The sequence below is a fragment of the Gordionus sp. m RMFG-2023 genome, chromosome 5 (genome assembly GCF_954871325.1).
Source record: "Gordionus sp. m RMFG-2023 chromosome 5, tfGorSpeb1-WG-v2, whole genome shotgun sequence".
NCBI lineage: Eukaryota > Metazoa > Nematomorpha > Gordioida > Chordodea > Parachordodidae > Gordionus > Gordionus sp. m RMFG-2023.
The window spans coordinates 31,336,540-31,408,628 of NC_088779.1; the positions used below are offsets into that span (position 1 = coordinate 31,336,540).

A 72,089-nucleotide genomic window follows, 5' to 3' on the forward strand; every position below is an offset into this window, starting at 1 on the left:
AAAAATCGGCACAAATAGCGCTTTTTAACAACACTAACCGGAATGGGATCGAATCCAATTTCGAAATGTGTGCAACCTATATATTTATAATAGTGAAGGTCAAAATCAAAACTTCTATTCCTCCATAAAACAATGACGATGGCTTTCCTCTACTTTTTTTCTTTCTTTTTTTTTCTTTCTTTCTTTCTTTCTTTCTTTCTTTCTTTCTTTCTTTCTTTCTTTCTTTCTTTCTTTCTTTCTTTCTTCTCTTTCTTTCTTCCTTCCTTCCTTCCTTCCTTCCTTCCTTCCTTCCTTCCTTCCTTCCTTCTTTCTTACCTCTCTAACCCCCTACCCCTTCTCTTTTCACAAGTATATTCTTTTATTTTTTATTTAAAATTATCTAGGTATTGGCTTCTCTTTTAGATCCAAGGTTTCAAAAATTGACAATTGTGTCAAAGTATTTAGTAGAGCAAAATTGCTCAGCTTCAGAATTTATAATAAAATATCTTAAACTTATAGAGAACGATGATAATAAGGTAGTAAATATAGCTAATGAGGATGAAGATGAATTATTAAATTCAAGTTATTTGACAAAATTGGCAAATAAACATTCAACAAATATAAATTATGATTCCAAGTTAGGTGAATTAAAACAAGAATGCCACATTTTTCTTGGAAAACGATATTCACAAGATATGGACGTTCTAAATTTTTGGAGAGAAAAGAAGAATGAACTTCCTAATCTTTCCAGGCTAGCTAAAAAATTCTTTGCATTCGGGTGACTAGCACACCTAGTGAAAGAGTTTTCTCTACCTCTGGATTGACGTTAAATTCAAGGTGGTCATCATTATGTCCCGAAAATTTAAATAAAATAATTTTTATACATTGATAATTATAAAATTACGAAATCGATTTTGGGTATATAATGATTTTATATTAAATAAATATTAAAAAATATGACGAGATATCTGTAGAGTAGTGTATATTCGTTTTTTTTAATAAGCAAATTAAAAATTTATGTTATAAAAATTTATAACTGCGCCGATTTACTCCGATTTTGTTGACGGCGGCTAAAATTCGGCGAGCCGCCGGCCGTTGATAGGATTTTTTGAAAATAGCGCCGGTTGCCGATAGTTTTGTCGGCACACAGGTCTAACTATACCCCTATATCAAAACATAGCCACACAATTCACCATATTGCTTAATCATATCTTTCATAATAATATACCTAATCCCATTCAGCCCATCATTTTTGGGGCCCGTTTAATATCCTTAAAAACCAATGGGGACATCAGGCCCCGTCTACATGACAGGCTTTTCACTGGATGCAAACCCCCTTCAAAAACCTTTACCTACCCCCCCCCCCCAAAAAAAAAAAAACTGTGTCTCTTTATCATTATTTTCACCTATTTTTTTATTGATACTCTTTTCAAAGAATTTATAAAGGATAACTTAAATTAATCTATCTCTACTACCAACTATCGATATTTTATGAATATAAAGAATTTAATTTTTAGATAATAAATTCAATTAAAACCTCCATTATTTACAATTAATTTATTATTATGGCATTATGAGCTTTCTTAAATATCTTCTACTTTTAAATTACATTTAAAAGGATAGTTTATTTGGAAAACAATGTGTATGATTGTTTGCAATATATAGATTTGGTCGATGAATTGTATTATAATAATACTATAATAAAAGTATTAATTTAGTATTACCTTTTGAGCATCATACTTTGACTGAGGATAATTATAGTCCTCCTTAATTGACCTTTTATCATTTTCATTATTCTAATATAGAATTTGTCAACATGCATAAATATATAAAGATGAATGAATAAATTTTAAATCGAACCTCTTTCAGTTTATTATCTATAGTTGCCTGGTGCTTTTCTTTAACCTTACTAAATTGTAGAGAAACTTTGAGTTCCTTTGCATCTAAACCATATCTGACATTAATTTAGAAAACTTTATTAATTGGGCAAATACCTTTTACCACCTTCCATATCAGTTATATAAAACACGGCGTTTTATGGTAAAATCAGCTGATTTCAGTAATTTGCAAAATATATTCTACTTCAAAACTGTATGCACCGATAATATCCCAACTTAAGGAATTAGCAACTCTTGAACAACTTTTAATTAGCTGAAATATTTTTAAAAATTTTAAACCTAATAACATTTTAAACATATAATTTAAAGCAAAACAATGTTTTATTCAGAGTTTATAGATTCATAACAATATAAATGTTATTCGTTTTTAAATTTTATAATACACTTTTATTAGCTTATTTATTTTATCATGTTATTTTTTTTAAATTTTATGTTGAATAAAATTATCAAATCTGCCTAACCAATGGTGTAAAATAATATCATATATTATAGTATGTTTAAATTATTTAACAAGAAAGTTAATATCAATATGTCATTATTAATATATAAATTTTCATTATATTAACTTTTACATTTAACGATAATTTAAATATTTTAATTATAGCTGCAAAACAATATTAAAACTGTTATTATAAAATTATAAATAAAAAACCATTAAAATATAAATTATAATTACAACGTGTATATCTATTTGATCAAATATATTTTGTGTTAATTTTAAGTTTTATTTTGTCACATCTTAATTTCAAAAATAGAATTAAAATCAGCTATATATTTAGAATTAAAATTAAAGAATCAATCTTATGTAATCGTCTCAAATAAATTTTAAGTGGTGAAGAATTTGAAGGACCTTGGAGGATATATCCAAACTTCTAACATAACCCTTAGAAAATAGTACATCATAAGTAGTAAAAAGTCAAATTTTTATTAAAATCTATATTTCAAGTGTAAAATAAATTTATTTATTATTGTTCCTGTATATATATTTTAGAGAATCAGATATTTTTGAAATATCATATTAAAATTAGCATCATTACCATGAGAAGGAAATTCAATTTTCTATAGATTGCATTACATTTATTTGAATTCTAATGTTAAAAGCGCGGTAATTGAATACTTTAAAATAATCGATTAAATTTTCTTACTATTACTCCATCTGATGGATGTTAATTATTTAAATTTTTAAAATGTAAAATCAACTTTTACAATGGATAAATAATTCGTTATGTTTAATTATTTTTATAAAATATTTCTTACATTTTATAAGCGACTATCTTGGGTATGTATTAAATTTTTACTATTGTCTCAGAAAATGGTCTCATAACAAAATTGAAAAGTGATTTTAATATAATTAAAAGGTAAGTGATAAAAATGATAAAGAAACAGAATTAATTACAATACGTTGTCCACTTCAACTATTAGTTTAAACACTACAAATTTAACTTTCTTAGTATCTCCAAAAATATTATTTAAAATAAAATAATAATTTTTTTTAAAGCGAAATAAAAATCAACTTTTCGAATAATAATTAAAAATTAACAATCTATAAATATCTTCTTTTACAATTATAAAGCACCTGCTCATGCCTCAATTTTAAATTGAAAAAAATACATTTTTAATCGCTTCATAATGACTTTACAATAATCAACTTTTATAAATCTAAAAATATGTTAACGCGATTAAACTAAAACATAAAATTATAAAAATTAAAACGACTCATCAAACGCAATACACACTTATTTTACCAAAAATCAAATTTTACAAAACAAAGTCTCCCATTTATGACAAATAATTTAGTATTTTGTGTTCTAAGATGTTGTATGTTATTGGCGATAATCGCTAAAACATTTATAAATTTTTGATATTATTTTTAAAAAAATAATTAAATCTATATAAATCTTTATTAAATCAGTGCTATTTATTTAATAGAGTAAACACATATAAATTATATTTTCACTATGTTAACAATTGAAAAAAAAATTTTAGTGTCAAAAATGGAATATCATGATCATTCATAAAGTTAGAAATATTAATCAAGTACTAAAAGTTGAAGCTTAATTGATTTAATATTATTATTATTATTTAAGTTATTTTACATTCTTTTTTTTTTTAAATTTATTATAATTCATTATTTTGATATTTATAAATACACTCATAAATTGAAACATAAAAAAAATATTTTTTTCCCCATATTTGAAAAATATATATAGCTTTCTCATCATTTAGAAATAGATGAAGTGATCCGGTATCAGGGTCAGCCTGATCATAAGAAGATGATTGTAATTGAACATTTGACCATTATTAGATCTAAGTAGTGTTGTTAAACGGCAAGGCTAACTCAATTTTTTTCGCCAGAGCCTGAGCCTCGAGGGTTTGAGTTCCTTCTATTAGCAAAATCCTCAGTTATGTGTAATATTTTTCTGGATGCAATAAGCCGATTAACAACACTTGATCTAAGTATAAATATATGAGTTATGCTTTTCATTTTAATATTGGAGAAAGAATTCTCACAGTATGATAAAAAAAAATTAAAAATTTCAAAGATCAACTCAATAAAATTAAATTTGCGAAAGCCTCTGGATCTGGAACAGTATATATAAATGTTATGAATATTTAAAATTTGTTTTTCCCGATCATTTCTTTATTTATCATATTATTAATAATTATTATACGCCATTTTCTGTTATATAGTAAAATTCAATACATGCCAAGATAGCTGCAAATGGCGAATTTATTATTAATTAATAAACATGAAACATAATTGGTTATTATTTTAAAAAAAGTTGTTTTATCATCTTAAAATTCAATGAATTAACATCCACCAGATGGCGTAATAGCAATAATATATATTTAATATTCTATATCTCGCTGTCAACTAATCTTTTTTCTTAGTAGTGGTGCTATTTTTGTATACTCTTAATATTAATAAGCTGTTTATTAATATATGAATCAATATCTTTATAAAATTCTTCTCTATTTTAAATTTTTTTTTGATTGGTTGTTATAAAGCCTTACAATCTTATTATTCTTTGAGATGTTTTTAATACGAATTTCGTTGGAAATTTAAGATTTTCCTACTTAGTTTTATTAAAATAAACTGACCAGTTATATCTTTTTCCAAAAAATTACAGTAAGTTCTATTTAAAAATAAATTTAACTAATAAGTGTAAACTAGCTGCATATTTTGAATTGTAGTAAACTATTATCAAGTTACTAATTTTTATATATCAATTCTTTAAATTTTCATGATTTATTTTACATGTGGATTTATATGCCTCTCGGGACCCTTCTGGGGATGATGGTGCAATCTTAGGTCAGGTTGCTTATTTTTTTAAAAATTAGTTCACTTTAACTTATTTTTATTTCAAATTATTTGATTATTGCAAATATATTGTATATACATTTGTGAGAGGGTTTCTAGTGAGAATATTTTTTCAAGTTTTAAATTAATATTTACGAGAACGAATCACAAAAAAAGAATAACTAACATTGGTGCTGGATCCCTAAAATTGTATATGTTAATATTGTGGGATAGTTTCTCTTAATTTTCCAACTGATTTATACTTGGTAACCAAATGAGAACTCTATAAGTCAAGCTCTGACCTAAAAGATTTTTAAAAACCTAGCATGCAGGGTCTTTTACAGCGGATGTGGAAGGGGGGGGGGTGGCATGACGTAGGATCGTCATTGAAATTCATGAGTGGTATAGGAGGAGTCGATTATTATTGTTTAGGGAAGATATCCAATTTTATTGGGTGCATTTAAGAAACCAGTAAAGGAGTCTTAAAAGCCTGGGAGAGGAAATAATTGAGATGAGATATAAGCGTGGACAGCTGATGAGGAATTAATGTGCGAAAATCATAGTTCGATAGAGCCACAGAAATGAGAACAAGTGTTTATTTTTAACATTAATTTCAAATTTTTTCGTATATCATGACATTTCTTTTTTGTTATTTCATGGAGCAGTACGTAATAATGAGAATAGAAAATAAGCGTTGCGGAAGGCGGAAGTGGTGTATTTTTTTAAATATAATGTTTTATCAGAAAACAAAATACCATAAAAAGTTGAAAGAGTAGTGGTACAAAATGTCAAAATTATGACTATTTTTTTAAAAAAAAATCGCTCTCCCGTTAAATGGGAACGATCTGAATTTGGAAATCTGTTTAACTTATATAATTAATAATAGAGCTCCGAATCAAAATTTATGACCCTTCCGTAACCCAAATAGTACCCCCCCCCCTCACCATTCATACCCATACTATACCCCTACGAAATCAAAATTAGCGACAAAAGAAATTTAAATCAAAGTAGTCTTTCTTTTACCTCATTCCCCTTGCTCATAATGTTTATTTTCCCCTAATCCTATTCCATTTTATTCAAAATGTCAATATCGTCTTCACAACCCCTTATTCCTTCCCTCCACCCCTTCAATTTCAATGATGATCTTGCAGCAAGCATACCCATCTCGTCTTGTGTGGTGTAGTCATTATTTCTTTATTTTTTCAATTTTAAATCATGATGGTTTATTTGTTTTTTGAAATGGCTAAAATTATAATCCAACTTGGCACATATACTCAAATATTTTCTAGAAAAGGATCTAATGCCGGTATCAGGTTCAATGCTTAAAATTTTTTATAGTTTTGATCATTTGGTTTGTGATCATAATTACAATTACAGAAATCGGTTTATTACATTAATTAAGGTATAAAAAAAATTATATTAATCTATAGATAAAATAAGGAATTACAGTGCGCACAAATTGAACGTTGCAATCGCAAGCAATGCATTCCTTTAAATTGGGCACATTTCCTTTTCCAAATTGCACCCATTTCAAAAAAAAATGTAACTAGGTTTACTTTTTTGGAAACTTCTTTTTAAAAATAATAATTTAGATTTTGATACGAGAAGAAATGTATACCACAAATAATGTAAGAATTGAATTATAAATTATGAGATTTTTTTATATATATAATGTAAATTGATATATTTAATATTTTGGGCATGGAATGACGCCATTACCAAATAAATTTCTCAAATATTTAGAAGTAGATTGAAATGATCCTATATCAGGGACATCTTGATCATAAGAAGCCTACGATTATAATTGAACATTTGATCATTATTAGATCTAATTAGTGTTGTTAAACGGCACGGCTAACTCAATATTTTATCGCCAGAAAAATGTTGCCTAAGCCTCTAGATTTTGATAATATGTGTCTAGATCTTTGTTCCTTCTATGAACAAAATCCTCAGGCTTTGCGTAATATTTTTCTGGATGCTATGACCGGTTTTAAAAATCGGCTCAAAACGAGCCTTTTAACAACACCAGATCTAAGTATAAATATAACATGAGTTATGCTTACATTTATTCAAGGTTTGGGGGAAGAATTCTCACAGTTTGATAAAAATAAAAAATTAAAAACTACAAAGACACCGGCTTAATAAAATTAAACTTGGTAAAAAAAAATCAGGATCTGGAAGCGCATTAAAAATGTTTAGAAATATTGAAAATTTATTTTTCCCGCTCAATTCTTTATTTTAGAGATCTGCAAAGTTATAAAAAAAATTCGGGCCCGGCCCTGAAAAAAATTTACAATATAGCCAACAAACCCGGTCCGAATTTTTTTTGCCAAACAAAAACGTTTGGCTTCGTTTGTAGAAACTAGGCGTCATACGGCATGTATCTACAATAAATATATGATCACAAACTTTTGAAATATTTTCTGATAACAAATAAGGCGACAATAATTTTTAATTTTATTTAGTTAAGAACTAGGCGCCATATGTCATGCCATAATATATCTTTTATTTTGGGAATAATAATTTAAAAAATTTTATTTTATAAAAATTAAATTGTAAATGTTTTTTTATAAAATTTTACTATAATTTTAAAATGGATTTTATTTTTTTTTTAAAAAAAATCATATGACAAAATGGAAACATATATTTGTAACTTTATTTATCATATTTTTAATAATCATCATACGCCATTTTCTATTATATAGTAAAATTCGATACATGCCATGATAGCTGCAAATGTCGAATTTACTCATTAATTAATAAAAATGAAACATTATTGGTTATTTTCTTTAAAAAAAAAGTTGTTTTATCATCTTAAAATTCAATGAATTAACATCCATTAGATGGCGTAATAGTAATAAAATATAATTAATTTTTAATATTCTATATTCTCGCTTTTAACATTATAATTCAAGAAAAATGTAATCTAAACTATAAAATTATTTCCTTGCATAGTAGTGGTGATTCTATAGTATAATCTTTATATTAATGGGTTGTTTATTAAAATATGCATCAATTATCTATATAAAATTCTTATCTATTTTTAATTTTTTTTTTGATTGGTTGTTATAAAGCCTTACTATTATTCATTGAGACGTTTTTAATAAGAATTTCGTTGAAAATTTAAAATTTTCCTACCAAGTTTTATTAAAACAAAATAACTAACCAAGTTATATTTTTGCAAAAAATTTCTGTAAGTTCCATTAAAAAATTTATTTAACTACTAAGTGTAAGCTAGCTGCATATTTTGAATAGTAGTAAACTGGTCACTTATCAAGTTACAAATTTTTATATATCTAACTCTCGAATTTTAATGATTGATTTTGCAAATTTATAAGATTTGGTGGATTTATATGTCCCAACCAGGACGTTTCTGGAGGTGGGGCACTATTAGGTTCAGGTTGCTTATTTTTAAAAAATTAGTTTACTTTAGCTTATATTTCTTTCAAATTATTGTAATATATTGTATACATTTGAGGGAGAGATGGGAGTGAGAGGGGTTTCTAGTGAGAATATTTTTTCAAGCTTTAAAATTGATATTTACGAGAACAAGCTAATTTCCGGTGGGGAAGATCACCTCTTCCATCCCCCCTTTCACTTACGAGTGCATTAAATAAATTTGTTAGGGGAAGGGGGAACTATCTAGGTTTCTTTTCCCTTATTTACAATTTTATTGGAGGTTCCTTAAAATCTACATATTGCGGACCTTTGTCTTAGTTTTAAATAATAATTTTAAACTTTTCGTTTTATTATTTTTTATATTTAAAATGATTTTTTTTTACCAAAAATTTGAGAATTAAATCATTATTTAAAAAAAAAATTACTTATCTTAACTTATTTTTCTTTCAATGGAAGAGATGGGTGGGATGTTTTGTGCTTAAAATAATTTTACGAGAACGGGAAAATTTTTAAAGAGGGATTTATTCCTGCTGCCTTCCTCTCTTGTCACATTTACGAGTGCATTGTATATAATTTCTCAAGTTATAATCGTATCAGGCGCTCCGCTTCCAGTGTTGCTAAAAGGCTCATCTTGAACCGATTTTTAAAAAGGGCCAACTCATTATTTTAGCCAGAAAAATATTGTCCATGCCTCGAGATTTCACTAATAGATGTCTCCAAACCTCTGTTTTCCTTCTAAGAACAAAATCTTCAGGCTTGCGTAGCATTTATCTGGTTAAAATATTGAGGTAGCCGTTTTTAAAAACCGTTCAAAACAAGCCGTTCAACAACACTAACCGCCTCTACAGGTCCAGAGTCTCGAACCCAACAGAATCGCAAAACTGAAATAAACCCTTACAATTTTTTAAACCATAACTAAACCGATTAGAATAAAATATGACAAAACGAGAACCGAATTGTGGCGTATTGCATTTTTATAGGCTCTGTCCTAAATATCAAAAATCATATTTCGCAAACTTTAACGACTTTTACATTTTTAGAGGTTCTGTCCTAAATATCAAAAATATATTTTTTAAACTTTCCAAACTTTAACTACTTTTAATATAAAATAAAAACTTTCCCATCACATAATTCTTGAAAAAATATTTAAATTTACAAAATTTTAACATATGATTTGATTTTAAATTTTAATAACTTTTGAAAGTTTTTTCATCTTTGCGAAATTTTAAACCAGGTATAGGACAACAACCTTATAAAAAAATTATTTTTTTAACTACTTACTCACTTGTTAGTGCATATAATATTAATAATCTATATAACTAATCATATGTTAAAATATTAAGAAAATAAAATTTATAAATTGCATTAAAAAATAATATAAATATTACTTAACACAAATTTTGATACTAGTTAAATATTAAGTGAATAGTCTAAATAATTAAATAAATTGATGATCTTAACTAAATAGAATAGACTTTCATATAAAAAAACAATCTTTTTTTTCTTATATGATATCTTTTTTTTATGTATATTTATTCACTTGTAATATTTATGTTATATGTTGGACTTTATTATCATAAATATATGCTGATATAAATTACATAAAAAAAATCATCATGTCTGAAGACATAGCTTCTTCAAACATGTGATTATTTCTCTCCCATAATCAACCAATAAAAAACACTAACTTCAAAAGATCACTTTTGATTGACATTTCATATATATCATTAAATATATTTACATATATAATTACACAACAAAAACACAAAACTACAACAACAAACACAAAACTACAAGAACAAATTACACATTACTTTAGATTTATATGAAACCAGATGTTTTTCCGAAAATGAAATTGAGGTAAAAATTTTTTTTATATAAAAAAATATAATTAAATGTTAGTTTTTTGAGATGTTAAAATTAAGTTAACCATAAGGTTTATATAACGAGAAGAAATAAAGTTTATTTAAATAAGAAATTTTATAATGGATCATTAAATACCTTCAATTATTCCTACACGTTTTTAAAACATTGTTTTTAGAGATTCTCATGCATAAGTTGCTTTGCCCGTTAAATTATTTGTTCGTTCCCCGGCCATTTTAAAAAAATTTGCCCTGCCCAGCTCGTTTCAAAAAGTCAATTCTAGCACGGCTCGTTAAAATTTTACTAACATGTTCGCCATCATTACTAAATTTTTAAAGAAAAATCAGAGATTAGCTAGGATACCCTAATCTATTTTTTATATATAAATCGTCAAATCCTTGGATCCCTTCCTCTTTTCCATTTTTTTTTAAAACAAGTGATTGAACAAAGATCTGTTGCCAGTAATCAATTATTATATATCCAATCCTAGAATAAATTGATTCATTATTATCAAGAATAATAATATTCCATTCAAAACATCGATAGAAGAATATTTTTCTGAAATTATAACATATTTTAGGTTTAAAAAAATTTATAAACGTTTAAATAAAAACATTAAGATATGGTGTAGACAAAAATAGATAATTTATATTATTCTTTGTTTTTATTTTAGATAACAAGCCCTGTCTTACATTTTAATGATCGTTTTATAACTTTTTCTCATAAACTTATTTTAATTAATCTATATCAAATTTTAATTTTCTTTCAATTGTGCGTTATCTGAAACATAGTGAATTTTTAATACTTAATCAATATATATATAATTATATATTATATTTAAGGAAAAGGAAACATAATAGGTCGCCATTTCTCCAAAAACTTTTCTAAAGTTTTTAAAATTTGATAAATTAAGATCCGTCAGATGGCGTAATGATTAAAATTTATATTATTTATTTATTTTTATCATTTTAAAATATTAAAATACAAGAAAACAATAATCCATATAAAATTGATTTTCATTTTCTTCTAATATTTTCTTTATTTAAGATAAACAGTTGTTTATTAAATGTGTTTACCATATAAAAAATTATTTAAATTTTTTTAAAATGTATGATTGGTTAAATATATCTTCATTCCTTATGATATTTCCTTTCACAGATGGCAGAAAGGTTTGTTACACAATATTATTTTGGCTAAAATCTTAATCGGACAGTTTCTAAATATCCACCCAAATCTAGCTTTTTAACGACATTAACCTAGAGGTAGGATATTTTTTTTAAAAAAAATCGCTCTCCTGGAAGATGGGATCAAATGGAGTTTCAAAATGGGTGCGATTTATATAATTATAACAGTGAAGCTTCGAATCAAAACTTCTATTCCTCCCTAAAGCAATGACGATGGTATACCTCATATGTCGTCATTGTGTATTTTTATATTATACATATCTATAACTTTAGATATACAGGGTTTCCCATTCAAAAAAAGGAAAAGTCCCATTCAAAAAAAGGAAAAGTGTCAATCAAAAAAGGAAAATTCCCCAAAAAGAAAGGAAAAAGTCGGATCAAAGAAGGAAAAGTGTCAATCATAAAAGGAAAAGGTCCAAAATATCTGTATCCGTATACAATTTTCTAGTACTGTAAACATTTCTAACAAAAAAATCGAACGCGTTCACGTTTACTTTCAAAAAAATAGGATCGCGTTCAGCGTTCGTTCAAAATTTGATGACTAATTTTTTTTTAAAAAATTAAATTTAATATAAATAAATGTCTTCCATATTAAAAATTAATATAGTTTTTATTTTTGATATAATTATAAATACAATATAATATAAGAGAATTTTACAAAAAATTTTTCGTATAAATTTTTAATAAAACAATTAATTGTTTTTCCTTCATCAGATAGACGTGAACGCTTGGCAGTTAATACGGCATTAGCTAAACTAAAAACGCGCTCTACAGGGGCAGTTGAGAGGATTGCGTTATTATGCTTAATAAACAACTCTTTTAACGTGGGGAATTTATTAAAAACTTGTTTTGTCCTTTGCTTCAAAAAATTGAGATAAGTTATCCTCCTCCAATTCATTCTCTACTTCCTCGTCAAGAAAAAAGGATATCTCAAAATTAACAGTTCTTGTTATCATTTCTAGGGTTTTCGATGCATTTTTTCAATAATCTACAAGTTTATTTTTTATAGGTTCGTTTTGTGGAAGTTTTATCCATGGTTATCGAAGCTATTGCAGAAAGAACATATAGATCTTCATATATATATTCAGATCTTAAAAAGATAAAATATATGTAATTAATTTGATAGTGATAGGTTTAATACCTTTTAATAATCCCATTTTATGCGTCTAGCAATAGAGTTGACCCTATTTTAGGCTAATAATTTTTTTTAATTTTAAAATAACTATCGATATTGTTGGGGTCAAAATTCCAAATGCATTTATTCTTTAAATTTAATGATTTTATATAATTACATTATATATAAAATGATACAATTATTATTACAACCAAATTTCGTTTTAAATTGCAACTTGAAGATTTTGAAATGATACTTTTTTGGGTAAATTTAACATTTGGTAAGTATTGAATTAGTTCCTTCAATATCGGATGTAACTGTAAATAATTACCATCATTTGATTTTAAATATTTAGAATCAGATGATGATGAAATAATAATATCCATGCTTGTGCTAATCTATTAATTTAAAATATTAACAATAATATTCAAATTAATAAACTATAATAATGGCGTGTGAAAATAATGAAATGCGAAAAAGGCGAAACAGCTGATTAAAAAATATAAGACTTTTTATCTTAAAAAATTCGGATTAATATTAAATTTTTCAAATAAAATAAAAGGTGTTTTTATAATTGAACGAACGTTAAATTCGCGCGTTCACGTTCAAAGTTCGTCAAAAAATAAAAGGAATGCCGTTCATCATTTTTTCCAAAAAAACGTACTTCGTTCACGAACGCGTTCAAAACGAACTTCGTTAACGACGCCTTCGTGAACGAACTTCGTTAACTAACACGTTTCAAAATGAACGCGTTCGTTTACAACATACGATTTTGAAAATCTACCCACCAACCCTGACGACTTACCCGCCCGTTATAATAATTATCCTTCCCCTTTATCATCTTTTTTACAAAATTTTTCCGGTCTTTGGCAGATCTCTACAAGCGACTAAACAGGGCTTTGTTGCCGACACTCTATCCAACACTCGAATAAATTGATATAAAATCAAGCACGATATTCTATTCAAAAGATTCGATAGCGAAGATTTTCTACGAAATTCTAACATATTTTTAAAAAAAAATTACAAACTAGAGTAAATTGCTAGTTTAAACAAAAATTTTATGGTGCCATACAGACGGCAAAAAGGTACAAATTTTTCGATGCTTAATACTTTTCTTATAAATTTACTTTAATTAATTTACAAATTTTATTTTTTTTTGGAATTGCCTTATTATTTGAAATATAGTGATTTTTTAATACATCATGGACATAGCTACTATAATATATATATTTATGTATTGTATTTAAGGAAAAGAAAACACATTAGATTGCTCATTTTCTTCCAAAAACTATTTTATAGTTTTAAAATTTAGTAAATTAGCATCCATCAGATGGCGTAATAATTAAATATATAATTCATTTATTTTTAAATATCATTTTAAACATTAAAATAATACCTGTTTATTTTATAATATCATTTTAAAAAAATTATCTACTGTTTTTAAAATATATTATCTACTTTTTTTTAAATATATGATTGGTTAAATATATCTTTATTTATTTACGATATTTCTTTTTATGGATGGCAGAAAGGTTTGGGCTTCTACTTGCTAATTGAAGCGTGAACAATATCGCTCTCCTGGAAAATGGGATCGAATTAAATTTCGAAATGGGTACAACTTATATAATTATAACAGTAACGTTCCGAATCCACTTCTATTCATCCCTAAAGCAATGACGATGGTACCTCATATGTTGTAATTGTGAAATTTTATATTAGATAGAATATCGAATGTCAATCAAATATTGTTTCGTAGATTATATATATATATAGTTTTTATATAATATCTTATTAAAAAAATTGTATGTTATAAACGCCAAATATCAATATGATGTCGTCAATCACTAATGTTTTAGTGGAACAAAATGCGTGTTGAAAAAAAAATGAATTCCTTTGTTTATAAAATATTATATTGAATAAAATATAAAATAACATATTTTAACATGGATATATTATTATGGTGATATTTTACAATTATTTCAAAATATATATCGAAATAGCTACTTATAATATTTATTATATCCTCGGTCTAGAATTGAACTGCTCCAGTTGACATTTTCAAAATTTTTGAGTTAGAAGTGGATAATAACTTATTTATTCCTGAATATATATAAAAATAAAAAAAATAAAATCATTAATTTTTGCCAAAGTTATAGCACTGTCAATTTATGCGCTATTTGCATATAACGATGTAATTTTCGATTCATGCATGGCCTATCCTATTATCTTATTTAATCACGTGTTGTATTTCCCTCCTTCTTTTAATTTTTTGCTATTCCATATTGAATCATAAAAATATTTCCATTTATTTTCATTTCATATCTAATCCTAAATTATATTAATTTCAAGGTAAACTTTTTATCGATAATTGTTTTTAAAATATATTTTAATTAATTATTTTGATATTTATTCTTAAATATAAAACAAGATCCATATCTAACCTACCTTTAGCCATGTTGTAGTTTTGTGATTTTGTTATATATTTAGAAGAGACCTGCAGACCCCGCACCCTATGCTCGGCCCGGGTACCAGGGACGGGCCGTATTTTAAATTTTTAAACTGATAGAAGGAGCAAAGGTCTAGATATATAGTAACGAAATTTCCAGGCTTAGGCAATACTTTTCTAGCTAAAATATTGAGTTAACCGTTTTTGTTTAACAACATTATGCTTGCTTATTAAATGATAATACTCCCCTAAAAATATGATAAAATACCAAATAGGTCATTTTTTGTATATACCAGGGACGAATATAATTTTAAAAAATTCCGAGCCGGGCCTAAAATTTTTAAACCCGGTCCGGGCCGAACTTTTTTTAATCCGGACCTTGCAAATGGTACCTCTGCAGGTCTCCGATATTTATATATAATGATATATTTAAAATGTCAATCAAGAATTCGTTTTGTTTTTAGTGAAGATTAATGAATAATTAAGAATCTTACAACAAATATATCCCACCATCAATTCGCAAGACATCATAGGAGATACATTACTCACCGCATAAGGGCTGACAAAAGACTGTTTATTGCTAACTTATCGAATTCTATCCAATAATAATAATATTTATAAGGCCTTCCAATCTCTTAAACTACTCACCACCTTTAAAACCAATCCTTTACCAAGACTACAATTAAATAACAACAAGATTATAACTGACCCTAAGGAACAATTAGACTTATGGATAGACCACTACATGAACCTCTACAGAACGAGATGGCCTAGACCTAGATGTGACTACCCCTTCCAATCACCCACTCAGAATCTGAACAAGTCCGATATAATCGGTGCCATTAAATGTCTAAAAATGCATAAAGATGCTGGATGATAGAATTTTTGCAGAACTCTGGAAGATAGAGGTAGAGCTAAGTGCTAGCTTACTACTTCCCCTCTTTAGGGAGATTTGGAATACGGGCAAGTTTCCTGACGAATGGATGACATCAATTATACTAAACTTCCCTAAAAATAAGTCCCCAAACTGCCTTAAAGATTACAGAGGTATTGCACTGATTACAGTTGCCCTAAAAATGACATACATCATATCAGTCAGGATTAAACCAATAATTAATAGGTTCCTTTCTAACGCTATCACATCATACAGGAAGGGCAGAAATACTACGGAGTTGACTATGGTACTTAAGGTCATTCTGGAAAAGGCCAGAATGCATAAATCCCCCATCTTTGCCCTAATGATTGATAAGCCTTCGATTTCATTATGCAGCACAAGATATGGTCCTTGTTGGAAAACAAAGGAATAGATAAGCATCTGATATCGCTTATTAAGGTAATTTATGACAATCATAGTGTAGTACCTCAACATCTAAATGTAAAATCACAACCTTTTAAAGCAAATAGGGGCCTTAAGCAAGGATGCATTCTCTCGCCTATTATTTTTAATGTAATAATGAATGATATCCTAAATAAATCCTTTAAACAAGAATATGCACTCAACCCACATTACAGGGATCAACAGCACCACAATGACATGTAAAACTCTCTTAATTTTCTATTTTATGCCGGCGACGTGTGTATATTAGCTAACTGGGAATACAAGATAAGAAATATTTTATCATTATTTGTCAACAACTGTTATGAATATGGATTAAGAGTTAAGTACACAAAAACCAAGCTTATCACCTCAAATACATATGCGAGTAACTTAAACCCCTTTAACTTTGAGGTAGTTTCAGATTTCAAATACCTAGGAACCAAGATAACACCATTAGGCTTCACAATATTAGATATGAAATTGAGAACTAATAGTGCGTAATATGTTTTGGTGATTCTTCTTAGGCATTTGTTTATAAATATTTGAGTTGCGTTGATGTTGCTTTTAGTGTCCTGCCAAGACTCCAGTCCGTAGGTAAGAATGGGTACAATTAGGGACTTAAAGAGTCTTTTTTAAAAATTAATTGATATTTTGAATGACCATAATTTCGACAGTTGATGATATCGGAGTCTAGCATTATTAGTTCTCAATTTCATATCTAATATTGTGAAGCCTAATGGTGTTATCTTGGTTCCTAGGTATTTGAAATCTGAAACTACCTCAAAGTTAAAGGGGTTTAAGTTACTCGCATATGTATTTGAGGTGATAAGCTTGGTTTTTGTGTACTTAACTCTTAATCCATATTCATAACAGTTGTTGACAAATAATGATAAAATATTTCTTATCTTGTATTCCCAGTTAGCTAATATACACACGTCGCCGGCATAACATAGAAAATTAAGAGAGTTTTACATGTCATTGTGGTGCTGTTGATCCCTGTAATGTGGGTTGAGTGCATATTCTTGTTTAAAGGATTTATTTAGGATATCATTCATTATTACATTAAAAATAATAGGCGAGAGAATGCATCCTTGTTTAAGGCCCCTATTTGCTTTAAAAGGTTGTGATTTTACATTTAGATGTTGAGGTACTACACTATGATTGTCATAAATTACCTTAATAAGCGATATCAGATGCTTATCTATTCCTTTGTTTTCCAACAAGGACCATATCTTGTGCTGCATAATGAAATCGAAGGCTTATCAATCATTAGGGCAAAAATGGGGGATTTATGCATTCTGGCCTTTTCCAGAATGACCTTAAGTACCATAGTCAACTCCATAGTATTTCTGCCCTTCCTGTATGATGTGATAGCGTTAGAAAGGAACCTATTAATTATTGGTTTAATCCTGACTGATATGATGTATGTCATTTTTAGGGCAACTGTAATCAGTGCAATACCTCTGTAATCTTTAAGGCAGTTTGGGGACTTATTTTTAGGGAAGTTTAGTATAATTGATGTCATCCATTCGTCAGCGAAATTATGGTCATTCAAAATATCAATTAATTTTTAAAAAAGACTCTTTAAGTCCCTAATTGTACCCATTCTTACCTACGGACTGGAGTCTTGGCAGGACACTAAAAGCAACATCAACGCAACTCAAACATTTATAAACAAATGCCTAAGAAGAATCACCAAAACATATTACGCATACAACACTTCATATTCAACGCTCTGGAATAGATGCGACATCCTACCAATCAATCGACTCATTTCCATGAGGGGATTAGAATTACTAGGCCATAGCTTAAGACACTCGCAGGAAAATATAATATTCTCTTCCATGAAATGGTCCCCTGACGGTAGGAAGAAAAGTACCCCTAAATACTATTGGTTGGCGAAATGTTATAAGGATATGGACCTGATCAATCTCTCGTTTGCAGATTTCGGCCCTCAGCAAGAACAAGAAACACCTAAAAGAACATCTAAAATACATGCTAAAATATGGCCTAAATTAAAATAGGAACCGTTCTCTTCTTTTTCTTTTCTTGCAATGGCTAGAACAAAGCAAAGCATGTTTGATGAAGATAATAATCTGGAGAACGCAACTTTTCTCATATGAACCCACGACTTTTTTCTTCTGGACACACGATATCGGCGACAATAACGACAACAGCTACAATAACAAATAGAATAATGGATAATGATAACGAACACTGGTTATGATAATAACAATAACACCGACGAACCCAAATATCATTTGCACAGCGCGTACAAGGTCTACAGGACACGCGATATCGACACACCGAATAACAAACAAAGAAGGGACTCATCATGCAAACTTAACTTAAACTCTCAATACTCACCAAGATATAAGAGTTATTATTGTTTTTTTGTTGCCTCACTAAATAACCTTATCAAGATTCAGTGTCAAATCCCGGATCCCTTCCCCTCTTTGGCAGATCTCTACAATTGATTGAACAAAGATCTGTTGCCGGCAATTAATTATATATCTAATCCTAGAATAAATTGATTCATCAATATCAAGAATAATAATATTCCATTCAAAACATCGATAAAGAATATTTTTATGAAATTATAACATATTTTAGGTTTAAAAAAATTTTTATAAACGTTTAAATAAAAACATTAAGATATGGTGTAGACAAACATTGATAAAATATTTTAATGATCGTTTTATAACTTTTTCTCATAAACATATTTTAATTAATCTAAATCAAATTTTAATTTTCTTTCAATTGTCCGTTATCTGAAATATAGTGAATTTTTAATACTTAATCAATATATATATTTATATATTATATTTAAGAAAAATGAAACATATTAGGTCGCCATTTCTCCAAAAACTTTTCTAAAAGTTTTTAAAATTTGATAAATTAAGATCCGTCAGATGGCGTAATGATTAAAATTTATATTATTTATTTATTTTATATCATTTTTAAATATTAAAATACAAGAAAATAATAATCCATATAAAATTGATTTTCATTTTCTTCTAATATTTTTTTATTTATGATAAACAATTGTTTATTAAATGTGTTTACCATATAAAAAATTATCTTCATTCCTTATGATATTTCCTTTCACAGATGGCAGAAAGGTTTGTTACACAATATTATTTTGACTAAAATCTTAATAGGGCCGTTTCTAAATATCGACCCAAATCGAGCTTTTTAAACGACACTAACCTAGAGGTAGGATATTTTTTTTAAAAAAATCGCGCTCCTATAAAATGGGATTAAATGGAATTTCGAAATGGGTGCGATTTATATAATTATAACAGTGAAGCTTCGAATCAAAACTTCTATCCCTAAAGCAATGACGATGGTATACCTCATATGTCGTAAATGTGTATTTTTATATTATACATATATATAACTTTAGATATACAGGGTTTTCCATTCAAAAAAAGGAAAAGTCCCAATCAAAAAAGGTAAAGGTCAGATCGAAAAAGGAAAAGGTTCAATCATTAAAGGAAAAGTGTCAATCAAAAAAGGAAAAGTGTCAATCAAAAAAGGAAAAGTGTCAATCAGCAAAGGAAAAGGCCCAAGTGTTAATCAAAAAAGGAAAATTCCCAAAAAAGAAAGGAAAAAGTCGGATCAAAGAAGGAAAAGTGTCAAACAAAAACGGAAAAGGTCCAAAGTATCTGTATCCGAATACAATTTTCTAGTACTGTAAACATTTCTAAAAAAAATCGAACGCGTTCACGTTCACTTCGTTTTGATTGGATATGGCCTTGTCCTATGTCAAAATAAAATTACAAATTTTTCTTTAAAAAAAAAAATTTGAATTTGAGAAAAGACACCTTTAAATCTTATGATCTTTTTAAAGATTTTTTGTGCAAAATTTTCGGCAAAATAATCGCTTTTTCCTTCCAAACTCAGATTAAAATGTAACGTTCCTATAACCAACCAAAGAATTTTCGATCCATTAAATTTTTATATTTAATTTTGTGTTTCAGATTTTGTGATTATTCTCTTTGTTTCATATAATTATACTCAAATGAAAACTGTTGTGCGTAGATTTTTTCCCTTGACAACTAAATAGCATGGATCAAAATAAAGCACGATTTGGGTCTATTTTTAAAAACAGCCCGTTTAAGATTTTAGCCAAAATAATATTGTGCAAGCTTCACGATTTGGCAAGTAGAAGCTCAAACCTTTCTGCCATCTATGAAAGGAAATATCGTAAAGAATAAAGATGTTTAACCATTCATATATTTAAAAAAGTAGGTAATTTTTTAATGATATTACAAAATAGAAAAGGTATTTAATGAACAGCTGTTTATCATAATTATAGAAGAAAATTAAAATTTTTTTATATAGTATATTATTCTCTTGTATTGTTTATTTAAAATGATATAAAATAAATATACAATATATTTTTAATTTTAACGCCATCTATATTATTTATCAAATCTTATAAACTATAAAACAGTTTTTGGAAAAAAATAAGCAACCTATTATCTTTCCTCTTTCCTATATATATATATATGTTGCTATCTCGATTATATTTCTTGTTTTATATTTAAGAATAAATATCAAAATAATGAATTATAATAAATTTAAAAAAAAATTATTCAATAAAAAATTTACCTTCAAATTAAAATAACTTAGGATTAGATATGAGGTCCGTGAAGTTGGCCCCACACTTTTTGATTTTCAATACTTTATCAGTTGGACTGATTTGTACCCGATATGTACCGTTTTCAGTTCGATTTGTACTGTACCATCACCGTTTTTGAGATATTCAAAGAACAAAATGAGGGCCAACTTCACGACAGCCCCCCAACTTTTGAACTTAAAAATAAAAAGTGCATAGATCGATAGAAAATGATTTGTACCGATTTGTACCGTTTTCAGTTCGATTTGTACCATCACCGTTTTCCAGCTATTGACCGTTGAAAATATGGCGCCAAAAATAAAAAACACTCATAATTTTTTTTTAAAAATGTTTTTTAACGTATAACGATAGAGAATTTTTTTATCTTCCTAATGATGCCTCAAATTAAGCTTTATCTTCATTATTTATTTCGGAAATCAAATTTTAAACCTTATATTATAGCGTGAAGTTAACCCTCCCCCCCCCCCCCGATATTCAAAATTTGAGATTTTTCAGATTTTTAAAACGGGATTGATTTGTACCCGATTTGTACCGTTTCAAACTCGATTTGTACTATTACCGTTTTCCAGATATTGACCGTTAAAGATATAGCGCCAAAAATAAAAAACACTCATTCCGAAATAAATAATGAAGATAAAGCTTAGTTTGAGGCATCATAAGAAAGAGAAAAAAATTCTCTACCGTTGTACGTTGAAAAATATTTAAAAAAAAATTAATTTTGAGTGTTTTTTTATTTTTGGCGCCTAACGGTCAATAGCTGGAAAACGGTAATAGTACAAATCGAGTTTGAAACGGTACAAATCGGGTACAAATCAATCCCGTTTTAAAAATTTGAAAAATCTCAAATTTTGAATATCGGGGGGGGGGGGGCTAACTTCATATTATAATATAAGGTTTAAAATTTGATTTCCGAAATAAATAATGAAGATAAAGCTTAATTTGAGGCATCATTAGGATGAGATAAAAATTCTCTACCGTTGTACGTCAAAAAATATTTTATAAAAATAAATTTTGAGTGTTTTTTATTTTTGGCGCCATATTTTTAACGGTCAATAGCTGGAAAACGGTAATACTACAAATCGAGTTTGAAACGGTACAAATCGGGTACAAATCAATCCCGTTTTAAAAATGTGAAAAATCTCAAATTTTGAATATCGGGGGGGGGGGGGGACTAACTTCACGCTATAATATAAAGTTTAAAATTTGATTTCCGAAATAAATAATGAAGATAAAGCTTAATTTGAGGCATCATTAGGAAGAGAAAAAAATTCTCTATCGTTGTACGTTAAAAAACATTTAAAAAAAATAAATTTTGAGTGTTTTTTATTTTTGGCGCCATATTCTCAACGGTCAATAGCTGGAAAACGTTGATGGTACAAATCAAACTGAAAACGGTACAAATCGGGTACTAATCAAACTAACTGATAAACCATTGAAAATCAAAAATTGTGGGGCCAACTTCACGGACCTTTAGATATGGAATAAAAATAAATGAAAATATTTTTTACGATTCAATATGGAAAAGCAAAAATTTTTTAAAAAAGAAGCCAAATACAACACGTGATCGAATAAGAAGATAATAGGATAGGTCATGTCATGCATATGAATCAAAAATTACATCGTTATATGCAAATGCCCAAAAATTGACAGTGCTATAACTTTGGCAAAAAATAATATATTTTTTATATGTATTAGGAATAAATAAGTTATTATCCACTTCTAACTCAGAAATTTTGTCTCGTGGAATGGAGGACTCCAATTCTAGACCGATGATATAATAATATCGTATAAATGGCTATCTCGATAGGTATTTTGAAATAATTGTCAAATATCACCATTACAATATATCCATCATTTTATTCATAATATATAAATAATATAACATATAAACAAAGGAATTCATTTTTTTCAACAGTGATTATTGACATCATATTGTTATTTGACATTTATGACATATAATTTTTTCATAATGTATTATATAAACCAAGATTGTGCATTCCGGTCACAGGCCAAATATGGTCAAATTCAAATATATGTTTTTTTTACTTCAATATTAACTTTTTTTTGAATATAATAGTAAAATGAATCTATAATATTAATTTTTTTAAATTCATTGTCATTCAATGTCTAACGTTTAGCTCTCCATAAAAGAGTCTTGTTCTAATTCATATTCATTATTATCTGTCTCAGTTTCAATCGATATATATTTCCATGAGAATATCAATTCGAAATATTTTTTTCTAAAGAAGAAGTAGAACTAGGAATTGTTAATCTTTTATGGACATCATGGGCAAAGTTTAATCTTTAACTTGAGGTCGGAATTGATTGTTTCTTAAAAATTATTGCATTCCACATAATTTGCGATTAAACATGTTGTTTTTCCTTCTGAACCACTTATTGGTCATCATCACCCTAAAATGGCTTATTCTTAAAACTATTAGTGAGATGCTTCTTTTGATATTAGGGACCCAAAAAATAAGCAACATTGTTATCACACGTATTTGTATCGTTTTACCCCTTTTAAACATATTTTTAATTATTTTTCCTTTAGATGTTTTTAGTGTATTTGACCATTACCAGGCCAAATGCACGGTCAATTGACGACTTGACAATCCTGATATAAACATATAATCCACGAATATTAGACAATTATTTTCTTGTATTTTAATGTTTATTTAAAATATTAATTAATATATTTTTAATTATTACGCCATCTGACGGATCTTAATTTATCAAATTTTAAAAACTGTAAAACAGTTTTTGGAAGCAAAATAAACGACCTATTAATGTTTCCTTTTTCTAAATAATTAATACAAATCAAATATTAAAAATTCCCTATATCTCAGATAAAGGACAATTCAAAAAAAATTAAAAATTGGTTTAGATTAATTAAAATAAGTTTATAAGAAAAGGTATAAATAATCAAACAATTTCAGGTATTTTTGCTGTTTGTCTGCACCATAACTTGATGCTTTTATTTAAATTGACATTTTACTAAAAAAATTTTACCTAAAATATATTAGAATTTCCTAGAAATCTTTCTCTATCGAATATTTTGAAAGGAATATTATTCTTGATTTTATTGAATTATTTTATTCAAGCGCTTTGAGATCTGACACTTTCTTTCTTTCGGATAAATATTATAAAGGGTGGGTTATATAAATTTTGTGCAGGGCAAATAGATAACATAAAAAATCAGGCATAGTAATCTTAAATCTCTCATTTTTCGTAAAATTAATAATAGATATAAACATAAAATTTTTTTTGATAAGAACCGGGCTGGGCCTGACTTTTTGAAAATTTGGGGCTGGCTGGGCAAATTTTTTAAAATGGCTTGGGATGAAACAAAAATTTAACGGGTAAAGAAACTTGTGCAAAGATTCTTAACGGGTCAAAATGGAATGGGCTTTGCTGATATCTAAATAAATGTTTTTAAAAACGTGTAGGAATTGAAGAATATGCAACCTATGTTTCCTTTTCCTTAAATATTATACATAATATATACACAAATTATGTATTAGATATTTACTATATTTCAGATAATGGAAAATTCATAAAAAATTAAAATTTGATTTAAACTAATGAAAGTATGTTTATAATAAATGTATATAAAGCATCGAAGATTTTAAGCTAATTTTATTTATCTACACCAAATTTTAAATTTTGTCTAACATTTTCTTCTAGTTTATAATTTTTTTTTACTCAACAAAAAAAAATCGGAAAATAGAGTATATATTTAAATAGAATTAAAAATATCATATATATTTATAATTAGACCATTCTTTCTTATTCATAACCTCTGCTCCATTCTCACCATCTTCGGTAGCAAAGCTCGACGTTTTTTTTAAAGAATTAGGCAAACAGATCCGCGAAAAAACCTGTCAGCCTAAGGAATCCCTCTTCTTACACCATCATTCGCTCTAACTATCTAAGTTTCATCTCTTCCATTGAATAACCTTGCATATTCCTAGCTTTCTTTTTTTTTATCCCCTATCCTTTCTCGTAAACTCAATAATTTTACCTTTTAAAAAAATTGATCATTTTGCTATTACATTTTTGATAAATTCAAATAAAGTAACCTATGACCGGAAAATTTTCTCTATCAATTCTTTTGAATGGAGTATCATGATTTGATTTTAAAGATATATTATTCGACCAAAAAAAATATGGCCTAAATTTAAGGTAATCCTCAGGAAGGTTTTTACCTACACCAACGAATTTCAATGGAAATTTCTAGATCTCATACCCAGATGCGCCTCCTCAATGTTCATTTTATATTTTTTTTAAATATTACATTATTTTATTTTTTTTTATATAGCTTATAAATATATATATTTTGTCATAAATTACAATAAGTGTTTTTAAATTCGAAACAAATGAATTTTATGATTCTTCCCAGTGTTGGATATGAATATCGGCAATAAATCTTTGTTTAGTCGCTTGTTGAGATGTGACAAAGGCCGGCGGAAATTTTTATTTAAAAAAAGGATGTAAAGGTGTCAGGATAAATATTATAGTAGCGGGCTGGCAAGTCGTCAGGGTTGGCGGGTTAATTTTAAGAAAATTTTATTCGGATACAGATACTTTATAAAATTTTGTATTTAAGATACTAGACACTTTGGAAAAATTTTAATAAATTTTGGGTTTGGCCGGGTTCGACAATTTATATACAATACAATTCTCTGATTTAACGTAAAATTAGTATTAGAAATTTGAGCCATGACCAACATTTAGTAAAATTTTAACGAGCCGCGCTGGGTCTGACATTTTGAAAATTTAGGGCCTGACCTGGAAAGTTTTTTAAACATAACTAGGACGAACAAAAAAATTTAACGGACAAAGCAACTTGCGCGAGAATTCTTAATGGGCTAAAACGGAATGGGCCTAGTGGATTCCAAAAAAAAAGTTTTAAAAAATGATTTAAAAGATTCAAAATCAATGTAAAAATGGAAGAGAATATTAATTCAGAGAACCAACCCAAATAGTAATGTTTAATGATTTTTTTTTAAAAATTAATTTTTATCTTTTACTAAATACGTTACGACACTAATGGAAAACGGCAAAGTGTTATATCCGTGCACAATTTTAACAATTTTAGCAAAGTTTTAAGCAATACTCTCAAAAACATGATTTTATGAAATTTTTTTTTAGTGATTTTTGAGGTAGATTATAATTAATTTTGGGGGGATTTAGAACATATCTCTATACCAAAGGTCTAATTTTAGATATGCAACTTGGACACTTATACTTAATAACATTAATAATAAGCGAAAAATAATTATATATATATAATGGTATTTATTATTATTGGAAATTTATGTAATTAACCAAGTTAATGTAATTTCGTTACAAGAATCTTCACCTCTTCAGACTAAGTTTGTAAAAAGTTATTTTTCCTCATTTTGGGCTTTTGACAGCTGTTCTTGAGCCGGGAATTTTTTTTTGTATTACAATGATTAAACATAAAATCTATTTTCCTAGGGATGTCAAATTTAAGAAAAAAAATATTGTTATCGAAGTTACTTGAGGCCAAAATAAATTCCTACTCACTCTTTAAAATATTAATATTCGAAAATTGAAAACTTTCAAATGTGTTTGTTTATACTCTTTTTATTCCATCTATGAATTAAATGTAAATTTTTTTATAAATTGAATAAATACAACCATTAGATCTTTTTGTACAAAATATTTGAAGTTATGGATGCCATATTGGAATACAATTTTGACTTTTTTTCAAAAAAAAAAAACAATCAATAATTAAAAATTTATAAAAAAAAAATGACAGCCTGATATCAAAGGGGGATGGTGGTGTTATGCCGACAGATCATCATTGAAATTCAAGATGAGGGAGGAAGAAGAGTAAGGGGAGTTGTGAAGACGATATTGACATTTGAATAAAATAGATGAATAATTAAGGTGAAGTGGAGGATGGGGGTAGAGGATAAGCTACCTTGATTTGGATTACGTTTTTTTTCTGATAATTTTGATTTGGTAGAAGGATGAGAGAGGGTTAGTGAAAAGAGAAAACGTAGGGGGTTGGAGAGGTTCAAGGACACTCAGATCTCGGACATCGAAAAGGCAGGTTCCTTTACAAGGAGACTACCAGATGAGGTATATATCAAGCTCAAATCGATATGTTCACCTACCGACTTCATCAATCCATCGATATTGATTGAAAAATTCAGGTTATTACACCCGAGGAAATCTACAAGTTCCAACTTATTATTAAACGCAGCTGTACAAGGTAAAAACGAAAGTTACATCAATTGGGTAAGTAGATTATGCATTTTAAAAAATGAATGTTTGCTAAGTGATAGTAGAGTTATTGAAAAAAGTAAAAATTTCATCAATCAGCAAAAATATTAGGCAGAAAATTACCTTAAAAGAAAACATTACATTAGCAGAAGTTCTTACTTTAAGAGATGATTTTGAAGAGTTAGAATAAAGAAAATATAATCGCTAAAGTTGAAAATATTTCTTTAAACAAAAAAACAAAAGATGATCCAACCGTGAAACATGTAGAAAGGCATAGAGGCAGGAAAACAGAAGAAAATAAACAGTTGGTGAAATATGGAGACCATGACGAACGACAAAATTTACAATCTAATTACGATAACAGACAACAAGAGGCCATGATTTACAAAGAAATAATTATCAAGGAAATAATTGCAACCCTAGACATCAAGGAAATAATTACAACCCTAGGTATCAGAATTATAACGCGAATTATTACAACAACGTCAGGGCAAACTATCCAGGATCGTACAATAATTCTTCGAGATTTGATAATAGAGCTAGTTATAATAACAATGACTATAATAATTATAGGTTTAATAATGATTATAATTACAAATATATCAGACATTACAACGATTCAAGATTTATTCAAAGACATAACGATAATCATAATATTGGAAATCAAGGAAGAAATCAAGTATGCAATTGTAAATATCATAACAACTATAATAATCAATCACGATATACAAATAAAGTAAACACTGTAAATATAGAAGAGATAAAAGAAGATGATAATGACAAACTAGAAAGAAAAGAATATAATTTATACAATTTAGACATAAACAATATGTAACCGATAATAATTACACAGCTAACGATGCTTATAAGGTCACGGTATATTTGAACGACATGTCTATTTTGATGCATATTGATACCGGCTCAAGGTATAGTCGATTCATATCGCGAAAAAGATTGGAGTAAAAATCTTAAATAAATCAGATATTAAATTAATTGGATATGATGGAAACACAATAAATGTATTAGGAACTACCAATGTCAAGGCAAAATTTGAGGACAAAAATCAAATCTTAACTGCTTATGTAGTCCAGAGTGATAAGATTGCACTGTTAGGAAGGACCTGGATAACAGTTTTTGGGAATATACTTGATAAATTTGTGAATATGGTCGAGGATGATTATGATAATACTATGCAAGAATTAATTAAGCAATGCAATTTTAAACTTTACAAAAAACCAATGCTTCGCAGCTACGTTTAAGGCACGATGCCACACCTAAAATCATAGCGCCAAGGTGTATACCTCAAAAGAACTTCAAAAGTGGATAAACGATAAAATTATTGAACCTGTTGAAGATGTTAGATGGACTAGTCCTCTCACTCTTTATAAGAGCGATGGCTCACTTCGGCTCTTTGCCGACTTCAAAAATACTATCAACCCTGCTTTACAAGATTTTAAGTACCCTATACCACGCATTAATGACTTAATCGCAAAATTATCTAAAGATAAGAAATTTACCAAGATAGATTTTAAAAACGCGTTTCTCCAAATACCTATACACAAAGAATCAAGAGATTTTCTTACAATATTGACACATAAGAACTATTATAGGTTTACGAGACTGCCGTTTGGTTTAAAAACTCTGTCGGCAATATTCCATCAAACTATGGATAACATTTTCGGAGATTTAAAAGATGTTTTATTCTACATTGACGACTTGTTAATTACAGGTGATAACGATGAGATACATTTGGAGAACACTAAAAAAGTATTCGAAAAGATCATCAAGTATGGATTAACCAATTTCGACAAAAGTTTATTCCTGCAAGATAAAATACGCTCTTTGGGACATGATATAGACAAACATGGTATACATCCCAACGATGATAAGATAAAAGCTATTTCTAACATGCCGGAACCGAAGACAAAAGATGAATTGACAACTTTTTTGGGGAAGGTGAGTTATTATCGAAAATTTTTATGTAAATTTGCGGACATAGCTGATCCGTAATACAAAATGGTTAATAAAGACAAATGGTTATGGTACACATCAATAAAGCTTCGACGACCTAAAAAAACTGATAAGTACTCCTCCTACGTTAAATTTTTATAATCCGGATCTACCAATAGGCATTGCAACTGATGCTTCAAAGAAAGGTCTAGGCGCAGTCTTATTTTATATTGAAGGTGATGGCAAAGAGAAACCCATTGCCGTCAAGAACTTTATTAAAATCAGAGTTTAATTACACTAATATAGAGAGGGAAGCTTTATCTGTTATATATGCGGTAAAAAAGTTTCAAGAATATTTAATTGGTACGAGATTTACAATAATGACAGATCACAAGCCACTCGTTTATATATTTACAGGGACTCAAGGATAATTCATCCATATCAATGCGACTTCCAAAATGGAGTTTGGCTATGGGAGCTTATGACTTTACGATAATTCATAGACCCGGGAAACGAAATGTAGTACCGGATTGTTTGTCAAGATTACCCCAAATGAACACAGAAGAAATGGTACAAGAGATAGATGATGAAATAATTGATGACATATTTTGGGAGTTACCAATAAATTTTAAAAGAATAGTTCAAGAAACTATTTTTGATATCGAATTAATTGAGGTAATTAATAATATAAAGAATCATGAACAGATAAAGAATAAAATATATAAAAATATGGAAATGGAACTAAGCTTAATTAAAGATTGTCTTTTTAAAGAGAATAGGATCATTATACCAAAAAATATGAGAAAGGAGATATTACAGGAATTACACAAAGGGCATCTTGGTGCTGGGAAAACGAAATTGTTGGCGAGAGATTACTTGTGGTGGCCAGGTCTGAACGCTGAAATAGATCAGGAGGTGAGAAACTGTGACACATGTAATAAATATGCGGACAATCCTCATAATGTACAAAATCCATGTGGAACAGCTGTTAAGGTGTTCGAACGCGTGCACATCGAATTTGCAGTTTGAAGGTAGCAATTTCTTGGTATGTGTTGACGCATTTAGCAAATTCTCTGTCATTAGAAGAATGAGAGATATAACTACTTAGTCTACAATTAAAGAATTATTAAAAATAATCAGTTTGTTTAGTATACTCGATATGATAGTCAGCGATAATGGTACGAATTTTACATTGTAGTGATCATGGAATTGATCACATTTTTACCGCGCCTCACCACCTACAGTCCAATGGTCAGTGTGAGCGAATGATAAGATCAATGAAAATATGCATGAAAAGGAATATGGAAAGTAATAAGGAAATAAACTTAGATATAGCTTTAGAAAAGTTTTTATTTAACTATCGCAACACACCAAACGCGACAACCAACAAGATACCAAGCGATGTGATGTTCAACAGAACCATAAGAACCACATGGGATTTAATAAAACCGCAAGAAGATAAAGTGAACGAATTTAATCGCAATTTATCGTCAAATAGAAACATCATGAATGGTGACAAAGTATGGTATAAAACCTTCAAGAGTAATATGTGGGACAAAGGCACGATAAAACGTAAAAATGGAAATTTAACATTTGAAGTTGAAACAGGAGACAAAATTATTAGAAGACATTTAGACCAAATTAAAAAGAGGTCTACGAGTAGCGCACCTCTTCATGAAACGACACATGTGAAATCAAATGCAATACCTATTACTGTAAGTTTTAGAAGAAATGATGATCCAAATTTAGGAGTGCAAGAACAGAGTCTTGTTAGTCAAAGACCTAGCAGGAATATAATTTTGCCCAAAAAATTCGATAATTTTATAATGAAATAAAGACTAAAAATATATTTATATAATAAAATATTTTTCTTTTAAAAAAAAAAACTTTCAATAGCAAAAGTTAATGAAATATACTAATGATGACAATAAAACTATCAAGAAACGTTGACTGCACGATAAGATTCACATGCAAGAAAAACCTGAGTGGCGATTATTTTTTTAAAGGGTGGAATGTTGATATGACCGATTAATACTAACCTTTAATTTGTTTTTTTATGTTGATATAAATTGATTTTTTTATAAATTGTGTAGATTGATTTTTTTTATATAAATTTTGATATATTAATATGAAAATTGTTATATAAACCTGATTTTTTTTAGTTTGATAAAAAAAATGTAAAATTTTAAAATATATTATATAAAATTAAATTAAATTATTAATTTAAAATAAAATAAATAATCTCGTGACAATCATTTATTTTAGAAAACTTTAAATTTCCTTTTATGGGAATGTAATAAAACTTTTCTCTTAAAATTTCCTTTTTTTTGGGTTTGCAATCTGCATTTGTTTTCACTTTTATTTAAAGATCTCACTTGAGGAAGAGGATACACTTCAAACGAATATCCTACTTTGGTGGAAACGACAAGAGATTTGCCAAAGCTATCAAGAGTAGCAAGAAAAATATTGGCAATTCCTGCAACTAGTGCTTCTTCCGAACGGGGATTTAGCATTGCTGGAAGATTTTTAGAACAAAGAAGAACGTGTTTGAATCCAGAAAATGTCGATTCATTATTATTTTTGCATTATACAATATTAATTTTACATTTATATTTTTTTTTCCATAAATATTCAATTTGATCAAATAAATTGTCCATAATTTACATTGATTATTTTTGTACATATATTAATTTTCCTAAATTATAAACTTTTTGTAGAGGGTGTAATGTTGAAATATTTTTATTAGATGCTTAAAAAAAATGAAAGAATGACCATAATTAAATTTTATAAGCGGGCTTGGGTTAAAATATTTTATAAATGATGGGCGGGAGGGTAAAAAAATTTAGACCAATAGGCGGGCGAGCTGGTAAGGAATTTTAGACAAATGAGTGGGGAGAGTGGGTATATATTTTTTGAAAACATCATGCAGACCTCGCACACTAATTATTACTTATTTATTTATATTAAATACATTTAAAAATTATAAGTATATGAATTGAACAATCATTGTCAATGAAACATTCTCAATAAAGCTAAATTTATTTAAAAAATCTCCATTTTTTTTTAGAAATTTAAAATAAAAAACTCGATAGAAATATAAGTATTATCTTCTTCCCTAACTATATATATATATATATATATATTATTTTCGAAAAATGTAAAGAAATATTAGCAATGTTTTACAAATTAGAACCTATCATATAAATTTCCCCTAATTGGTAGCTTAGATCCTCTAACTGAGTCAAATCTTCTTGCATTAACTAGTCGGTTACGAGGCAATGTTATTGGCTTTTTTTTTTATAAAAACAGATAAGCTTTGTATACTAAAAAATTTCTAATACAACATATTTCTATTATTTTCCCATTTCAAAAAACATTCATGGTTTTCTGTTTTTTTATTATATATCAAATTATTATTTATATAACATTTATCTGTTTTTTTTTTGTTTTATGATAAGCCCTAGCTAAGGATTAGTGATAAAATTGTTTATGTCAAAAAAACAAACAATACATCTATTTATTAGGTATTTTTTTTTCAAAAGTAAGTAAATTATAGGTAGACCTGTGCTCCGCCGAAATATTGGTGACCGAAGCAATTTTTAAAAAATCTAATCAACGGCCGGCGGCGCGTTAATTTTTTAGCCGCCGTCAATAAAATCGTCGTAAATCGGCGCAGTTATAAATTTTTATAAGATAAATTTTTTTAATTGCTTATTAATTTTTTTAAAAAAATAAATAAATAAATATACACTTATTCTACAGATATCTCGGCATATTTTTTTAATGTTCATTTATTTAATAGAAAACTTATTATATCCAAAATCGGTTTCGTAATTTTATAATTATCCATGTATAAAAAATTATTTTATTTAAGTTTTTGGGACATAATGATGATCTCTCGAAATTTAACGTCAATCCAGCGGTAGAGAAAACTCTTTCGCTAGGTGTGCTAGTCGCCGGAATGCAAAGAATTTTTTTGGCGAGCCTGGAAAGATTGGGAAGTTCACTCTTCATTTCTCTTCAAAAATTTAGAACGTCCATATCTTATGAATGTCGTTTTCCAAGAAAACTGTGGCATTCTTGTTCTAAGTCACCTAACTCGGAATCATAATTTATATTTTGAATGTTTATTTGCCAATTTTGTCAAATAACTTGAATTTAATAATTCATCTTCATCCTCATTAGCTATATTTACTACCTGATTATCATCATTCTCTATAAATTTAAGATGTTTTATTATAAGTTCTGAAGCTGAGCAATATTGCTCTATTAAATACTTTGACACAATTGACAATTTTTAAAATCTTGGGATCTAAAAGAGAAGCCAATACCTAGATAATTTTAAATAAAAAATAAAAGAATATATTTATTTAATATTACTTGCAGATTACAAACCGGAAATGGCAACGCATGTTTTCCTTAAGTGATGAACTATCACTTACTATTAAATGTGTTTTAATTTCACTTCTAAAAGGTAACGCCAAATTTAAAGTAGACACTTTTGTACTGAAAGAAATTCGACAGTTTCTTTAAATTTTGAAAGAAATGCTAATAGTTTTTCTACTAGATCAGATTCATAATTTGATAATTTGAGAAAGTGCTTCCCAATTCTTTTCAAAACATTATTAATTAAATTCTTATTTAATTAATATACTATGCCAACGTGTTGGGATATTTGATTTTAAGGTTTTCATATGCGTGGAATTATTGTTATTAATTATCATTGGAATTGCCAATTTGAAAACGGATATCCGGGTTATGGATCAATGCTGTCACATGTCTGATGTTAAATCTATTGTGCTTAGGCATTTTCTTTGATATTCCTCGAATTCAAATTCAACCTCTGCAGTTTTATATCTCAGAGCAGTAATAATTTCTCTAATTCTTTTGCAAAAAATTTCCAGACTACGGATTTTTTATTATCCAGAGTTAGGATACTCTTTCTTTCTTTCTTTCTTTCTTTCTTTCTTTCTTTCTTTCTTAAGAGAAGAGAAGAGAAGAGAAGAGAAGAGAAGAGAAAGAAAGAAAGAAGAAAGAAAGAAAGAAAGAAAGAAAAAGAAAGAAAGAAAGAAAGAATCTCTTCTCTTCTCTTCTCTGAAAAGAGAAAATTATTTATATAATTATTAAAGTAGATGCATCCATTTTTAAAAATATGTAAAATTATGGTAACTTTTGCAATTTTAGATTTTTGATTGATTGAATTCTATAATGACGTCAATTATAATTATGATTTTGAAATGGTAGAAATTAAAAATTCATCGAAATCCTGATTGACATTAAAAAAATTACAAGAGCGATGTTGACCAATTATTAGAATAAAAAGGTAGAAAGAAATTTCTGCGCCGGCCGTGCGCCGCCTATATGAAAATCGGGGGTGCGCCTGCGTGATTTTCTTAAACGGCAGCGTTTTCGGCGCAGGTCTAATTATAGGCAAAGTTTTTAATGACTGTACTTTTGTAATCGTAAAAAATTTATGAAAACGTTCCATTGTTAAATTCATCGAAGAAACGAGATATTTTATTTTAAAAGTTCCGCCACTGATGGTGATATTCTTTTAAAATAAACTAAACATAAAAATCCACAAATAATAAAAGTGATCTTTACATTTTTTTAAAAAATGTAATAGATATCAGACCTGCATTGGTACCATTTGCAAGGCCTGGCTCAAATTCTTCAGCCAGACCTGGATTTTTTAAAAATATATTAAATTTTTATAACTAATAATGGCAATTTAAAACGGTTTTAAAACATATGGCCTGGCCCTGTTATATTTTAAAAAAATTTAGGCCTACGGGTATTTTAAAAAAATCGTTTTTAAGCCCTACTGGGGATATTTAAAACAATAACATGCTCTCTGGCCAGTGTACAGAACCCAGGCTGGACTTAAGGCTGGGCCAGCAAGTCTCTGATAATATAATCAATCGACTCTTTCAAAAATTAATACATCTGTTAAAATAAATTGATTTACCATATAAAATATATGCAAAAAAAAATGGAAACTTCAACATGCACAATATGACAAAATGGGCAAGTCACTGAAACTTGAGGAAATTTTTAATGTGATCAGACAAATCTAAAAATTTAATATTTTTTCAAGTTATTACAATCTTAATAAAAATGGATATGATCATTACTCGGTCAACATAGCAAAAACTTAATAGACCAAAATAATATATCAACCATACTCAACATATTGAGCGCATGGAGAGATCTTAGGCAAAATCGCCAGAAGTCGAAGAAAATCTTCCTCTCATTTATATATATGAATATTCCTATTTTGGTAATGTTAAAAATATGTCAAATTTAAGTAAATTAATTAAATTTTTAAAGGATATAAATTTATATAGAACTATTTTCGTTTTTCCTTAAAAAAAATATATAACTATATTAACATTGTTTATATATTATGTTTATTCAAATAATTTGCTTGTATTTGATTTAATAGCCCAAACTTAGTAGTATCCATAGCAGATGCCTTTTAAATTTTTTTAAATAATATACTCAATTTGTAATGTAAAATTAGAGAATTGTGAAAATTTTAACAAGAAAATAATATGCAATTCTTAAAATAATTAAGTAATGTAACTTTGAATTATTATTACATCAAAAAATTTCCACTCATATCCATATAATCGTGTATCTATTATTTTTAAATAAAAAAATTTCCTCAAGTTTCAGTGACTTACCATAAAATGAATTATATCATTAAAAAGATGTACTATTTGCTTGCTTTTTAAAAAATACCCAGCAATGTGTGAGCAAAGCATGCTTACCATAAATAAGGCCTACATAATTTTCAAAATTTCACCGTACAGAAATGTTTAACTTAACAGTATATTTATTTATTTTTTTACCCCTTTTTTTTTTTGAATAAATTGGTTTTATTTTTCTTTAAAACAATAAAAAAAATATAATTGATAATAATTATGAATTTCCACTTTTTTTTAGTTTATATAAGATTATTATTATTTTTTTTTATAAATATTAAATTATTATTTATTTTTTTTTACATAATAAATATTAAAAATATTTATATAATGACGTTCAAGATGACTGCGCGAAACAAAAAAAAAATATTAAAATAAAACTTCAAACAAAAAAAATATTTATATAATGACGTTCAAGATGACTGCGCGAAACAAAAAAAAAATATTAAAAATAAAATTTCAAACAAAAAAAATATTTCATGACTCATACAAAAAAAATAATAAAACTATTTATAACACGCCCCCATTAAATGAAAACCCTTGAACATACAAAAAAAATTTAAAATTGTTGTTTAACAAAGATAAACAAGGGGGTTTTGTACATAAAATCAAAATGTAATTATTTATTATTCTCTACATATGTTAACATAAATAAAAAAAAATATATGATGTAAAATATCTTATCGTAATTTTTCCCGAAAATCTATTAAAGAAAATGATATTTTAAAAAAAAATTGTTTTATTATTACTAAATTTGTAAAATTTATTCTGGTCCCATTACATCCTCCAACAATTCCTGAATCTCAGAGGCCGACAAATCAACCATCGGCCACTCTTCAGCGTAATAGGCCCTGGGACTCGCCTCCGGCGCTTCTTCTCGAAACGGCTCAATAATCCCCACCGGTCGCCCCATCGCAGTTATGGATGGATCTTGTTGCGGCATTGCCTCTATCGTCAAAGGCGGCAAAATGGTCCTAACTGGGCGTGCGTCGCTCCTTCCCGGGCTTCGGCTTCTGTGGCTCGTCGTTTCCCTATTATCATTTAAGTCTTGCCTACGATTTGGCCCACGGGGGCACCGCATTCGCAAATGACTAGGCGAACCACACAAGTAACAAGAACGTCTCCTCCTCGAGCGCATGCTGAGGTGCCGGGGCTCCGGCAATTCGGAGTGATCTAAATTGTTCGTTATTATTCCGGACACTCCCCTTTGGACCGGGGGCGATCTACTGTTTCGGCGTATTGGAGGCGAATGGTCTATTATGCTTCGGTAATTCAAAGGCGAGATCGGTCGCCCATCCTCATTAACATATCCTCGATAAATACTTATCCTAACGGTTAAATTCTCCCAATATATGCACCGATGCCTCCCCGACATTCCTTAACCTCCAACATTATTAGCACCGGTTACCATTATTATTATTGATCCCCCTTTTTTTTTAAATTTGATTTAATCTCGGAATTGCTGAGGTATTATCATCTTGGGTTAATTATTATTATCGATTTTTTTTTATTAAATTTGATTTAATCTCGGAACTGCGGAGGTATTATCATCTTGGGTTAATTATTATTATTAGTATTATTATTTTCTATGTGCTTCAACTCGAGAATTGCTAAGATATCTATCCCTCTCTCCTCGCCGCATCATGGCTAGATTTCAATCTTTCAGACTCTACTCTCTTCCGTATCTGTTCTACGTGTCTAACTCCTTCCTTTCCGTCCACGAATTTTACTCTCACCATTTTATGCCCCATGTTCTGTATAATTATTCCTGACTCCCATTTTCGGGTACCTCCAAAAATTCTCGCCCATACGGTCTGACCATTCACAAATTCACACTGATTATCCATTGAATTTTCCTCCTGCGCCGGTTTGGGTCTTAAGAAATCCAACTGAATACGAGTTCTACGGCCCAAAAACTTTTCTGCTGGGGACAATTCCTCTCCCTTTCGACTATTGTTATAATACGCAATCGCTATCCAAATCTCTCCACCCCCATATTTCGACTTCCTCAACCAACTCTTTACCACCGCCACCATCCTTTCCGCCTGCCCATTCGAGCTTGGGTGGTAAGGAGGTGCCAAAATGTGTCTCGCCCCAGTTTCAGTACAAAAAACTTTAAATTGTTTACTTATAAAAGCGGGTCCTCCATCCGACACGACTATTTCCGCTACCCCAAACTTTGCCCAAAGATCTTTTAACGTCTTAATTACCACTTGCGTTGTTAACCCCTTTACTTCTTGATACTCTACCCATTTTGAGTAAGCGTCCACTACGAGGAGATATATTTTATTTTCGAAGTCGAAAAAGTCTAAGTGTACTCTTTCCCATGGTTGAGTAGCCCTAGGCCAAATACTTTTCTTGTCCTTTCGAGGCATACTTGCCCATGAATTACACATTTCACAACTTCTCACCATATTCTCGATTTCTTTATTCATGCCAGGCCACCATACGTATTCCCGCCCCCATTGTTTCATTCGTTCCATACCCTGATGTCCAGCATGGATCATTGTCTTTACTGCCTCCCGCAATCTGGACGGCACCACTCCCCGACTTCCTCGTACCACACACTCGTCCACTATCGTTAGCTCTTTCTCCACTTGCTTGAACTTCTTGTCCCCATCTCGCCATTGCTTCCGACCCAATATGCACGCTTTGATTCTCGTCAACTCGCGATCTTTTAAAGTAGCATTTTTGAGTTGTTCCCATGCAACTGGTCCTCCTTTAGATATTCCGACTATCGCTCTAATCAACCCGTGCTCATCCTCTTCATCCATATCTTTCGACCTACTCGTTTCGCAATCCTCTCCCGCTCCACATCTAGAAAGAATATCCGGTAAGTAATTTTCTCTTCCTCGTCGGTATTTCACTTGCACGTCGAAACTGCCTACCAGCAATAGCCATCGCTGCAACCTAGGCGACAACATGAGCTCCTTGTTGTCCTTTCTGAAAAGATGAACCAAGGGCTTGTGATCCGTATATATGACAAATCGACGTCCGATCAAGTATTCCCGACATTTAGTCAATCCAAATATAACCGCTAGCGCTTCTTGTTCGATCACTGAATATCTTGTCTCGGCCTCTCTAAAGATTCTTGAGAAAAATAAAATAGGTCTCTCCAATTCGTCTATACAATGTAATAGCGCTCCACCCACACCCCTATTTGAAGCATCAACGGCCAATATCACTGGCACATCGTTATCAAAACATACTAGTACTGGTTCCCTTCCAATCCTCAATTTCAACTCCTCAAAAGCCTCCTCCTGTTCAATCTTCCATTCAAATCTTTCTCCTTTCTTTAACAATTTATACAACGGCGCCGCTATCTGCGCGAAGCCTTCCACAAAACGGTGATAATAATTCACCATTCCTAAGAAAGCTTGTACTTCCACTTTATTATTAGGCTTCAACATGCTTGTTATATTTGCCATATTTTTGTCTAAAGGTCTGACCTCTTTCCCATTGATTTTATGCCCCAAATATACGATTTCTGATACTCCCAACACACTTTTTTCAACGCTTGCCCGCAATCCTTTATCCTTGATCCTTTTGAACACCTCCTCCAATCTTCGTTCGTGTTGCTCGGGAGTCTTTCCCATCACTAATACGTCATCCATGTAGTAAAATACTCCCTCTAGTCCTTGAAAAACTGCCGCCATCGTTCGTTGAAAAATTGGAGCCGACACGCTAAGTCCAAACGGCAATCTACAGAAGGCATACAATCCCTTCGGAGTCGTGATCGTTAATAGCTTTTGTACCTCGGGTTTCACCTTCAATTGTAAGTAAGCGTTCGAAAAGTCCACCTTTGAAAAATATATGCTACCCTTTAAATTAGCTAATATTTCTTCAATCCGAGGTAACGGATATTTTATCTCCACAACCCACGGGTTTAGCGTGACCCGAAAATCAGCGCATAAACGAAGCTTTCCATTGGCCTTCTTCACGGGTACTAACGGTGTTGCCCATTCGCTATATTCCACTGGACAAACAATGCCCTTCTGCACCCACTGCTCCAATTCCTTGTCTACTTCATTTCGCCATTCGAACGGTATCCGACGTAATGCACAAAACTTGGGCACATATCCCTCCTTTAATTTGATATCCACTTCATAATCTCGGAGACAACCCAACTTCTCATCAAAAATCTCCTTGTAATTTTTCATCAAGTTTCTCACTCCCTCTTGTACTTTGATCATACCAAATTCTATCTCTCTATCCCGCAATTCCCTCTCTTCCCGTCGTCTCGTTTCCTTTCCATCCATTTCCATTTGTTGGCTATGTGTTCCCTTAGTATTTCCTTGTTCCAAATCATCATCTTCTCTAGTCTCTTCTTCTGGCAACATTATTTTCCCATCTGCCAATCTCTCCAGCTCCGCTTCAAACTTTCCTTGATCATGAATTTCTTTCTGTTCTTCAGTATCATTTCTTTCTTCCTTTCTCCCAAAGTCGCGACAACTCCTAAAATTCTCTCCAATACCTCCCCTAAAATTCTCCCCAATACCTCCCCTATAGTTCCCCCCAAAACCTCCCTTATAGTTCCCCCCAAAACCTCCCCTACAGTCTCTAACAACCCTATTATCCTCTCTTCTCCTTTCCCCATCCAAAAAGGTTTCAATTCCTGGCAATCTCTCTCCATACCACAAATTCATATCTCTATTTTCTTCATATCTTGCAACAGGTAAAAATACACCACACCATGCGAATACCCCCAAAAACCACAATCTGGACCAATTCGGGTGATCCAATCCCATCCCACTACTGACTCTACTTTTCGATCTACTATCCATAAGTCCAAAATCTCCACTCTATTCTCTAATATCACCTTTAACTCCACCCTTCCCATCACTGCGACTTCTGATCCATCCAACTGACGGATCTTGATGTCCTCCCGTTTAATTATCCCTTCCGACCAAATACTCTGATATTTCTCATATCCCATCACGGATATGGCTGCCCCGGTATCAAATAACATGGATACCATATTTCCATTCAAATTTATCCAAACTCTAGGGCAAGGATCATGTATCCTTTCCTCTTGTATCATATATATGCTTTTTGATACCCAATCTTTCTCACTATAATCTAATCTTTCCATCTCTTTCGCCCAAAGCCCCCCGACCTTTGCGGCATGCTCTTTGCCATCATATAGTCACAAATACTCGCAATCTCTCGCCCCATGTCCTTCCTTCCGGCAACGGAAACAGATTCTATTCTGCTCTTTATTCACAGCCAAAAATGGTACTCCTACCTCTTTATTTTTTTCACTTTCTATAATTCTAACATTTGGAGCACTTTGCCCCATGTCCCTCTGCGGAAAACCGCCTCTAGTTTTGAAATTACCCACATTGCATTCCTCCCTATTATGACCAAATCGACCACAACCTGCACATCGTAGCTTATCACGTCTTCCTGAACAAAACGTGGCTATATGTCCATATTTTCCACATTCAAAACATTTCGTTTCTTGGCAATCTCTGACCATATGTCCCTGTCTTCCGCAATTATAACAATTCATTCTCCCCCTTACTCTTGAATCAAAGTTGGGTCTCATTTCTCCTCTCCTTCCCTGTGAACTTTCTCTAGGTCCCCTATATGTCCCCAATCTCTGATTAGTATATGAATCTCTCCTTTCAGGCCTATAGGTTAATTTATCTAATTCGCTATCCGTCCACCCATTAATTAACTCCTGCACTGGGAACCATGTTATCTTTCCCATAACATCCTCTTCCCCATTATGTCCTTCTATAGTCAATGTCTGCCCCTTTATTTTCACACTTCGACTTCTTCTCAACTTTCTTCCCCATATTAAGCTACACATCCATATTACTAATATAACCAATGCCCCAAAAATATTATACTGTATTTCCCAGTATTTTACAAATTTTAAACTTTTCATTTCGACCTTATAAAAAATTTATAATTAATTTCAAAATAAAAATTTTTGTTATTTGTAATGTTAATAGATATGATATTATTAATAGTGTAAACAACCCAATAATACACATGTACATCTACAGTTAATAAGTCTAAAGATACGACAAAAATTTGGGCAAATTTTGTGTAACAGATTTACAACTCGTAAAATTCGGACAGCACTTCCGTACGATAAGACTTTTTTTTTATTTTGAGAGAGAAGAGAAAAAAAATAAAATAAATGGACAGCTGATGTCGATGATGAAGACGATGTACAATTCACTTCAAGACTCAAATACCACTATATGATATTTTTCACTCGAAGACTCAAATACCACTATATGATATTTTACCGTAGATGTAGATGAAGACGATGTACAATTCACTTCAAGACTCAAATACCACTATATGATATTTTCCACTCGAAGACTCAAATACCACTATATGATATTTTACCGTAGATGTAGATGAAGACGATTTCACTTCAAGACTCAAATACCACTATATGATATTTTCCACTCGAAGACTCAAATACCACTATATGATATTTTACCGTAGATGTAGATGAAGACGATGTCACTTCAAGACTCAAATACCACTATATGATATTTTCCACTCGAAGACTCAAATACCACTATATGATATTTTACCGTAGATGTAGATGAAGACGATGTACACTTCACTTCAAGACTCAAATACCACTATATGATATTTTCCACTCGAAGACTCAAATACCACTATATGATATTTTACCGTGTAGATGAAGACGATGTACACTTCACTTCAAGACTCAAATACCACTATATGATATTTTCCACTCGAAGACTCAAATACCACTATATGATATTTTCCACTCGAAGACTCAAATACCACTATATGATATTACGACAACCGCACTAACCAGGTTGCTTTGTATAAACACGGCACCAATTTCAAAATTTCACCGTACAGAAATGTTTAACTTAACAGTATATTTATTTATTTTTTTACCCCTTTTTTTTTTTGAATAAATTGGTTTTATTTTTCTTTAAAACAATAAAAAAAATATAATTGATAATAATTATGAATTTCCACTTTTTTTTAGTTTATATAAGATTATTATTATTTTTTTTTATAAATATTAAATTATTATTTATTTTTTTTTACATAATAAATATTAAAAATATTTATATAATGACGTTCAAGATGACTGCGCGAAACAAAAAAAAAATATTAAAATAAAACTTCAAACAAAAAAAATATTTATATAATGACGTTCAAGATGACTGCGCGAAACAAAAAAAAAAATATTAAAAATAAAATTTCAAACAAAAAAAATATTTCATGACTCATACAAAAAAAATAATAAAACTATTTATAACAATAATCAAAAGATTTTTTTTGTTTATATAGTAAAGAAATAACCTATATTTAATTTGTGACAAAAGGTATAGGGAATAATCAAAATTTAGCATATAAAAATTTTATTGTTAATAAGTTTTTTCAATTAATTTTTCAAATTTTCTTAAGAATTAAAATTAGAAAAATAAATATTTTTCTCACAACTATGAAATATCTCCATTCTTTTCTTTATTGTATGAAATATCAAGCATATTGATGTTTATAGTTAATTTTTCACAATTAAAATCAATATTAATCACCAATAAATCTGAATTTATTATAATTTGCACCAAGCATTATAAAATAAATATGCCATTGTATATATTAAAATCTACATATTAGTTTTTGATTAAATTCAAATATAAGGCAGCAATTTCTTCTTTACTTTGCAATTTTTCAAGTCCCTATACAAAAAATAAAATGAATTTATAGGCTAATAATGATACAATATGATTTTCTGGGTTTCCATTAGTTAATCTAATATCTCTTTTTAACATAGGCCTATTAAAATAACCAGCAACGTGTCGCGCATTTGGCTAAAATACTACTATGATCAGTAATTGATAAAATGATACCTTATGAATAAAAACAAGATGAATTGCTGGTAGTATGAAAGCTGGAGCCACAAAAAATGTGGCGTACAAGACAAAACTTGGAACTATTTCATACCATCCCATAAATTTAACTTTAAATTGCTATTTTATTATAAAAGTGATTGACCATTTTGACATTGAAAGATTTTTAATGTTATAAAAAGAATCCGATAATAAAAATTTATTAATGATTATAATATAAAATAATTTTAGTGTTTTGGCACGTATCTGTTATTAATAACATTTAAACTATTTAGCCATAGAATACTACGGTTTAAATCACCATCACTTATTTTGAAAATATTTTTGAATCTCTGAAGGTGAAGCTGAAGAAGATCATGTAAATATTTGGTGTAAAAAGTCATTTTTTAAAATGTATTTTATTTTATTTAGTATTCAGAGTCAGACCATATAAATAATTTCCAATAATAATATATTTAAAAAATAACATTACATTTTTAAAAAAAATTATATAAGCGATGGTATCTTCTCTAGATGTTAGAATTAAAATATAGATTTTTTATGCCTAGCTTTGATAGTTCATTGCACATGGGCGGAACCAGGATTCTCCTAAGAGGAGGGGGGATTAAAAAATTTTCTTAGTATAGTTATAAAATATTTTTACAAAATAGAAAGGCAATTTTAATTTAAAAAAATTTTAAATATATGAAAATGGTTAAGGGATTATATTAAAAAGAAAGTCTGGAACGAATAGAAAATATATTTTTATTTTTATATAAAATATAAAATTACATATATCATAGGCGTAGCCAGGGGGGGGGGCAAGGGGAAAATCCCCCCTTTCAGATATTTATTACTTTTTGTGAATATCATTTTAAGCTAATAAAAAATATCCCCCTTAGTCCTCCCCCTACTCCCTGACCCCCAAAAATGTTGCATATATCTTAAACAATAATTTGAAAGAGAGGTTGATATATTTTTTATAAAACTATTCATCATAATTTATACATTTTTGGAAAAAAGCATTTATATATAAAAAAAGTGAACCAAAAATGCTTTTTAAGAGATGGAATATAAGCCAAAGATAAGTCTCAAGACAAAAGTGAAATGTATTATAATTATTAATAATAGATCCATAAAATTACTAAATAATATAATATATCAAATATAATTTTTTATAAAGTGAGTAATTTTAATTTATTTATCTTAATAAAATTAAACTCTAATTATAAAACTATTGATAAAATTAAATCATAAATTAAATAAAAAAATAAAAACACAATACAAACAGTGGAATATTATATGTCGTAGATTTACAGTATATCTAATTTTATCAATTATCAAATGACAATCAAGTAATTTTTACCAATATAGCGAATTAAATATTTTACAGAAAACTATAAAATATTGATAAGAGGACATTAGAAATTATCTTTTAAAGACATTGTGCGATGAATAATATGAAGATTAATTTTTAATAAATTTTTTATTTAAAAATTATGTTAAAAAAATAATTTAAATTTTATTTTGTAGCTTAATAAAGGTTCTTTAAAATGACATAAAAATTAATATAATGGACATTTTATTAATATCGAAAACCGGAAGTGTATAACCGGGAATGGCCATAGAAAAAAAAGGTATTTTTTTCAAAATTTTTTTTCTTTAGATAGATATCACACTGTTTTATATTTGTACAAAATTCTAGACTGGGATCAACATGAGTTTAGGAGTTATCACTCTTTATATGACTAAAATTGAACAAATTTAATATTAATATCATCATATTTTAATTTAATGAATAGTTATGAAATAATGTTAATTTAAAAATTATGTCTAAATAATAGGCCCTTACTTTTTTTTATCTTAATAAAAAAAAATTGAGAAGTGGCTGGGATAATGAGTTGTTTAAAACTTTAGTTAAATTTTATCTCGATAATCTACGAAAATTGAAATTCAACATTAAATTTTCCCCCATATATTCAAAAAAAAAGAAAGGCTTAATATATTATTTGACGAGAATTCTATAGATTATAAAACATTCAAACAATGGATAACAGTTAATCGAACTACTTTCGAAACAGCTGACAAAATCCGCTGACGAATTTGTAGATTATTTAATTGAATAAATAAACAATTTAATTCCTCATTTGTTTATAGCTTCACGATAATCATTAATTCGAAACGTTGGCGAGTTCTTAGTTATTTCAGACTTCTCAGAAAACTATGCATTTGTAGTGCAGAACCATGCACAAGGATTTAATCAGACCAATAATCAAGCCACTATCAACTCCTATAATTTATTACCGTGAGACCAACATAATAAAACATGTAAATTTAGTGGTTATATCAGATTGATTAAAGCACAACGCATGTGCATTTTATTTATTTTAAAAATTGATCGTATACTTGAAGGAAAGATTTAACAGAGTGGCTAAAATTTATTCTTTTTCTGATGGAGCAGTAACCAATATAAAAATAAAATTGGGATAAAGGCTGAGTGACATTTTTTGAAACCGCACAAGGTAAAAGTCCATGCGACATTTTGGGGGCCGTTACTAAACGGTTAGCAGCTCGAGCACTTGCAACGTCCATATGAACATCACATATTGACAATAATGGATTTATTTAACTATGCAAGAAATAATATCTATGGGGTAAATTATATATTTGTGAGCAATAATGAATATATGAACATAAAAATTTATCTTAAAAGCAGATTTTTGAGAGCAAGGAGAATTTCTGGAACACAAAGTTCCAAGCTTTTATTCCCCTAGACGAAAACAAAAGTCATAATTTATTAAAATTCCTTGGATGATTATAATATATGATATATTTTAATTATAAATTTTTGATTGTATTATATGTAATGCAATTTGAGGCAAATAAAGTTATAAATATGTTTAGAATTATTTTGTCAAGTAACTTTGAGAAATTTAATTAAAGTTTTAAACAACTCATTATCCCAGCCACCTCTCAAATTTTTTTATAAAGATAAATAAGAGTAAGGGCATATCATTTAGACATAATTTTTAAATTAACATTATTTCATAAATATTCATTAAATTAAAATATGATGATATTAATGTTAAATTTGTTCAATTTAAGCCATATAAAGAGTGATAACTCCTAAACCCATGTTGATCCCAGTTTAGGATTTTGCACAAATATAAAGCAGTGTGATATCTATCTACAGAAATAAAATTTTGAAAAAATAATACCTTTTTCTATGGCCATTTTCGGTTTTACACATCCGGTTTTCGATATTAATAAAATGTTCATCATATTTATTTTTATGTCATTTTAAAGAACATTTATTAAGCTATAAAATACAATATAAATTATTTTTCTAACATAATTATTTCTCGAGATATTTGAAAATAAATGAAGTGCATTTTGTCAAAAATGTACCATTTTTCCGCGCTTTTAACGGCCATATTTTAGCGGGTAAACAGTGTTGTAGATAAAATATAATTTTTTTCTTAGTTCTAGTATATACTACCAGTATACAAAATTTAAGAAAAATTGAAGGGGGTGGGGTCGGGTTGAAAATCGACTTTTTTTTGTTGATTTGATATGGAATTGACCATATATGAAATGTCAATCAAAAGGGGATCTTTTGAAATAATTTTGTTTTTTAGTGGAGATTAATAAAGAATAAATATCAGATGTTGCTTTGTCTATGTATTAGATGTTGCTTTTGATGTAGTTGGAACAAATTATATTTTATGTTATTATTTCGCGTTGAAATGTGTTGGAAAGAATTATTGATTTTTTTTTTCGCGAAGATTTGTTATTTTTTTTATTTTAAATAGTTTTAATGGTTTAGTGTAGATTAGATATATTTTATTTTTAATAATATTGTTTTGTTGTTTTAAAAAGTTTATGTTTTTTTTTTCAAATATTATTTCTATTTCTACAATGTCTATATAAAGAGAATTTTGGTAAAAAGTTTGCGTTTTAGTAAAGAGAAGAACAAGTTATAATTGTAAGAATTAAAAAGCTACCATTGTAAGAATTAGAAATAAAATAAAAGAATATCAAATAAAAGAAAAATAAATACATTTATATTTTAACTAGAAAAAAAAAATTACATTTATATTACGTGATAACGTGATACCTTATAAAAAAACGCTTTCGCCCTTTAGTTCTGGATACAACACGTTAGGTTTTCCTCATAATCCATCTAACTAGACAAATTAAAAATGGGGATAAAGATGAGCCGCGCGAACTTGTACACCTAATAGTCCTAGGACTATCACTTAAACGTCTGTGGGCTGGGGAATGGTCAAAAATAAGCACAGCCCACAACCGTAAAATGCTTATATACTTAATTACTTTAAAGGCGAAGGGGGACCTTTTTTAATCACAAGTTACATTAGATATATGATGGGAAAATTAAGAGCAAATAATGAATGGAAAGGAAAAATAAGTCAGATAAGAATGAGAAGAGAGAAAAGGCAGCGAAGGTAAAAGAAAGGAAAATAAACAAAAGTAAAAATTATCTGTTTCTAGGAGGAGTTTATGGGAGATTTAAATAATTTTAATTTTATCCTTAGCAGTTTCTTTATTCAACCTTAGAAAGTGTTTCGTGTTTACATTTAAATCCATTATATCCTTTATTGCACTATAAAACCATAAAGTTTTAAACTTCTCATAAGTTTTGCCGTTGAAGGAATATAACCAGTTTATCGCCTCGAGAGGCTATTATTTGTATGATTTCTCAGAATATGAGCAAAAATGGTGAGACGCTTCTTTTTTAAAGTCACATGTACTTGAGTGTGGCGTGACCTCTTCCAAAGGTTATCATTTGAGATAATGTTGGGGTAAAAGATGCCATTTATTATTCTAACACATTTGTTGACAAACGTCTGTAGTTTCCTGGTTTCTGTCTTTGTTATCTCCCATATGTCACAGCCATAAAGGAGAATTGGTATAATGGTGGAATTAAAGATTCGTAGCCTAGTGTAAACCGATATCTCCCTGAATCTCCACAGTTTGAAATATTTATAAAAAGCACCTCTTGCATTTTGAATTCTGATAAGACCAAATTTTGGGCCTCCTCCAGCTTTTAGCAATCATCACCAAGTCGTCCGCATAACAAATTACCCTATTCTCCATGAACCATGACTGATTGATCCAAGTTCCAAAAGATTTGCGGCCCCAGCGAATCTCTAATTATTTTATTCATAACTACATTAAACAGCAGCGGGAAGGCGACACATCCTTGCTTTACTCCTTTTTTTGTTCTAAAGGGGGGGGGAGAAACTTTATTAATGAGTATAAACGAGGAAAAAGTTACTATAGTGTGTCTTAAGAATCCTAATGAGATTTACGTCAATGCCGCATCCCTCTAAGATTGCCAGCAAAGTATCATGAATAAGGTTGTCAAAATCACGCTTGAAATCAACGATAAAACAGTAATTTGTACTTTTTGCACTTCTGTATTATTACCTTCAATGCCAATATTGGTTCATTGATATTCCTATTTAGGCGATAAGCGCAGATGTATTTAGACAGGAGATTTGGTGTGGAAGCAAGAATACGGTTTTTTAGAAGGATCATGAAAACTTGGATATAATAGATGTAAGATCAATGGCTCTATTATCTTTAAATTTGATAGGATTCAGGGTTTTGGGGATAAAAAATTGTCATATTCCAGTCTGCTGGCATCCTCCCCGAGAGCCAAATCTTATTGAACAGCCTCAGCAAGAGCTGAGAGACCTCTGAGGGGGCTGTTTCAGATGTTTCCCTAATATCTTATCAGGACCTGGGTATTTATTATTCCTAAGTTTTTTAATGGCCTTAGCTATTTTCGCCACCAAAAAATTAGCGTCAGATGGTACTACGATATGGCTAGGATGGTATTACGATTGTCCTCCTGGAATCAAAGATTTGTAATGATCCAACCACAAAGCCATCTGTTTGTCCGGGTAGGTTATCAATTTATTATTTTCAAGTCTGATTGATGGGAAAGGCTTGAATACTTTTGCGTTACAGAAAAGTTTGAGCTTTTTGTAGGCGTCGTAAATTCTGTTTTCCCTCATATCTCTGTCAATCTCGAACGCTTTCTTTGCTATGTAGATCCTTCTGTCCCTCCTAAGGAGTCTATGGATTGTAGTCCTAGGGGAACCATCACATCTTTCAAGTGACTTGAGTTCCGCTATCAAGAGAACAGTGTCTTCAGATAACCATTCATGCTTCGGGGGAGAACTATTAATGTTGGGAAGATCATTGCAGGGAAGGCCTAAAATAAAATAATCTTAAAGGATGACCAACATGTATCAGTAGAATCAGACTCCTATGTAATTTCGCATAATGCCCTATCTCTTAAGTTTTGGCCTAAGAGCAGCTTCACCTCAGGTCGTTGTAGATTCTTGGCATTTATTGTCCAGGGAGGATATCTGGACTGATAAGTGGGGAACCGTTGACCCATAAATTCTTTATGAGGAGGTTTGCTTTGATTAGCTTATGATTTGAGATATTTATGTTCCCTATTTTACACCAGTAAACCAACCATGAATGTTGGAAATTAAAAAATCGATCTGAGAGCGTTGTTCCTCCTATAGGTTAAAATATAGCTTTCATTGTGGAAGAAAAAGGTGTCCTCGATTTTAATACTATCGTCTTGATTTGGTTGTGAAATGGCCGCATTCCCAATTACTCCATCATTTATGAAGGACTCCTCCTTCCCAATCCTGATATTCAAGTCCCGCAAGATTATCAAATTACGGCTATTAAAAGATAACATACGATGTTTTCAAGGTGGTCTAAGAAGGAGAGCCTATCACCTCTGTAGGTGGAGCATAGACATTTATTAGGATCGTTCTTTTGAAAGAGGTATTTAGTTACAGCAGGCCACAATTATTTATATACTCTCTTACTAATTAGGAAGGCAACCCCTGACCAATCATTTAAAGTAGTGCCCATATACAGTACAAAATTATTAAAATTGGCCATATTGTTGTTATAGTGGGTTTCTTGTATCACGATTACATCCATTTTCTCTTCAGCCATTCCTAAGAAGAACCGTTAACTTGCTTTTTAAGCCATTTATGTTAAACGAAGACAAGAGAAGGCTTCCCTTTAACCCTATCGGATGCTATCAAAAAAATTCAAACAGATAATAGTAATACCTTTACTCTTACTGAATAATTATCTCATGTACCTTTTATACTAGAAAGATAAAAGTATAAGAATAAGGTAGCAAAATTCAGATAAGGTTATGTATAAGGGAGACTATGGTCAAAAGTACAATATCCTCCATACGCTATAATATAGACGACCAACCTAAAGCAATATATTTTATAACCTTACGCTATAATATAGACGATCAGCCTTAAAGCAATATATTATTTAAAAGTAATAGAAAGGTAATATTCATAATTAGGAAAAATACCTATATTTTCCTTAAAAATACAAATAAATATATTTAAATACAAATACAAAATGTTGAATGGCTAAAGACCATAATTATGGCTATTATATGAAAAAGTAGCAGAAGGGTAATATTCATGTTTAAAAAGATGACCTATATTACTTCCCTAAAAAAATCATACAAATTATATTTGAATACAAAAATGTGCAATACGATATATGAAAGGTTAGAGACCATAATTAGGAGATGCTAAAATAAAGAGAACGGTATCAAAATCTATAAAAAAAATTAATAAAAGCAAGTGATAATCTCTATTACTTTGTGTGCAGGGTTAGAAACAGGAATATGGGTTTATAGTGTCCCTCTCCCGAAACAGAAGTCATCTTTAATGTTACCAAAACAAGAAGGTAGGTATATAAAAACACCTAAGAGATGATGCTTCTGTAATAAAAACTACAAAGATCTTAAGAGATTTACAGATAAGACTTAATAACTACCAACAAGAGATAATTAGTCGCTCCAAAAGCAGAATTTGAAGAAAAATACAAAAAAATTGAAGACAAATTAACGAATAGCTATAAACAAAAACTATAAAAATAAAAAAAATTTTGAAAGGTAATAATCTTGAAAGTCCGGTCATAATAGGTTACTTTATTTGAATTTATCAAAAATGTAATAGCAAAATGATCAATTTTTTTAAAAGGTAAAATTATTGAGTTTACGGGAAAGGATAGGGGATAAAAAAAAAAGGAAGCTAGGAATATGCAAGGTTATTCAATGGAAGAGATGAAACTTAGATAGTTAGAGCGAATGATGGTGTAAGAAGAGTCCTTAGGCTGACAGATTTTTTCGCGGATACGTTTGCTTAATTCTTTAAAAAAAACGTTGCGCTTTGTTACCGAAGGTGGTGAGAATGGAACAGAGGATGGTTATGATCAAGAAAGAATGGTCTAATTATAAATATATATATGTGATATTTTTTATTCTATTTAAATATATACTCTATTTTCCGATTTTTTTTTGTTGAGTAAAAAAAAATTTTCTAGAATAAAATGTTAGCCCAAATTTAAAATTTGGTGTAGATAAATAAAATTAACTTAAAATTCTTCGATGCTTTTAACATTTATTATAAACATACTTTCATTAGTTTAAATCAAATTTTAATTTTTTATGAATTGTCATTATCTGAAATATATTAAATCAGGGTTGGCATGTCGGTCAATTGACCGGTAAAATTCGGTCAATTGACTGGTCAATTGACTGTGACCTGTCAAATACGGTCAAATACTCTAAAATATTAATGACGAATAAATATTTTGATATAATTAACTAGTATGCATTAAAAGCATGTTTATCAATCTTATTAGGTTACAATTATTTAAAAAATTATTTGTATCATGAATTGTTAAAAACAAAAGAATTTTTTTATTGTTAAAATATAAATATGTAATTTTTCTAAATATAGTAATATTTTTAGTTATTTTTTTGCCTAATCATTGCCGTTTCTCGCCTTCTTTATTTTTTTCAATTCATTTTTCTTAAAAAAAATAAAAATACCCGATTTATTATAATCATAATATTATTTTTTCATTCTTATTTTTTAATAAATTTAAATTTTATTTAATATTTAGCCGAGTATAAATTATATTAATTCTCATTTGTTTTACTTACACTTGCTATATTTGGGTTTTAAAATTAATTTTCATTTTAATTGTTCTGGTCAGATTTACGGAATATTAATCAATTCTGGTAAAAGGTTATATATATTATATTATATTTATAATATTAAGAAATTATTGGAATAATTGGTCGATAATTATAAAATAGTTAAGATTGATTAACTTTACAATAATCAAAATCATTTTTTGTTCAATTTTAATATATTAGGGATTATAGTCAAACCAAAGCATCATGTTTGGAAACATTTTCAAGAAGTACGCGATGGTAAATCAGTTAAAGCGGTGTGCAAGTTTTGCATGTCCTATATCACCCACGTTGATAGAATGGTCCAACATTTATTAAGCAGCTGTACTATGTACCCTGTTATAATTAAGGAAAAATTTTATTCAAATTCCAAAATATCAACCTCTACAAAAAATATCACAAATGTAATTTGTAATACTTCTAAGTCTAACTCTAATAAAGAATTGGGTGAAATTAGTGAGAATGATTATCAAATGAACAATATTTTGTCTTGTGACTCAGGAGAATTTGATTCCATTATTTCTAATCAATCTACAAGCAAGGCGATTAAATATAAATCTCAATCTTGTATAACCGGTTTCATAGATAGAATTGATCCCAAAGAAAAAAATGAGCTGGATCAATTGTTTGCAAAGGCTGTATATGCGAGCAATTTACCTTTCCAAATCACTGAAAATCCCTACATCCAAGAATTTTTAAAAAAATACGTCCTATTTACACATTACAGAAGCAGGCAGCTGGCTGGATATCTTCTAGACAAAGCGTCAGGTGATATGGAGGTGAGAGTTGCAGATATAATAGATAAAGCTCCTTACTTATCAATTGTATCAGATGGCTGGAGCAACATAAGAAACGAGAGTATTATTAATTTTATGGTGATGACGCCTGTTCCAGTGTTCTACAAATTTCTAAATACTGAGGAAAATCGCCATACGGCAGATTATATTGCCCAGGAATTTAAAAATGTAATTCTTGAATTGAATCCAGTAAAAGTATATTCTTTAGTTACTGATAATGCTTCTAACATGAAAGCAGCCTGGAGAATTCTAAAATCTGAATCTAATTATAATCATATACAATGTTATGGTTGTGCAGCGCATACATTGCAGTTATTCTTTCACGATTGAACGCCTTCAGTGACCATATTTCAATAATTAAAAAAATTGTTAAATTTTTCAAGAATAAACACATACCAGCTGCAGTATTTTCCCGTAATAAGAATCTTCATGGCATACCATCTACATTAAGTACAATTAGCCAAACAAGATGGGCATCGTCAATAAAATGTATGGAGCAAATTCAAATATGCAAGAAAGCTCTAAAAGCATCAGTTGTTGAAGAAGCTGTTTGTGATATTTGTCCCATAGAAATTACCAATAATATATTAAACGAAGAATTTTGGACGAAAAATTTAAAATTTTTAGCTATACTCCAACCTTTAGCTACCTCATTGTTGAAAGTGCAAGGGGATAAATGTACTTTGGCCCAAGTAAAAAACGAGATGCTTAATTTGGAAAAACACATAATACAATCATGCCATGATTCTATATTTTCTCCATCTTAAGAAAAAAAAATTAAGGTTATGTTTGAAAAGAGAAAAACTGATCTAAATACATGTGCTCACAATGCTGCTTATTTATTGGACCCCCAATATCAAGGGGAGCATCTTACTAATACTGAATTTGATGAAGCATGTAATATAATACAAGAATTGGGTATTTTACAAGGTGGTGATAATCAAAATATTTTGAGTGATATAGTAAATTTCAGAAGCAAAAGCGATATATTTAATAGCCATAATATGTGGAAAGTTGTAACTTCCATAAGAAACAATCAAATTTCGGCCTCAAGTTGGTGGAATGCATTTTGCCCACCTTGCCCATTAAGAAAGTCGCTAATATTTTACTAACATTTCCTAGTTCGACTTCTTCTTCTGAAAGAAATTGGTCGGTTTGGGGCAATATTCACACGAAAAACAGAAATAGATTAAAGGCTTCTACAGCGGGAAAATTAGTAAGAGTGTATCATAATTTAAGATTGATTAAAAATATTAAAGAAAATAATGATATTGAATATGAATCGGAACAATACTTTGCCACGGAGGGTGAAACATTGACTATAGAATGAATTAAAAAATATTATGATATTTATTATTATACATAGATTTATTATAATATTATATAAATGTAAAATAAAGTTAATATTGGTGTAAAAAACATTTATTTGAATTTGACCATATTTGACCGTATTTGACCATATTTGACCGGTCAAATATCGGTCAATTGACCGAATTGTATTTGACCGGTCAAATGCACAACCCTGTATTAAATATCTAATACATAATCTGTGTATGTATTTATGTATAATATTTAAGGTAAAGGAAACATAATAGGTTGCATATTTTTTTTCAAAATCTGTTTTATAGTTTATAAAGTTTGATAAATTATCATCCATTAGATGGCGATAATTTATTTATTTAAATATCATTTTTAAACATTAAAATACAAAAAAAAATACCCCTTTTCGTTTTTTAAAAAAAAACCCAATCTTTGTCAGATCTCAAAGCACTTGAATAAATTAATTCATTAAAATCAAGAATAATATTCCATTAAAAATATTCGATAGAGAAAGATTTCTAGGAAATTCTAACATATTTTAGGATTCTTTTTTTAAACTAGTAAAATGCTAATTTAAATAAAAGCATTAAGTTATGGTTGCAGACTGTTGTCAAGGATATATTGTATTTTTATATGAAAAAGAAATGAGGTCAAAGATATTTTTGTATTTTATTTAAAAAAAATAATAATGTTTTTTTACGATTCGAATATTGTAATTTATTATATATATATATTTTGATTTGTAGAAAAAAAGAATAATGTTTTTTTACGATTCGAAGATTGTAATTTATTATATATATATATTTTGATTTGTAGAAAAAAAAGAATAAAGTTTTTTTTCAGTTTTTTTTTCCGTGTAAAAATCTATAAATAAAATTTTCTTCTAATAAATTATAAGAAGTCTATAAAAGTGGTGCCGTACCAACAGACAAGATATTGGGTAAAAGTGAACGCAGTGTACTAATAAAATATACAATCACGGGGGAAAATAAAAAAATTTCTTAAAGATAAAAGGTAAAAATTTTTTTGGAATATATAAAATGATGTGCATTTATATAATTTTGATATTGTTAATTATATTAGGTTTAATATATTGTCTAACTTTTAGCAATGTTAAAATATTTATAATTAAAAGTTTTAATAAATTTTTATAAATTTGTGAATAAAGATCCGTCAGATGGCGTAATATTTGAAAATATATTTAATTTGTTTATTATTTTATATCATTTAAAATAAACATTTTTAATACAAGAGAATAATATTCTGTTAATATTTCTTTAATTATGATTCATTAAATACCTTTCCTATTTTGTAATATCATTAAAAAATTACCTACCTTTTTAAATATATGAATGGTTAAACTTCTTTATTCTTTACGATATTTCCTTTCATAGATGGCAGAAAGGGGACTTCTACTTGCCAAATCGTGAAGCTTGCACAATATTATTTTGGCTAAAATCTTAAACGGGCTGTTTTTAAAAATAGACCTAAATCGTGCTTTATTTTGATCCATGCTATTTAGTTGTCAACCGAAAAAATCTACGCACAACAGTTTTCATTTGAGTATAATTATATGAAACAAAGAGAATAATCACAAAATCTGAAACACAAAATTAAATATAAAAATTTAATGGATCGAAAATTCTTTGGTTGGTTATAGAAACGTTACATTTTAATCTGTGTTTAAAGGAAAAAGAGAATCTTTTGCAGAAAATTTTGTATAAAAAAATCTTTAAAAAGATCATAAAATTTAAAGGTGTCTTTTCTCAAATTCAAATTTTTTTTTAAATGAAATATTTGTAATTTCATCATGACATAGGATAAGGCCATATCCAATAAAACGTTTTTCCAAAGCATTTTACGAGAGACGTTATCCTCACAAACGGTTTTTATTATACAGCTGTATATTACAAAGAATTTAAATATATTATATGTGCAAAGAATTACTAGCTAATTTTTATATAAGATACTTGTCATATTTGTCATATTATTATTTAAAATTATTTTGTTTAATATTTATCATATTTATAAATAGTGTCACCTGATTTTATGTAACATGTGTTGAACTTGTGATGTCTTTCCAAAACTGTATTAAAGGGACAAGATTTTATAATTATGAGGACTTTTTATTTTTTTGTAGATATAATACTTGGACAATAAAATTTGGAGTTGAAGATTTGTCACTTTTTAGTTTCAGAGTTGTGTTGGTAAATTGTGAGTTATAAAATAGCGTAGCGTTGTACTGCTAGTTTTATAGTATATAATTCTCGTATTACTTACGGGTCCAAATTATTCTGAAATAGCTCTATATAAGCAGAACAATCAAACTAAATATTTAGAAAGGATAAGTTAACTAAGAGAAAGCTAAGACTTAATTCCTAAAGTATTACTTATATTAAAATATTTATTTCACCAGATTTCGTTTATAAATTTTTATTAAAACGATAATAAATTTGTTAATGATATAAAAAATATTGTAGGCAATGATTATCTTAACTATATAACACGTGTTTTACAATATTAAATTAACCATGTATTAAAGAAAATCATGAAACAGGATAAATCTCTTGATAATACTACATAACTTATAAAGAACTAAAATTATATTGTAATTGTTTATAATATTTCAACTAAATTTATGTTAATTATATAATATTTATTTATACAGATTAAACATATCTTTCATATTAGCCAGAGCATTGCAGAGTTTCCATTTAGACGGTCCGGCCCGGATTTTTTTAAAATATGTTTTATTTATTTTTGATTTTCATAGCTAATAATGGCGATTTCAAACATATTTTTTTTAAAATATACTTAAAATACTCTGATATTAGCTAAAGGTTAGTAATTGTTCTAAGATATTCTGGGATAAATGTACCATCTGTTATGCTAAAATATTAATTTCTAAATAAACGTTAAGCTAGTATAAAACATTTTTATAATTATATTTATTTATACGAGGATGTTCAAAAGCTCAAGCTCGTATAAAAACAAAGATTAAAGGATTTTATACGAGCTGGTGCATTTAAACATCCTCGTATAAAACATTCATTTTTTAGATTATTTTTATTTATACTAGGCGAGAATTTAAAGAACGAAGGATTTTAAGAGATTAAACTTGTGCTATTTGAGCACCAATTTGTATTCAAATTTTTTTTTCCTCATCGGAAATGAAAATGTTTATATATTCGAAATCAAATTTGCATTTAAATGATGCGTATTCCGATATATTTAATTTAGGGGAAATAAATCGATAAAACCCTTTTTATTTTCATTTCGGATCGGATTATTCGGAACTAACAAAAAAGCTAATTTCGTTCGGGATTAGGCCGGATAGTACAAATTTTTTCAAAATAAATATCGGGTCGGGCTTGAAAAATTAGGACCGACGGGCCCTGTCCGGTCTGAGTTTTATATTTTCCACGGAATTATTTTTCAAATTATTAATTTTTATATAGATAAAAATATCATTAAAATTTTCGGCTTAAAAAAAATTAGCCCCGGCTCTGTTAGTTTTTCTTTTTAAAAGAATATGGTTCACTAAAAAATAATTATATATGTTAATGGTATTTAATTATTATTGGCATTTTTATGACATTAATCAAGTTAGAGTATTTTTAAATATTTGTATATGTCGTTACAAGGAATCTTTACCTATTCAGACTCAGTTTGTAAAGTTATTTTTCTTAATTAGCTTTTGAATTCCGGAAATACATATAAATCCTACGAAATACCGTAGAGAAATTTAATTTAACCAATCATATGACATTAAAAAAAAGTCGATATATTTTTAATGATATCAACAAAATAAATAGGTAAATAAACAGCTGTTTGTCAAATAAATAAAATGGTAGACAAAAACAAAATGAATATTATTTAGATTAGATAGTAAAATTTTTCTTCCATCGTAATGCTCTAAAAAAAATGATATTTAAAATAAATAAATTTTGCATTGTTACATATTACGCCATCTGACGGATGCTAATTTATTAAATTTTAAAACTTCAAATACAATTTTTGGGAAATAAATAAACAACCCTTAATTAACAAAAATATCGAAAAACTTACCAAAAAAAAAATCAAAAGAATTCAAAAAGATGAGGGAACTTACAGAATTTCATATCAAAAAAAAAAAGATTGACATTTTACTAATTTCATATAAACCGTAGAAAAATATATGATAAAACTAGTACATGCCATCCGTTTTATGGACCTGGCATTCTTTACATGTTTTATATAATATCTGTAATTTCTCGAGTTATATTGTCAATTTTTTTTATTACTTTGATTATATTTCCATATAATACTCACCCCGTCTTAATTTCTCCTAGATTTACGCGATCATTATGACGGATCGCCGTAATTCCCGTTTATTAGCGAAATCTCACTTAATTTTGAACTCGGGGGTTTACTACTACACGACCCTATCCTCACGCATGTAATGTAATTCGATACCGTCAATGGCAACCAAATATTGTCCTCAACCATTAATTCCGTGTTTACATACCCATCAGAATTAAGGGTTTAATTCCTTTTTTTTACGGTTAAATGCTTCCCTTCTATATTTCACAACTTTTATCTCGAGCATTATTAGCCATATTTTTATATTTAAAAATATTTCCAAGGCCCTATCCGACCCGGCCCGAATTTTATTTAAAAATATTAGGGCCAGACCCGGCCCAAACCCCAACTACCCATAAATCTAGGAAAAATGTGGTATCATTGAGAATTGCTCCCAACTTAGTTTTTATCAAAACTACTATTTCCGATCCATCAAATTGCCTGACGCAAATAGATTCTTTTCCAAATATGCCCCCAGGTAAATACTTTTTATAATTTTTTCTAGACATTATTGAAATGCTAGCCCCTGTGTCGAACAACATGTCGATGTCCCTCGAGTACGATAACTCTCGGACAAGGACAAGGTTCGACTAATCTCTCAGTCATTAAAATCTCATATGTTTTAATTGACTGATCAATATTTATTTCATTTGAAACATCAGTTTCATTAGAAATCACATTTGAACATGAATTCAACTCGGAATTTAGCGGTTCTTTAATAATATTCACATATTTTTTTGCAATATCAATGGGATATCTTTCCCATTTGAAAGTATTAACATCCCTTTTATCGGAATATTTAACAATACCCATTTAAAATTATTACAACCTTTACTATTTTTAATTTTATCTTTAGGTCAAAAAAAATTTCCACTGAAACCACGGCTTTCATGTGAATCATATCTCATTTCAGCATGGTTATACAATTTATTAATATTTAGACCTCTCGGTCTCCTTAAAAACATATTTACAATATATCTTTAATTGTTATTTTTATTAGTTCATAAAAATATACATTTTGATATCGTATATATTATTTATTTTATTTCTAAATCGGAACAGTATAAAATTCAATAAAAAAAATTTAAAGTCTACGCCACTGGAAAACACAAAATTATTATTATTATATAAACATTTATTGAAATTGGACCTAAATGAAAACAATAAACTAACATGTATTTGAAATATTTCGAATTTTAATAACTGTCGTAGTTGCGAGTATACAAAATAAAATGATAAGAATAAAAATAAAAATAAAATTAAAAAAATTAAAAAAATTAAAAATTTGTATTTATTTTAAAAATACACTAAAAAAAATTTTTTCGCATGAAGTTAAAATCGATGATCTTCGAATTCATTCCATTATGATGTTTGTGGCATTGAGCCCACTATAGTATTTATTGAATCGTCAATTTGCAACGTATCGGGTTTTGGTATGCTTTGGAACCGTTCATGATATTTATTGCATCGCCCTCTTGGCTATTGATTATGGTATAAAATACTCTTCCGAAAATGTTTTTCTATATATTCACTTAGCAATATATTGACAATACACTACATAAACATGTTTATATTGATAATCTCGGCACTTATCATAGTGAAGTTATAATTTATGGAATATTCATATTGATGCTATAAATCTAGGGAATAAACATATTCATTGGCGTACGCAGCGGGGGGGGCAGGGGGACAACCCCCCCCCCACCTCCAATCCAAAAAATGCAGATGCCGGATATATTTTTTATTGTTTATATTAATTTATATTTGTTAATATTTATTCGTATCTCTTATTAAATATATATTTAATTACATTTATTTTCACATTTATCTACTAAGTTATTTTATCAATTAATTTCGATTTCAAGTTTTCCGGCGTAATATTTACTTATTATTTTCAAATTTTTATTGGCGTAATATTTATCTACCATTTTCAAATTTCTAGTCAAATAATTATTATTTCTGAAACTTCTTGTCCAACAGGGAAAAAGAAATTGCAAGCTTGTCCAACGAGATCGAATCTCCGCCATCAAGCAGTAACAGCTTTTATGGAGTTAGAAGAGCCCATTATTAATGCTATTACTGAAATATCACAATGGCTTGAAAGAAATATTTCCTCAGAAGCAAGAAAATTATTGGATTCAATACTTGTTCCAAATTTTTTTTCTCATTAGAATGTATTATTTAATTATACAACTATTATATGTAATACTTTTCAAAAATATGACATTGTTTGATTAAGAAGATGAGAATAGAGGAGAGCATTTTATTAGAATTCAAGAAAATCAGGGCTAATGTTGATGAAGAATTTCATAGTTTATTGTTGAGTCAAAAGCAGAACTATACGTGTTTAATATTTGCCTCCCTCGACTTGCAGCAAGGCAAGCTCATCGTTAAAACATTAATATAGGATAAGTAGAAGAGTATATCTTAAATACAGATACATTTATAACCAAAATAAATGAATTTTTAATTCATCATGCAGCACTTACTAATCTGCAAATATTACTTCCACAAAAGCCCTCCCAACCTTTTTCAGACGGTGATAGGAAAAAAATATTTGTTAGATTTTTATTATGAAGATGTTAAAGTATCTTATGATGCCTTACTGGCTGAATAACTTTGTTTATAAGATTAACAATGGTTGATATAGTCCCAAAAAATGCTATGGATGCTCTGCATTATTTCGAACACATTTTAGATTAAATTCCCAATGTATTAAAAGGGTTTATAAACTCTTCCCATTAGTAAACTAATGAGAGAACATTCTCTTTTTTAAGAAGAATAACAGAGGCCTGTAGAAGCACCATTTGCAGGGCACGGCCCGGATTTTTTTTAAAGATTTTTTACGGCCCAGCCTGGGTTTTTTTTTAAAAATTTTGAGACCCGGCCCGGTTTTTTTAAAAATTTTGAGACCCGGCCCGGTTTTTTTAAAAATTTTGAAACCCGGCCCGGTTTTTTTTAAAAATTTTGAGACCCGGCCCGGTTTTTTTTAAAAATATTGAGACCCGGCCCGGTTTTTTTAAAAATATTTTGAGACCCGGCCCGGCTTTTTTAAAAATAAAATTTTCAGGCCCGGCTTGGGTGTTTTATAAAAATTTTCAGGCCCAGCCCGGGTATATTTAAAAAAATTAAAATACTTTTCAGCCCGGGGGCCAGGCCTGCAGGTCTCTGAAAAACATACCAAGAAGTACAACATCTGAAAGTAGATTGAAAGGTTTGGATCTTTTAAATATTTATAGATGAGATAATTAAAAAAATTAGCTCAATCACTTCGAAGATTGGATTTTAATGCAATTATTCCTAAGAAACTTTTTGTGTAAAGGCTCAAAAAATTCAAATTTCTATTTTGGGTCATTTAAGTAATTCTTTACATATAATTTTTTTATAATTCACATAAATTTAAAATTGTGTATTAGAAATAGTTATTAGTCCTAATAAATTTATGACAATAATATTTCTTAAAAATTTTTATTATCCCCCCCCCCCCCAGACCCAATTCCTGCGTACGCGCCTGAACATATTGATACTATAATCTAGGGGATAATCAATTTAAGGTGTAATAATTTATATGATAAAGTTAGAATCCCAAATATGACGTGATTTATAAATATACCCCATACAAAAAAATAATAAATCATTATTATCATTAACTTATATAAAAATGCGTTTTTAATGTACAAAAATGAGTTTTTGTATGACGCCGTATAATTCAAGTGGTTAATGTATTAATGTTTACAAAAATGAAGTTTCAAATGTACTACATAATGTTATTATTTTTTTTAAATTCAAATACCTATGTATACGATAAAAATAAATATATAAACAATTTTCATCAAATTTAAATGTTGATTTATATAAAAATAAAAAACAATTTCCAACACTCCCATCTTTAGTTTAAATGTGTGGACACACTTATTTAAACAAACTTTTTGTATTGTAATATATAAAAAAATTATAATTCCATTATAAAAATTCTATAAAGTCATTACATATCATCTGTGTTATATTTTTTTCTTCACGATTAATAGAATTAGCAAGAACGCCTCTGCATTTACTTTTATTGTCCCTGAACCTCAGCCTTAAACTATCATCAAGATCGGAATTATAAGGATATATTCTCCAATTCTTCATAAAAAATCTTTTCTCGAAATAATAATTTTTAAGAAAATTGTAACTTTTTGAACATAAAAAAAATTAATAGATAATTTCCAAAAATCGATAATAATATTCTTCATAAAATCGATATTCATATCAATCTGTTTGCATTTGACGCTATCTCTTCCAATAATAGGATATAATTTAACATGTACCATAAGTAATCATTTGACTTACTTACAATATTATCGATAAGATCTATGACAAATAGATATCGAGATAGTTACTTATAATATATTATTATTAATATATATCTATAATGTTTAGGAAAAGGAAATATAGTAAGGTTTTATTTTTTTCCCAGGTATTGTTTTTAAATTTTGAAAAATTTAATAAATTAATATCCATCAGATGGCGCAATAATTTAAAAATATAAAATTTATTTATTTTAAGTATCATTTTTAAATTAAACATTAAAAATGCGAGAAAATTATACTAATCTAATCTATATGAAATTCATTTCATTTTCTTCTACTATTTTCTTTATTTATGATAAACAGATGTTCAAAACTTTGTGCCACCTATGAGAAAATTTCAAGGCTTGCATAATATTTTTCGTCATAAATGAGTTAGTGGTTTTTAAAAACCGGTTCTTATCAGCCACTTTAACAACACTAATCAATTTACCTAATTATATTGTAAATTTTATTAAAAATTTTTCTACTTTTTTGTTATGATATGATTGGTTAAATTTATCTCTATTCTTATACGGTATTTTTCTTAGTTTTCGTATGAATTTCCAGGAAATTTCAAAATTTTGTCTTGTAATAATATAAAATATTTTGTTTATCCAGGGAGGTGCGCTATCTTTTTATAAAAATCGCTCTTCTGTAAAATGGCATCGAATTGAATTTCGAAATGTGTGCAACTTTTATAATTATAATAGTGAAGCTCAGAATCGAAACTTATATTCCTCCCTAAAACAATGACGAAGGTACCTACTATCTATCCCCACCAAACCCCTACTCCTTCTTTCTGACAATCTCCCATCCCTCTACCAAATCAAGATTTGCAGACAAATCAAGCTAGCTCATTCTTTACCCGCCTTCACTAGGATCTCCCCCCCCCCCCATCAATTTTATCCAAATGTCATTTAGCAAAAATGATTGCCTTGGGTCAAAACCCAGGGTATTAACCTATTATGTATACTTATCAATTAGGATTTGGTGTTAAGGGAGAAGTCATAGCTTCAAATGTCATTTGTATTCCAAAATCCTCCTCCTAACATGGCTATTATCAAATGCTTTCAATAGCAAATTTTGTGAACATTTCATAAATTGTTTATATTCAAAACCTGTTTATTCAAAATTCCTAGAGACATACTGCAACATTAAAACTTTTTTATTCAGCCCACATGCCATAGATTCTGACAACAGGATCGCAGGGGGAAAACGTCCTCTTTTATTTTACCTTGGTATTTATTATCACATACACTCCTTAAATCTAAATTTGATTTGGATAACTTATGTGCAATCTTGATGATGAAACAATCTGCGATGCTCTTCCTAAAATAATTGGTTTTCAATTTCTTAAAGCCAATTTTAAAAGACTCATTCTTAATAAATCCAAATCTGAAATCTGTTTCCATGATAACAATATACAAAAGCCTCATCTGACAAAATTAAATTTTTTATTAAGTATATAAATAATAAAAATTAAAAAAATAAGGAAATGAATATAATTTTAAAAAAAGTATACAAGATTAGATTAACAAAAAAAATGCATTGCTGGGATTCGAACCCATAGCCAGGCCCGGTACAAAATTTCCAGAATTTGTCAAAAGTATCTTACCTTAAATACAAAATTTTTATAAAGTATCTGTATCCGAATTACAATTTTCTGAAAATTTGCCAAAACCCTGACGACTTGTCCGCCCGTCATAATATTTATCCTACCCCCTTTTTTATAATTTTTACAAAGTTTCTCATTTCTACAAGCGACTTAACAAGGATTTGTTGCCGATATTAAAATATCCAACACTCGAATAAATAATATCTTTAAATAAACCATAATACTCTACTCAAAATATTCTATAACGAAGATTTTTTTTAGGAAATTCTAACATATTTTAAAATAAAAATTATAAACTAGAATAAATTGCTAGTTTAAACAAAAACATTATGGTGGCAGCCAAACAGCATAAAAGAATTCAAAAGGTTTTCGTTTAATACTTTTCTTATAAAGATAATTTTATTTAATTTACAAATTTTATTTTTATTTTTTTGAATTGCCCATTATCTGAAATATACTGAATTTTTAATATTGAGATAACTACTATAAAATATATATTTATATATTGCATTTAAGGAAAAAGAAAAATAGTAGGATGCAAAAAATGTTTTATTTTCTAAATTTAATAAATTAACATCCATCAGATGGCGTAATATAGAAATTAAAATGCAACAAAATAATAATATAAAATTTATTTCATTTTCTTCTACTATTTTCTTTATTTATGATAAACAGCTGTTTATTAAATGTGTATTTATAAAATTATCTACTTTTTTAAATGTATGATTGGTTACATTTATCTTAATTCTTATACGGCTATTATCTAAGTTTTTATACGAATTTACGGTTAATATTATTTGTATTATTTTATATTATACAGGAATTGATGATCTTTGGATTCATTCCATTGATGATTCATTCCATTATCATTTTGTGATATTGACTCAACTATAGTATTTATCGAATAGTCCATTTGCATTGTGGGTATTGATATGCTCACGGTTCACAATATTTATTAATTCGTTCAGCTACTGATTTATGATATACTCATCCGGGAAAGTATGGCCTATATATTCACTTAGTCACATATTGAACAACATTATAATCTAGGGACTATTCATATAGATTTTATAATTTATGAAATAATCATATTGATGATATGATTAATGGAATAATCATATTGATGCCATAATCTTATGACATGTGTATGATAAAGTTATGAATGCCAAATATGACGTGATTTATAATTTTATACAAAAAAAATAATTATTATCATTGATTTTATATTGATTTATAATGTAGATGATTTGTGCTGATTGAGTTTCATTAATATATATAAGTAGTTTAACCAACTTATTTGTCATTATATCCACAATCACAAAAATGAGTTTTCAGTGTATGACACCATAAGTTTTCATCAATTTTAATTATAGATTTATATTTAAAAATATTATATATATATAAATAAACAATTTCCAACACTCCCACCTTTAGTTTAAATGGGAGGACACACTTAATTTATACAAACTCTTTGTATTGTAATATATAAAAAAAATTAATTCCATGTTAAAATTTTATAAAGTCATTATATATCAACACGATTAATAGAATTAGCGAAAACGCATCTGCTTTTACTTTTATTTGTTCCTGAACCTCAGCCTCAAAACTATCATCAAGTTCGGAATTATAAGGATATATTCTCCAATTCTTCATAAAAAATAATCTTTTCTCGAAATAATATTTTTAAGAAAAACTAAGAAAATACCGTATAAGAATAAAGATAAATTTAACCAATCATATCATATTAAAAAGGTAGATAAATTTTTAATAAGCCGCTTTTTAAAAACGGCTAACTCAATATTTTATGAAGATAAAATATTGTGCAAACCTTACGATTTTTTCATAGGTGGAACAAAAGGTTTGAACAGCTGCTAACTAAATTTCGAGGCTTAGACAATGATATTTTAAAGAATCATCTATTCAAACAGCTGTTTATCATAAATGAAGAAATTGGTGGAAGAGAATGAAATGAATATGATATAGATTAGTTAGTATAATTTTCTTGCATTTAATTTTAAAATGACAATTAAAATGAATAAATTTTTTTATTTTTAATTATTACGCCATCTGATGGATATTAATTTATTAAATTTTCAAAACTTTAAATACAATTTTTTTGGAAAAAAAATAAACAATCTTACTATATTTCATTTTCCTAAATATTATAATATACAATATAATATACCATAAGTAAGTATCTCGATATCTATTTGTTATAGATCTCAGGGTTAATATGGTAAGTGAATACAATAATAACTTATCTTACATGTAAAATTACATATATTAATTGAAAAGATAACGGCAAATGCAAACAGATATTGAATATCGATTTTATAAAGAATATTATTATCGATTTTTAGGAAATTATATATTTAATTTTTTTATACGTATTTTCTTAAAAATTATTATTTCGACAAAAGATTATTTTTTATAAGGAATCAGAGATTATATCCTTATAAATCCGAACTTGATGATGGTTTTGAGGCTGAGGTTAAGGGACAAATAAAAGCTAAAGCAGATGCGTTCTTGCTAATTATATTAATCGTGTTGATATGTAATGACATTATAAAATTTTAACATGGAATTAATTATTTTTATATATTACAATACAAATGGTTTGTATAAATTAAGTGTGTCCACCCATTTAAACTAAAGATAAGGAGTAGAGGTCTAAATTGGTCGGGTTGCCCGCCCGCCCTGGCCAGTTTTAAGAACGGGCTGGTGATTGGGTTAATAAAAATATTTAACAATGGGCTGGTGGGTTAAAAAAATTAAAAATATTTATTTTAATTAATAAAAAATTGTTTTTACGAACTTGAAAAATAAAAAAGCCTTTTTATGGTATAACTTTTTATATAATAAATAAAAAAAAATTTCTTAAAATAAATAATTTTTTATATATTGAAAATTAATTTCCTTTTATGGGAATAATGAAATTACTCCATTGTGTTATTTTATTTTAGTAATGATTGTTTATCTTTATATTGCCCTTTTTTATTTTCTTATATAATATATAAATTATATTTTTTATAACATAATTTTAACTAAATTATATTTTTTAATTTAATTTTAAAATATGAATAAAGAATTGATTGCTAAGAAAATAAAAAATAATTTTTATAAGATAAAAAACAATGAAGATAATAATAATAAACTTAAATCGTCTATGTGGAAACAATTTAAAACTATTTTTGATGAAAATGGCAAAAAGCTAGATTGGATTCGCTGCAATGATTGTGAGCCATCTTTAAATATAATAGCAAAAGTGGCACCTCCTTCTTCCTTCGGCATCAATGTTCATCTGCAAATTATGAAGATTTGATAGATAATAAAAAAATAACTGGATATTTTGAAAAAGACAATTCTCAATTAACGATAAATCTGGTCTAATAGCGAATTTTGTAGAATATTACGCTAGAGACATTAGGTATTTTAATTTAATAAATTATTCTTTTATCTTTATTAGGCCATTTTAAGCAGTTCAAGGACCTGGATTTATAAATATTTTACAAAGATTTGCCGGCTTCGGGGCAACATATGGTAAATTGGATGTTAATAAGATCATCCCTTGTGCTACAACAGTTAGCCGCAACGTATCCAAAGTTACTGGGGATCTTAAGGAAATATTATTTCCTAAAATTGTAGAAATGATAAAAAATTCCATTTGCTCAAGTACTACTGATATGTGGTGTGAAGAATTTACCAAAACCGATTACATATCTCTATCAATCCATTATATACAAAATTGGAAATTAGAAAAAAAAAATCTATTTCTTTCACAATTTCAAGATGAAAAAAAGACGGGAGAAAATATTCTTGGTGTTCCCCGAGAATATTTTTCCAAGCTCATCTTTGTTACGGATTAAGGAGCAAATATTAAAAAAAGCTTTGGAAGGGCAAATTTTTTATTAAATAAAAGTTAATTGTTAGGTAGATATTATAATAATTTCTGCAACTTTTATTTTAGAAAATGCTCCCGAGATTAATAATATTTTCGTTCATTGACGACTTATTTCAAACAAAGTGGCAACGTAAAATATCTAAGCAAGACGTTACTACAAAATATTGATATAAGATGGAATACAAAGCATAATATGCTACAAAGCATTTATATAATGTATAATGAGATTTTTTTATTCTTACAATCTCGTGATATGACTGAAAAAATGGGATCTATGGGAAAGGAAGATTTAAAAACACTGATAGATTATTTGGAACCATATAAAGATGCAACTAATGCTCTTGAGGGTGATTGCAGGCCTACACTACAGAACGTTCTTATATGGTATGAAAATTAATATTTTGGGAATTTTGCCCATTTTTTCTTTATTTATAAAAAAATTAGGTATAATCTTTTACATGAGCATAATGAAATAAATATGAATATAATGGAGAGAAATATAAAATGCGAAAAAGAAATAGATACAATAAAGAAAAGAGCTAAAATATTTATAATTGAAAAATTTAAAATTCATATGCTCCATAAAGTTTCAACATTTTTAATACCAAAGTTCCGACAAATGAGAATGTTGTCGTCGGAAGAAATTAATGAAGTAAAAAAACATATTGAAAACATGTTAGATTTGATTTGCATAGAAGAATGTAACATCGACATAGATGAAAATTTGATTTTATCCATTTGCGAAAAATCAAAGAGAATCCAATTAAAAGGTATTAATAAATTATAAATTCGTTTAACTACTTATTAAATGTAATATTTGAAATAAATAGCATCCACATCAAAATTAAAACCCAACAGATGGGAGGATGAGGTTGTTACTGAGGATAGTACCGTACATAATGACATAACAAAATATTTAAATCTTAAAGTAACCATTTTTGATAAGTATATTTTAGCATAATTTTAAGATGCATATATTACAATTAATATAAATTTAAATTACTTTTATAAATTTATTATTGGTACACTTTTATTTAAAGATTTCAATTGAGGAGAGGATATACTTCAGAAGGATGTTATACTTTGGTGGAAACGATAAGAAAAAGATTTGCCAAAGCTATCAAGATTAGCAAGAAAAATATTAGAAATTCCAGAAAATAGTGTTACTTTTGAAAGAGGATTTAGCATTGCCGGAAGGTTTTTAGAACAAAGAAGAACGGGTTTGAATCCCGAAAATGCGGAATTCATTATTATTTTTGCATTATAATATTTCCTAAATTATAAAACTTATAGAGATGTAATGTTGAAACTATTTTTGTACTACTTATATATATTAATGAAACTCAATCAGCACAAATCATCTACATTATAAATCAGTATAAAATCAATGATAATAATTTGTTTTTGTGGGTATAATTATAAATCACGTTATATTTGGCATTCATAAACATTATCATATAAATTATAAACACTACATGCCACTAGATTATGGCACGAATTAATAAATATTGTGAACCGTTCCAAAGCAATCAATACCCGATACAATGCAAATGGACTATTCGATAAATACTATAGTTGAGTTAATATCACATAATGATATTGGAATGAATTCAAAGATCATCAAAGAATGAATTCAAAGATCATCAAAAGAATGAATCCAAAGATCATCAAATTCCTGTATAAAATAAAATAATACAAATAAAATTAATTAAAAAATAGAATGTATGACATTTCAATCAATCATTTTAAAATTTCCCGTAAATTCGTATAAAAACTAAGATGATGATAGCCGTATAAGAATTAAGATAAATTTAACCAATCATACATTTAAAGAAGTAGTTAATATAAATACACATTTAATAAACAACTGTTTATCATAAATAAAGAAAATAGTAGAAGAAAAATGAAATAAATTTTATATAGATTATTATTTTGTTGCATTTTAATTTCTATATTACGCCATCTGATGGATGTTAATTTATTAAATTTAGAAAATAAAACATTTTTTGCATCCTACTATTTTTCTTTTTCCTTAAATGCAATATATAAATATATATTTTATAGTAGTTATCTCAATATTAAAAATTCAGTATATTTCAGATAATGGGCAATTCAAAAAAATAAAAATAAAATTTGTAAATTAATTAAAGTTATCTTTATAAGGAAAGTATTAAACGAAAACCTTTTGAATACTTTTATGCTGTTTGGCTGCCACCATAATGTTTTTGTTTAAACTAGCAATTTATTCTAGTTTATAATTTTTATTTTAAAATATGTTAGAATTTCCTAAAAAAAATCTTCGTTATAGAATATTTTGAGTAGAGTATTATGGTTTATTTAAAGATATTATTTATTCGAGTGTTGGATATTTTAATATCGGCAACAAATCCTTGTTAAGTCGCTTGTAGAAATGATGAAAACTTTGTAAAAATTATAAAAAAGGGGGTAGGATAAATATTATGACGGGCGGACAAGTCGTCAGGGTTTTGGCAAATTTTCAGAAAATTGTAATTCGGATACAGATACTTTATAAAAATTTTGTATTTAAGGTAAGATACTTTTGACAAATTGTGGAAATTTTGTACCGGGCCCTGGTTTGACAATTTATATATTAAAAAAAAATCAAGTTGAGTTATCGTAAATAATCTCTGATTTTTCGTAAATTGGTAATAGATATAAATATTATAAAAAAGTATTTGAACCGTAGCGAACATTCTAGTTAAACTTTAACGAGTCGGGCTGGGCCGGTCTTTTTGATAATTTTGGGACTGGCCTAGCAAATTTTTTAAACATGACTGGGAC

General features: G+C 28.4%; 1 protein-coding gene and 1 long non-coding RNA gene across 2 annotated transcripts; one reads left to right on the plus strand and one right to left on the minus strand.

The window, feature by feature from the left end:
• Nucleotides 1-16,050: 16,050 nt before the first annotated feature.
• LOC135930359 (uncharacterized) lies at nucleotides 16,051-16,491 on the plus strand. Its single transcript, XM_065467144.1, has one exon. The coding sequence runs from the start codon at nucleotides 16,051-16,053 to the stop codon at nucleotides 16,489-16,491; it is 441 nt and encodes a 146-aa protein (XP_065323216.1).
• A 27,040-nt stretch (nucleotides 16,492-43,531) lies between these two features.
• On the minus strand, nucleotides 43,532-44,069 carry LOC135930071 (uncharacterized). The gene is made up of 3 exons (XR_010572720.1): nucleotides 43,925-44,069; nucleotides 43,796-43,885; nucleotides 43,532-43,753 (listed from the first exon to the last, which is right to left on the minus strand). It is a non-coding gene; the product is annotated as an uncharacterized LOC135930071 (long non-coding RNA).
• Nucleotides 44,070-72,089: the final 28,020 nt, after the last annotated feature.

Bases quoted from the DNA above. Each gene is read 5' to 3' on its own strand.
- LOC135930359 (XM_065467144.1), top strand. From the start codon at position 16,051: ATGCTGGATGATAGAATTTTTGCAGAACTCTGGAAGATAGAGGTAGAG.